At 37.6% G+C, this 69,021-nt stretch overlaps 6 protein-coding genes across 30 annotated transcripts in view; 4 read left to right on the top strand and 2 right to left on the bottom strand.

The window, feature by feature from the left end:
* LOC112291870 (uncharacterized) overlaps positions 1-4,875 on the top strand; it is a 5,156-nt gene extending 281 nt beyond the window's left edge. The window contains exons 1-13 of one of the 20 annotated variants that reach the window (XR_016503439.1): positions 1-296; positions 569-655; positions 751-1,153; positions 1,414-1,709; positions 1,854-1,991; positions 2,173-2,262; positions 2,400-2,483; positions 2,680-2,742; positions 3,111-3,146; positions 3,347-3,421; positions 3,689-3,778; positions 4,105-4,164; positions 4,365-4,875. The exon at positions 1-296 is cut by the window's left edge and continues 90 nt beyond it. Coding sequence is in view for 14 of the 20 variants with exons in the window: in XM_024539934.3 (XP_024395702.1) it covers positions 638-655; positions 751-1,153; positions 1,414-1,709; positions 1,854-1,991; positions 2,173-2,262; positions 2,400-2,483; positions 2,677-2,742; positions 3,111-3,146; positions 3,347-3,421; positions 3,701-3,791; positions 4,112-4,164; positions 4,365-4,601 (1,587 nt within the window). In the remaining 6 variants the exon portion in view is untranslated. Of the gene's footprint in view, positions 297-330; positions 451-565; positions 656-750; positions 1,154-1,413; positions 1,710-1,853; positions 1,992-2,172; positions 2,263-2,399; positions 2,484-2,676; positions 2,743-3,110; positions 3,147-3,346; positions 3,422-3,688; positions 3,792-4,104; positions 4,166-4,364 lie in introns of those variants that run through there. The other 19 variants (XM_090251257.1, XM_024539934.3, XM_090251301.1 and 16 more) reach the window with 19 other exon arrangements.
* Positions 4,876-17,895: 13,020 nt separating this feature from the next.
* Positions 17,896-27,407, top strand: LOC112282488 (uncharacterized). The gene is made up of 11 exons (XM_024520143.3): positions 17,896-19,036; positions 19,201-19,845; positions 20,330-20,493; positions 20,640-20,763; positions 21,012-21,144; positions 21,383-21,444; positions 21,645-24,255; positions 24,454-25,854; positions 26,039-26,128; positions 26,242-26,352; positions 26,764-27,407. Exons 2-11 carry the CDS (start codon positions 19,691-19,693, stop codon positions 26,815-26,817), a joined length of 4,905 nt encoding a protein of 1,634 aa, XP_024375911.1. The 5' UTR covers positions 17,896-19,036; positions 19,201-19,690; the 3' UTR covers positions 26,818-27,407.
* A 952-nt stretch (positions 27,408-28,359) lies between these two features.
* LOC112282535 (uncharacterized) lies at positions 28,360-31,718 on the top strand. The gene is made up of 13 exons (XM_024520235.3): positions 28,360-28,499; positions 28,780-28,979; positions 29,119-29,197; positions 29,283-29,375; positions 29,531-29,626; positions 29,819-29,920; positions 30,010-30,054; positions 30,253-30,315; positions 30,413-30,496; positions 30,681-30,801; positions 30,916-31,010; positions 31,224-31,257; positions 31,381-31,718. The coding sequence occupies exons 2-13, from the start codon at positions 28,804-28,806 to the stop codon at positions 31,410-31,412; spliced, it is 1,020 nt and encodes a 339-aa protein (XP_024376003.1). The 5' UTR covers positions 28,360-28,499; positions 28,780-28,803; the 3' UTR covers positions 31,413-31,718.
* Positions 31,719-32,514: 796 nt separating this feature from the next.
* LOC112282516 (peroxisomal fatty acid beta-oxidation multifunctional protein AIM1) lies at positions 32,515-38,473 on the top strand. Of its 4 annotated transcripts, none has more exons than XM_024520185.3 (19): positions 32,515-32,794; positions 33,306-33,435; positions 33,709-33,780; positions 33,909-33,968; positions 34,083-34,148; positions 34,337-34,404; positions 34,610-34,691; positions 34,875-34,930; positions 35,109-35,411; positions 35,570-35,656; positions 35,802-35,976; positions 36,246-36,358; positions 36,482-36,645; positions 36,742-36,996; positions 37,150-37,271; positions 37,390-37,514; positions 37,658-37,806; positions 37,966-38,104; positions 38,272-38,473. In XM_024520185.3, exons 2-19 carry the CDS (start codon positions 33,333-33,335, stop codon positions 38,311-38,313), a joined length of 2,181 nt encoding a protein of 726 aa, XP_024375953.1. In that variant the 5' UTR covers positions 32,515-32,794; positions 33,306-33,332; the 3' UTR covers positions 38,314-38,473. The 4 variants fall into 4 exon arrangements, with proteins under 4 accessions (XP_024375953.1, XP_024375972.1, XP_024375980.1 ...); XM_024520204.3 differs by lacking the exon at positions 32,515-32,794 and adding an exon at positions 32,853-32,938; XM_024520212.3 differs by lacking the exon at positions 32,515-32,794 and adding an exon at positions 32,927-32,994.
* A 1,253-nt stretch (positions 38,474-39,726) lies between these two features.
* Positions 39,727-45,164, bottom strand: LOC112282511 (potassium channel AKT1). Of its 3 annotated transcripts, none has more exons than XR_002969914.2 (14): positions 44,548-45,164; positions 44,061-44,276; positions 43,717-43,933; positions 43,229-43,552; positions 42,872-43,111; positions 42,603-42,701; positions 42,362-42,400; positions 42,015-42,200; positions 41,680-41,874; positions 41,436-41,511; positions 40,815-41,299; positions 40,339-40,681; positions 40,114-40,261; positions 39,727-40,010 (listed from the first exon to the last, which is right to left on the bottom strand). XR_002969914.2 is itself a non-coding variant. In XM_024520166.2 (14 exons), the coding sequence occupies exons 1-14, from the start codon at positions 44,751-44,753 to the stop codon at positions 39,940-39,942; spliced, it is 2,835 nt and encodes a 944-aa protein (XP_024375934.1). In that variant the 5' UTR covers positions 44,754-45,164; the 3' UTR covers positions 39,727-39,939. The 3 variants fall into 3 exon arrangements, 2 of the variants coding, with proteins under 2 accessions (XP_024375934.1, XP_090106968.1); XM_024520166.2 differs by having other exon boundaries at positions 40,114-40,251; XM_090250842.1 differs by lacking the exon at positions 43,717-43,933 and having other exon boundaries at positions 40,114-40,251; positions 44,548-44,971.
* A 3,347-nt stretch (positions 45,165-48,511) lies between these two features.
* LOC112288625 (protein DMR6-LIKE OXYGENASE 1) lies at positions 48,512-50,368 on the bottom strand. The gene is made up of 3 exons (XM_024533010.3): positions 49,771-50,368; positions 49,226-49,547; positions 48,512-49,091 (listed from the first exon to the last, which is right to left on the bottom strand). Exons 1-3 carry the CDS (start codon positions 50,169-50,171, stop codon positions 48,858-48,860), a joined length of 957 nt encoding a protein of 318 aa, XP_024388778.1. The 5' UTR covers positions 50,172-50,368; the 3' UTR covers positions 48,512-48,857.
* Positions 50,369-69,021: the final 18,653 nt, after the last annotated feature.

Here is a 69,021-nt window from a genome sequence, read left to right as displayed (position 1 = left end):
GTTGTGTTGTCCGAGGTCGAGGTCTACTGTAGCTGTTCTGTGATGTCTGCCTTGCTGAATTGGGACTGGACGTGATGAGACTTGTGTTTTTGTGTGCTTTTCGCTACTGAGTTTGCTGTTTGCGAGTTTGTCAATAGTATGCGAGTGACTTCGGTTTGGTCCTGTGGATATGTCGCTGGAAATTCGTCGTTCGACACTTGGATTTGGGATACCCGTGGACCTAACCTGATGGAGCGTCTCCGGTGGTCGGACACCATTGGGCTCCAATTGGTCGATGAGTGGGTCTGAAAAATCCGGTACGATTCCTGTTGGAAGCGTTCATTTGGATATGTGGAGTGGGGATGAGCTTGGTGGATGCTGGTCTCTCCATCTCCGAACCAGGTTTCTGACTAGCAACGTCGTTGTTGTACGAGGGCCGTTGGCACAGAAACCTGTTGTGTTTTGTTGAAGGTGAACATGAACTGTGTCCGATGTCGGAGTTGATTTTGCGTCATCTGCTGTGGCGGAGGATTCGTGCACAACCTCCGGATTGACTTACAAGAGTTGCTCTGTTTTATGTGTATAGCAGAGGGCAGGAGCTTAGACTGCATGAGTGTCGACAGGGGAGCATCGTGGAGGCGCTTGACAACAACATCGAATGATTCTGGAGTTGAAGGTAAGCCTGCATCCGGACAGATTTCAAGGTGGTGATCATCTTTCTATTTCTTGTTCGATTATCGATTCATGTCATATCTGAGGCTGTGGCAGCAGGTTTTACAAATGAGGATGGTGGGAGACGGGTCAGTGAAAGGCTTCTCGAAGGACACGGTTTCAAAGGACCGTGGCGGGAACTCTTCGACGGCCACAGCCGTGGTTCTGGTGGATTCAGATTCGGATGAAAGTTGCGTTGAGGTTCAAGGCACGAGGGGTACCAAATTGGAGGCGGTTGCGCAGGACCATGTTTTTAGAAGGCATGATCAACGGGTGCTTGACAAGGCATTGTCAGAGCTCGTGGGTTTGTTTCCGAACTCATGCATGGAAGCAGCTGCTGCGGATCTATCAGCACAGTTGAAGCGAACCTCGCCAGAGATGGCTTTGAAGAGGGTCATCAACAGTTACAAAGAGCATGGTGTGCCGGGGCCAGATAGCGTAGCACAAAGTGAACGAAAATCTGGTATGACGAGTTCTAGGTGTTGGAGTGAGACCGTGTTAGATTAAACGGTTGGACCTGAAATGAAGGACCTGTTTGTCACTTCTGTGGAGTCCAGTCGTCATGCTCATGGCATTTCGCTTTGTACGGGACATGCTTACTCTGTGGACGGAATTTTTCACATGTCGCGCACACAGTGAGGAAAAAAGGCGGTGTACACTGTGAGGTGGACTTTCATCACACACGCTCTGTCTCGGCATTATATTAAACCATGGATAGCGCAGTTGGACGTGGCAGGATTGCAAGACGAGGGGAGCGCTTAGGACAGCCTCAGCTGGGAGTACGAGCTGGTGAAGCGCATCGAAGTCATGAGCCTCACCTCCCCTGCGCTTGTATTGAGCGAGAGAGGGAGTCTGTTCTGAATGTTTTGAAGGACGGTGCGCGAAATGCCACTGGTGCATTGAATGCGGACGTGGAACTTGAGAAGGGGACCCACAAGGACGCCGACGAGAGCGATGTATCCGGGAACATCGAGTGTGGGTGTTGCTTTTCAGAATATAGATTCGAGGAAATGGTTCAGGTGAATGTGCTTCGCAAGCCCTGTCCACGGTGCATACCTGGCACATTGTGGTTATGTTTTCTGTGTGTTGTGTGCGATCCAATGTATGGTCGCCTCACGATTCCGACTCCAGGACTGAATTTACGGATATGGAGTATGGTGCAGTGCGCAGAGGGACACCTTTTTTGCTTCACCTGCTTGCGGCGGAGGGTGGAGGAGTCAACTTTTGGAGGATCTCAGGCGTGCAGTTCTCTTGCCTGCATGGATACGAGTGGCTGTGAAGAGTACTTTCCTTGGTCTGAGGTGAGACGAGCTTCACGCAGGAGGAGTTCGGCTCTCTAGAGGGACGCAAATTGGCAGCTTTGGGAAGGGATTGAGAAGGCACATGAGATCATACTGGAAAAACGGATAGCTGTTATGCTAAGTGTGCTTTTTTCTTATTCCCCGAATTGGAATTGACCTACGACACTTGTATGTCTTTCAGGTGAAACGAGCCTTGCCTTCTGATGTGTTCGCCAAGTACGAGCAACGTCAAGCTGAGGACGCAGTCGTGCAGGCGAAACTAACAGGATTGGTGAGTCTGCACCCCCATGTTGCGTCTACCTCCTTGTGAGTTGGTTTGTGTCATTCTGCGTACTGTGTACTTTTTATCACGATCGCTGTTTGTTTGTCTGAAATTTGACATGAGCTGTTGTCAATGGTTATGCACAGGTGTATTGCCCATTTTGTAACATGCCGTGGGAAGTGGATCCAGGCTTGCGAGTCCTGAAGTGTGCGAATGAGCGTTGTCAGAAAGTAAGATGAGAATGGAAATGGGTGGACCCACTCGGAATGAGATGTTATCTTTGTCTTCTTGAATGGCGTCACTCGGAAAATATACCATCAGGTTCAGTGATGGTGAAGGGGTGCAATTGCACAGCTAGAAAAGGTGGAAGTTTACGGTTTGCAAATAAGTATTATCTGTAACGGCTCGCATTTCGTTGTGAAGCAGGCATCATGCGTCAATTGCAGAGAGCCTAGCCACATTCCATTACGGTGTGAAGAAGTTGAAAGGGTATGTGGACGGACAACGTCTTTAGAGGTTTGAAGTTGGTTGTGGCGATTGAGGTCGAAGGAGATGTTGAGAAAGTCGTGACTTTCTGCGAGGATTGTCATTCTTTAGAATCAGATGTAGAGACCCGATGAATGTTGAATAGTGTGTGAAAGATGCTTGGGTGGCTGTTGTGATGGGTAATTTTCACTGCATGATTTTAGCATCTGGATGTATCATTGGTGTTGGTACCAAGGGCTCGCGAGCTTGTGTGAGTGTGTTTTTCTCCTCACCGACGCAGTGCAAAGACTGCGGTGTTCCAGATGTTTGGACGTTGGTGATGAGAAATGGAGTATTGACGAGTGGTTTTTTCTGGGTGCAAAACAATGCAGGACTCTGAGACGTCGTTGAGGAGGACCATAGAAGAGGTGACTAGATTTTGACTCGCTTGGATGTCTTCGTGACTCGTAGATTCCCTGAAAGTATCATGGTGCTTGGGAGCGCGGATAGTGTACATGAGGAAAGTATGTGAACTATTTTGAGGCGGGGCATACAAGGGAAGTAATTACCATCGTCTGCACGAATGGAGGTGTTAACCCAGTGACTTTGTGTGTGACCGGTGCTGCAGCGTATGACGGAAGCCCTGATACGAGAATGCTCGGCCTGCAAAGCTGCGTTGTTGAAAAGCGGCGGCTGCAACAAGGTGCGTGAAAGTTAAGCGAGACGTGGGTGTGTTATTAATGATGGATAAGTCAGAGAAGCTTCTGAAAGTATTTAGGTTTCTGGAATATGTAAGTGTTGAAGGTGGTTATGTTTGATTTTCTTTGCTATTCTTCTGATGTGAAATTTGAACAAGTAGAGTTATCAGCATTCCACTCTAGTATCATGAAGAGTTCTTTGGGTTTTTAAGTCTATTTGTTACTTTCACTATTGGCTCTTTATGTTCATTGACGGAGGTACTTGTGTGTAGTTTATTTTTTAGGTTACATGTAGGTGTGGCCAAACCATGTGCTATTTGTGCCGGCAGCCCATTTCTCCCAATTATTCACACTTCTGCCAAGTACTTTCTCAACGTATTTATTTTTCGTCTTCTTTTGTGTGTGATTTGTTCTTTTTTGCTGCGCTGTGGTGGGTTTTTAGACTTGACTTGTCTTGGCTTGACTTGATTGCTTGTCTCTCGCTTACTTGAAACGTTTCTTTGCTAGCAAATTCTTGGTTTTTTGTATGCTTCTCAATAAGAGCCTTAAGTTCTTTTGAAGGTACATGCAGGGATGTGAAAGGGGGTTTAGTTGCAGGTTGCTTGAATTATATTGACTTCATTGTTTTGGAAGCGTGTCAGCATGTACTTTATTTCAGGTGCAAATAATTTCGTGGATTTGGTTGTAGCATGCAGGGGCTCGTAAAGGTGACTGCAACATCTGTAAGAAATGTAGTCTCTGGGAAATGGTGCGCAAAGAGGATCGTACCTTTCAGACCTTTGACATTCTATTGTGTGTGTGTGCTTACTGGATGCTATTTGCCATTCGTGTTAGGAATAGTAACAAATTCATACCAGGTTTTCAACAAATTCAGTGTTTTCTTTAAGAGTTACTATATATTTGTGGATTTCTCCATGCCAATGGGTATTGATCCGTGTTGCTTTACAGGAAGAAGAGGATGAGATTGTAAAATCAGCGAGAGAGGCAGCAATGAATGAGTTGATACTGAATGATCAGAACCTCCTCAAGCGGACGATAGGTCCAACACTGGAAAATGCACATCAGAAGAAACACAGGCCTCCACCTCGACCTCCTGCTGGTCTGTTTCGACCTCCACCTCCAGAGCACTACAACCGAGTGGCCCAAGCCATGGTTCATGTATCAGTCGCAGAACAGAAAACATAGATCGACCAGTTTTACGTTCCCAAGCACCTACTGATTTGATAATTGATGTGGAGGTTAGATCTTGCGCATACTTTGTGCTTACGTATGGGGATTTAGATCAATCGTAGAGTGTTAAACCAGTAATTGCAATGTATATAAGTCGGGTTTTCAAAAGTACATGAACCTTAGATGTCATTTTCTTACTGTGAATGCATTCCATGCAGTCAACCATTGATAAATGCATATTTTGTGAACGTTTTACATTGTGAAATTGTAAAATTTCAACATTCTTGGACTTTGGAGACGAGAGAAATTAGAAATGTTGACTTTGTTATGCTACAAGTGATACTAATTCAAAGTTGAAATTTGAATTGTGATAATTTGGAATTTGTATCAAAGGTGTTGGTCTATAAATTAAATTTTTATGTATTAAAACATTGACTATTTTAAATTTCTATCATAACATTATATATGAAAATGAATTTCAGTTAAATTTTATTGTTTTTTGAATTCGAACTAATAGAGAGCATGTATCTTGTTATTTTTTATCAACCACTTTTGAAATCTAAGTCAAATTTTAGAGCAGTTTGTATCTATCATTCAACAAATTAGTTGGTATGTCATTATAAAACCAATTAATTTGTTGAATTAGTTGGTGTACCATTATAAGTTTTATTTTATTGGAAGTCTATTTGACTTCAATCTTAATTCCTTCAAGGTTATAGATTGATTCTTAGTTTTCTTCAAATACACAAAATCATTCCTATATTGTAGCTCAATTGTCTTAAATATTGTTCTTACTTAATTTTATTGAGATTTTTTTTTTTGAAAAATATGTTTCACATTCAATTAAAATTTAGACATTTAATTTTTTTTTAATTTTATTCTTGTTAATTTTTAATTATCTTCTTTAATATTTAAAAAAAAAAATCCTAATGGTGATTCTAAAAATTGTTCTAAAACTACATTGAAACTAATTTAGAAACTTAGAAGTTTGCCAAATAAAAATAGTAGTTATTTCTTTATTCAAACCTTCTATTTTTAAAAAAATATATAAAAAAATTATAACCAATAATTTTTTTGAAAATCCGAATAATTTATTTTAGATGTCTTTTGATTTTTTTTGAATTTATTTAATTTATTTCAATTTAATATATTTTTATTTATACTATATTAAAAAAAATATTTTTTTTTATTTTTTATTCTAAAATCTGTAATAACTAAATCCGCTCAACCATGTGCTCTTAATTGAGCTTCATCAATTAAAATAATGTCTTTTGCTAATGTAATAAAAGAAATTGACATTGTCTTGCATTAGAGTAGAGTAAGGTAGCACTTCTTGAGCTTCTTGAAATGTTTAATGGCTACCTTTTTAGCCACTAGATTCTTATCCACATACAAATATTTAAATGATCTTCTTTGATATTTGCTTAAAAATCAACTACTAGTCAAGTACCAATGCCACCAAATAATTCCAATAAACAAATGTCTTTCTTAGAAGGGTGCCAAGTTATTAGTATTGTCACCAATGGAGAGGTTTCAAAATATCATATGTGCCCTCAACTCCTTTGAATGATAAAGACCTATTATTCCATACCTTAACTAATGTGTCTTTGGCTTGGTTAGAAACTTTTTTTTAGACTTCTATATTGATGTTGTTTAATGTACTTCAGCCAAATATGTCTTTTTGCCACTAAATTTTGTAAGAATTATAGAAGATGCCAATTTTTTTTTAGAAGCAAACTATTCATCTAATAAGTCATTTATTTTTTACCCTATTGTAGTATATTCTACATGGGACTCTTTTCTTGACGTATAAATTATGTAGGTAGAGTAGTTTGGCATCTATCACCAATTTGCCATCTAAGTCTATATGATGCTATTTCATTTAAAAAATCCAAAGTAAAATCCATAAGATATAATATTCTAATACCTATTAGTATATTATATGACTCAGCATGGGTGACAATAGCTTTAGTCTTAATGGTTGTTACATCCACCATATCATTGAAATATAATTTTATCAATAATAGCCAAATTAAAATTCTAGTGGCTTTTTCTTACCTTTCAATAGATGTATTAATTGTAAAGGAATAAGTCTCCAATGTGCCTTTGTATAAATTCAAAGATTTAAAAATGGCCTTGCCTAACATCAATGATTGAGTTCTAAAGTCCAAATTCCTATGAAGTATGAAGACCCATCTATTAGGTCCTAGAGTTTGCAACAAATCCTATATGCTATCTAGTACTATAATTCCTAGTATAACTAAAGATCTTTCAATGATTAAACTTCATAGCATGGTTTGAACTCAAGTTGTTGTTATATAAAGGCTAGTTTTTTTCAATAATTTATCCATTGATTCATCTTCTCTAAGTGTCTTTGTCTTCATTGCTACAATGAATTGGCATCTATTAGTCCTACATAAAACAACAACTCTCTCTAATACTCCAATTACATCAATTTCTAGTGCCTCAATCATTTAAGCAAAAAATATGGACATCTAACAACTTATTATTGCTATAAATAAAGTTATATCTTCACTTAACAACTTAATATGGTTCTTACAAGGAATTGTTACTTCTTCATTCTTTTGCACTTTATATGATACATTAAAGCTCAAATCTTTCAAGACAAACAATTTTGATAATCTAACTTATTGCAATGCCTCTCCAACTTGTGGATCAAGTGTATTAGTCGTATTCCTTGGTACTTCATGTTGTGCATGTATCTTTTTTGGTTATTGTATAATCTAGCTCACTCCTACCACAAAAAAAAAAAAAAAAAAAAAAAAAAAAAAATTATCCCACGCTTTGTAAAATAACAAAGCATTTTTTTATTTTTAAAATAGTCTTTAGTCTTTATTTCAAGCATAATTGATTCTAAAAAAGCTTTAATTGCCTTCAAATAAGAATCATCTCAAGTCTCATTCTTCTGATTCTCCACTTTTTTGCCAAAAGATTGATCTTTTCATTTTGTAGCCTTATTCTTCTATCTATTGTTATCATTGGCTTCTTCTTTGTATTTTTTCATATTAGTTGGCTTCAACTATGAGTGAAAGGTCTAACATTTAACTGCCAAATGAATTAAAGATCAACATCCTAAGTAACACTTCTCTCTAAGTGGTTTAGATTTTACATTATTTACATCTTGCCATGAACATACATATTTACTTAGATAAGAAATATTAAGTAGAAGATAAATGTAGGTAGATTTGATATTATCTTATGGAAAAACTTCTTAAAAGCTACATAAATATATATTTGACTTAATATATATTTATAGTTGATTGATAGATTAAAAATTTAGCCAATAAGTTAGTCATGTATTGCATGTGTAGATAGCTTGTGGTACAAGATAACAATATGGTGCACATATATGATAGAAGCAAAGATAAGTATGTTAGAGAAGTTTGATAGAATAGGATCAAAATTTTGAAGGTTTTTACAACAAGTGAAGTTCTATCTAAGGTTTCATCTTTCCTAATTTCGTAATGGATTTATTTAAGTTGGATTCATGGATGCACTTTTATTTAGAAATATTCTTTCTTGGTTTATATCTTTGATGGAAAATGATTCACAACTACTCTATAATTTGAATTCATTCTTGGAAGTATTTATGGCCAAATTTGGAGAAAGTAATTAAAAAAAATAACAAAGACGAATCTTTTATCTTTACAAAACATTACATTTAGCTACCATATATGGTACTGAATTCTAAAACCTAACTGCAATGTGGATTGAAATGATAAAGCCTTTATCAATCAATTTTGATATAGGTTGAAAGATAATATCAAGAATTTATTGTTCATGATGCCAAGAACAAAATCATTAGAATAGTTTATTATTTAAGCCATTGCATGCATCAATCAATTCTTTTAAAGATGTTAAGAATAAAGATTTGGTTGGAGAAATACAAGTCAAGTCATGGCAATACCTTCTAAGTTTTTAAAAGCTCATTCATCTAAGCAAGAACCTATGAAAATTAACACAATATATTTTAGATTTCTTACTAAACAAAAAAAATCGACATTATTAAAAAAAAATTGTACCTATGTTGTAAAGAATCTAAGCATATTACTCAATGTTATCCAAAGAAGCAATATAATTACAAAATGAAGAGCATGGTTGCTAAAGAAGACAATGTGTTTAAAAATAAGTTTTTTTTGATTATAATAAAGATAATGTAGTTGGAATATTATGCAACACCTAATAAATATTTTATTCTTTTTTCAAATCTTTCATCTTATTTCATAATAGAAGTTTATTTAGGACCAAAAAATCACAAAAATATTACCTTGTTAGATTCAAGAGCCTTAACTTGTTTTATAAATAAATTTTTTGTCAAAAAATAAGAAATATTTTTACTTAAAAAAATCAAATCTATGCATATAGAAGTCATAGATGGTCATTTGTTGTTCTCTGAAGACGTTATCTAAGAAACAATTCTTTGAGATTTAGCAATTAAAGATTATAATAACTTATTAATATTTAATATTATAAGATCTCTCTTCAATTTAATTATTTTAGGATTATCATAGTTAGAGAAGTATAATCGTTAAATAGATTATATTTATTATAACCTTCATTTTTCTTGTAGTTTAATCTAAGATTCTACTAAACAAATAAAAATCCATAAGTTCAATATATTAAATATTTATTGGTAGGTTTTGAGGAAAAAGATGTCAATATTCTTCCAAAGTATTGTTCATATGACTATTCTATTAATCTTTAAGAAGGAGCTCAATCATTATTTTGACCAATCTATAGCTTATTATAAAATAAATTGGTTGCTCTAAAAGAATATATTGACAAGAACGTGACTAAGAACTTCATGGGCCATTTTAAATCTCTAATAGAAACTTCTATCTTATTTGTGAAGAAAAAAGACATATCTTTGCAGATGTATGTAGATTATAAAGGACTCAATAAGATCATCATTAAGAATGAGTATCCTTTATCTTTGATTTCAAGACTTTTTGATCAATTCAATTAAATAAATATTTATAAAAAAATAGATTTATAAAGAATATATAACCTAATATGTATCAAAGAAAGAAATGAATAAAAACTATACTTCAAATCAAGTATGGGCATTTCAAATATAATATCATGCCTTTTCAATTCACAAATGCATCAGCTGCTCTTCAACATTTAATAAATGATATCTTTTGCGAGTTTCTTAATTATTTTATTATCTATTATTTAGATGATATTTTAATCCATTTTAAGAATACAAAAGAATATAAATATAAAATTTATCTCATATTACAAAAATTGAGAGATATAAAAATATAGGCAAATATATAAAATTATGTATTTTACACTATTTAAGTTGACTTTATAGGATAAATTATTTCAAACAATGGCCTTCTAGTAGATTCTAAGATAGTTCAAAATATCATAGATTGAAAGATTTTTAAAATAATTAAAGATATTTAATATTTTTAAAAAATTTCTGATTATTACTAGATTTTCATCAAGATTTTTTTTAAAATTATAGCTCTTCTTATATGTTTGATATGTAAAAGCAAACTTGAGTGGAACAAAAAATCTAAGGCATTTTTTGAAGCTTTAAAGACAACATTTATTTTTATATTAATCTTGTATCACATCAATTTTTTCAAGGTAATTTTTATAGAAATAAATATATCAAACTTTGCTTTAAGTGTGATATTATATTACAAATAGAAGGAGATAATAAATTCTACGTAGTAGCTTTTTATTCTAGAAATTTTTTAATGGCAAAGATCAACTACAAGATCCAAGACAAAGAGCTTTTTATAATCATGGATTTATTTTTAAAATGGCATTATTATCTAGAAGGCCCTTATATATAGAGATTAAAAAAATCTCAAATATTTCATGGCAATATATATTTTGAATTATTGCTAAGCCCATTGGAGCATGTTTTTATTAAGATTTGATTTCAAGCTTATTTATCAATCCAAAAAAAAAATGTTTACTTAATTTTCTTTTTAAATATTTTTATCTTTTATTAAAAAAAAATATATAGCTTTTGATCAAAAAATAATGATTTTCTTGAAGTCAAAGCATTTTTATCTTTGAATAATAAAATCAACATTGATTATTGATTCAACCTTTCTCAAGCAAGTTCAATCAAGTATGCTCTTTGATCTTCTTGTTTATGATATTAAAAATAATTCTTTTACGTTTCATTATACTTTTAAGTTTGAGTTCAAGAATAATCTATTTTATTTTAAAGAATGATTATATATTCTAGAAGGCAAAGCACAATTATGTATTCTTTAAGTTTACCACAATTTTTTAGTAGCCTGACATTTAGAATATAATAAGACCTTAGAACTAATATCTAGATATTTTTTATGGCTTTAAATATGGAAGATAGTCAAAGACTTTGTACAATCATGTGACATTTGTTCAAGATCAAAAACTCCTCATCATTGATCTTATAACTTCTTTAACCATTACCTACTTCACAACAACCATGGTCTTCTATTTTTATAGATTTTATCATAGATCTTCTAATCTTAGGTTCTTATGACTCTATATTTTTTATAATAGATCATTTTACTAAGATGGCATATTTTGTATCAATTACAAAATTTATCGCAAGTAAAGAAATAATGAAACTTTCAGTAACAACATCTATTGCTATCATGGATTGCTAAAACATATTATATTGGATAAAAAGACTCAATTTGTATGAAGATTTTAGAGAACTCTTTGCAAGATTTTAAAAGTAGGCATAAAACTATCTTCAACTTTTCATCCTCAAACTGATGGACAAATAGAGTATTTTATTGTATTACATATATCCTTACTTAAGAATGCATTGGACATCTATTTGTAGAAGATAAATAAAAATGCAACAACAATCCTATTGAATCTAATAGAATCTTTAATTAATTTTAAGTAATTTTTAATAATCATAATTAAACTTTAACTAATCAAAAATAAATTTAAAAGAAATTACAAAAGAAACAAAAAGAAGTCATAAATTAATTTCAAGAAATAATAATAAAGAAATTATAAAAAATATTAAAATAAAACCTTAAAAATATTAGAAATAAATTATTTTAAAAAATAAAAAACCTTGAATAATATTAAAAATAAAAAATTTAAATTAATTCTAAGTAAATCTTAATTAAATATTAATTTAATCCTAATTAAAATACTAATGAATCTTGATCAAATCTTAAATCAAATCCTAATTAAATCTTAATTGAAACTTTAATTAAAATCTAAATAAATCTTAATTAATTCTTAAATCAAATCTTAATTAAATCCTAATTGAAGCCCTACTTAAAACTTTGATGAATCTTAATCAAATCTTAAATCAAATCCTAATAAAATTTTAATGAAATTTAATCAAATCTTAAATTAAATCCTAATTAAATCCTAATTGAAATCTTAATAAATGTTAATCAAAAATTAGGTCAAATTTTAAATCCTATAAAAATCTTAGATGAAATCCTAATCAAATCCTAAATCCTAAACAAATCTTAATCAAATTCTAACAAAATCTTAAATAAATCTTAATCAATTTCTATAGTTGTTTGAAACCTCAATAAATATTAATTGAATTATTTTTTGTTACTAAAATTTCATCTAGACTTCAATCAATAAGAAATTATCAAGCATAAAAAATTTGAGAAGAATCAAACTTACCAATTGCAAGAAAAGCTCCCAAAACCTCTTAGTTGTTGGTTGCCTTCCTTCTCTAATTTGAATGTTGATCTTTCAACAAAGATTTCACCTTGCTGAATAATTAAATTGTTGCAAAAATTGAGTTTTGTGAAGGTATTTAAGTCTAAATTTTTTTCAAAAATTTTCACTTTAATCAGATTAGTAAATATTTTTATATTGCAAAATCCTTCACTGACCTTAAATTTCAATTACTTGAGACTATAATCCACAAAAATTCTCATACTCTTCAATCTAACTATTCAATTGGCTTCAAATTTTTTATACAATTAAATCAAATATAATGACAAATAACCAAATTTTTACATATAAATATGCTACAAAACTAACAAAATCCTCAAATTTGTCAATTTTTTTTATTTTTTAAAACTAAATACATTGAGTACATTATTAACTTTGAAAATTCTTCAAAATCTCAATATCAATTCAAACAATGTAAAACTAACTCTCAAAAATCTTTTTATAAGTCTTTTCTTAATTCCATTCTTTAATTGATCAAAGAACCTTGGAATTGCCATATGTAAATGATTTTGTACTTTGGGATTTAATTTTGACCTTGGTTTATAACTAGTCTTCTTTGGATATCAATTTTTAATGATTTGAGGTAATTTTTGCTTAAATCTATTCTTAATTCTTTCTTAAATATGCCTCTATCAATTACTTATCTCTTTTACTTTGATTTGAGGTATTTATGCTCCTACAAAGTAAATAGAAGTCCTTTCTACAAAAAAGTAGCATTAAGATTAAATTTTTTACTACCTTCCTATCATTTATCATTATTTTTTTACTACATTTTTTTATTAGGCTCTTTCAAAATAATATCTATATTATTATTTTTTATTATATAGCCATGTTACCACAAAATAGCATAAATTAAGTTTTGAAATTGTATTTGAGGTGTACCATCATCTATCAACAAGATCATTAGACAATTCTTTTATCATTGATAGAGTTTGCTTATAATAATATGGTATATTTTTTTATACAAAAATATCTTTCTGTACTAATTATAATTATCATCCATAACTTAATAATTTTGACTTTTCAAAGGTTGATAACCTTATGATGAAAGATTTAACAAATTATTTATCTAAACTATATATAATAATAAAGACACAATTAATAGAAGCTCAAGAATAAAAATAAAAAAAAAAGAACAATATGGATGCTTATTGTAATGAGAAACTTTAATTCCATGTTGGTAATAAGATATGATTATTTTGTCACAATAATAAGACTAACCACCTTTGTGATAGGTTGGATTATCATAGGCTTCGACCATTTCTTATATATAAATAAATTAATCCTATTTTTTATTAATTACATCTACCAAAATCTATATAGATTCATCATGTATTCTACATATTTTTATTTGAACTATGTAAGACAATAAATATCTCAAAAAAAAGTCAATTGTCATATTTTCTTATAGAAGTAGATAATAATCAAGAATATGAGGTTGAAGAAGTCCTAGACTCAAGGCAACATTGAAATAGGTTGGAATATCTTATTCATTGGTACGAATATGATATTAATAAATTTACATAGAAATTTACTAAGAATCTTATAAATGTAGCAAAGAAGGTTGATGCTTTTTATCAATAATATCCATCAAAACCAAGATAAAGAATAGCAAATCTTTGCTATAAAAGAAACAAGTTCAAAGGAAGATTGCATACTATTTTTTATCATTATTTGTAGTTTTTTTTATATTTGTGGTGCTAAAATGATGGAAAATCAATAAGTTAATTCAACTTAAGAAATATTGTTTATGGACTTATTAGACAAGACATTGCAATTTTTATAGCCTTTAAGATGACGTAGTAGAAATGAAGATCCTTAAACATAACATATTCTTTTTCAAATAGATGATAAGATACAATGCATTTAGTATCACAACCTTTGAAGAAACTTTCAATATTTAGTGATTTTATTAGAAGTAGAAATGACTCTTGAATCAAGATATTATATTGGTAGTTGATGGCATATTCAACTAAAACTTCTTTGTTACTCTCTACTAATCTCTTAATCAAAGGATAAGCATTATAATAAGTCTTTTCTTCTTTCAATTGAAATTATTAGAGTTTTAATATTTTATCCAAACTTTAGCTTAAATTGTTCAATTGAAGCTCTTCAAAAAAATTCAAAATATGGTTAAATAAAGGTTCTTGTTTCTTATCCACTTTGGTTTTATTATAATTTTCTTTTGAGTTATTTCCATCTTTAGTCTTTACTTTAGAATCCACATTTTTTTTCAATTGATAGAATGCTAGCTTTAACACTTTGACCACAAATTTTTATTGGTCTTTCAAACAAATTATTGAAATTTGGCGCCTAAAAATTTATAAATGCCTCAATTTTTGTTTTATATAGGATCTCAGATTCTGATTAATTGAACACTTACTAAGTATTGGAAGAGTGCTTGCCACATATTGTAGGAATTCAATCTTGGTCTCTTTTCAGTTTGGCCATTATATCAAAATTTAAACTTGATAATAAAGTCATCAAGTTCAATGGTGCCTACAACACCAAAAAACCTCTACATTTTTTATATGACTCTATAAATTTGTAAATCTTATAGAAAACTTTAATCTTATGAAAAATTAAATTCTTTTATTGTGACTAATTCTACTTCATCTAGTAATCTTTTTTATTCTTCTACTACCATAAGTTGGTCTTTAATAAGATTTTTTAAATTTTTGTCTTAATTCTTTAATATTTAAAAAATCATAAATTTATAGACCTATCACTTCTAATCATACTCTTAGGTAAATAAAACTTAGAATTATTCTTAATCTCCTATATAATTATTTTATTGAAGTTTTTAAAGCTTTCTTAATCAATTAAATTCTAATATTTTTTAACTTATTATAAAAATCCTTTAATTTCCAACTATCATTAATAGATGTATATATATATATATATATACTTTAATAGTTATTTAGATAATATAAATAGATAAAATAGGTAAAAATAGATTAATTTGATAATATTTTGTAGAAGAGCTTGTGATATAAGCGAACTATGTATTACAAGTTAACCATGTGGTGTATATATAAGAAACTTATCTTACAAGTTAAGACATGTATCTCATAAATTGGACGCATGTTAGAGGTTCAATAGAATGTTGCCACATAATTTTTAGGTGGATGATATATATATATATATATATATATATATAGAGAGAGAGAGAGAGAGAGAGAGGTGAGAGTAAAGCCTTCTTTATTCTTGTCAACTCTTTTCTTGTGTCTATTCTAATTTCAAGGGTCTCTAATTTTCCTTATCTTTTAACAAAAGCCATTCCAATTTCCTGTTCAATATACATATTTATTTAATTTTATCAACTTTCTTTCATACATATCTTACTTATTTATGTATCTTTTTTGAATTATTTTCCTTGATACCAATATTTTATCAAAATCTTGTGATTTCCAATTTCTTGCCAAATTCTATTGTTTTCAATTTGTTACCAAATCTTGATGATTTCTTCTACTAATCAATGACTTAAATAGAGCCACTTCTATTTTCATAAACTTCCTACTTGGTAACTTGAAGGATCTCCAATATCATTCAAAAATACTCCATTAGATAATAGATAATTTATACAAACTAAAAACTAACCATTGTGAATATTCTAAAGTCTTATATATCTGAAATTTTGATAAGAAAGAAATTAGAGGACAAACTCTTCACATCATGTAGACTTCCTTGAAATTATTTTGCATTACTTTATCTTAAAGTTAGCAAAAATATTGTGCAAACTTGCTTGTAAATACCTGTGCCAAAGCTCTACCACCTCCAATCACCTCAATAGTATAATGCTTTAGATTAAGGCATTCTAGCCTCCATCCTTCAAATGCCATAATTGTTGCAATTGTAGATGCGCTTCTTGCACTTTCAAAGTTTACAACAAGTTCTTTGAGCAGATTTACTACTATTATATATACAAAAAATTATAATTTTTTTAATACACATACACACATACTTCCACAAGTTTGTGAATATTTGGCATGGACTTCTATAAAAAGAACATGAGTTATGTCAATCTTGATGACAAATTCCTTTCTATAAATGATATTCATCTATTTTGGATTTAATTAGTCAATCATAGATGAAAGATAAAGAGTCATCTATATAAGACACTTAAGTATATTTTGTACATCCTAAAGTCAATAGAAAAAAGCTATAGTGCCAATAAACTTGAAACCTTTGTAATTTGAGCATTCATTAACTTCCACAAAGAACACCAAAATCCAAGTTTTTTTCTAAAATAAGTGCACAAATTTACTATATTTGTATTAGATACATTAAAATCTTTTCAAGTGATGAAAAGTAGAAAAAATTCCAATGGAGTAAATTTTTTTAATAATAAACACAATAAGTCAAGCTACATATAAATATTATTAAAATATATTAATCTACAATGAAAGAAGCTAAACACTGAAACTCCTCTTTAAAAGGCTTAACTTAAAAAAGATGAATCATTACAAGATTTTAGAATATTTAAATACAATAAGACTTGAATAGGAAGTCAAAGACCTCTAAGACCCCTTTTAAGATTCTTTCCAAGATTTCTTTCTAGACTCCTTCTAAGATCCCTTCTAAAAGATAAAACTTAAGTCTCACCCTTATGGTGGCTCTATGTCCTATAATACACTATGGCATATATCACTAAGTTCCTAACATAGTGTTCAAATTTTAAATAAGTTTGGACAATTGGTCGGAGCATTGTAGTAGTAGTAGGGGTGAGAGAGAGTGAGCGAGGGCGTGTGTGTGTATGTTTGCTAGCTTTTCATTCACCCAGTTGGTTCGTTAGTTACTTTGTTTGTGGGTACTAGTGAGTGAGCTTCAGCCATTCGTTCGAAGAGGGCCAGAGGGGTCTCGGGGGGTCTGCCCGGATTGCGTGCCCACTTGACCAGGCGCAAATGCCGTTGGCCCCCGGGCTGTGTCGCACCGCCGGATGAACGCCGTCACGCGGAGGGATGAACAGTGACGGGCAGCTACGACGACGAGGGGGAGGAGGGAGCTTCGGGAGAGGGGGAGGTCCCATCGATGGCCTCGAAGGAGTAGGAGAGGACGAGGAGGAAGGAGGAGGAAGAGGGAGAGATAGAGACCATCGCAATCTGCTTTCCAATCTGCAATTCTTCTTAACTCCCGATCATCCGATCGCCCTGTTTCCACTTCGCCATTCTCCCTGCCCTGCCCCCTCAATTCTGCTCTCCCTTCCCCCACCACCCACCACCATAGCTGCGCTCAATTCCAGCTGATGTCCATGCAAATCGTCCGCCTCGTGTTCGATTTTGGTTCTGCCTCAAGATTCGGACTTCGTTGCGGGTTTGGAGGGGATTCGTTCTTCGCAGCACCGCGCCAGTTGGGTTTCTCGTTCGGATTCTCTGCGTTTTTCTGTTGTCATGAGATTGCAGGATTCGCACCGGAGGATTTGCCGTGATTTGAGTTTTTGAGGATTAGAGCTTATGACGGGATACACTGGGTGTGATTGCATTGTTGGGAACTTCCTAGTTTGCGCAAGGTCAGCCCTGCGAGTTGCGTGATGATGATGTCAAACGTAGACATCGCCCAGTGATTTGTTTGAGATTCGTGTAATTGGGGTGGACCATTATCGCTGCATTGCGCTTTTCGGGTTAATTTTTGCTTCGTGAAGAAGTGCTTGATTATTAGCTCGATCGGAGGTTCGGCAGATTGGATTATGGATATTTCTGCTGATCACGGTGTTTTGGCGGCGCTATTTGGGTACGTGTCTTTTCATCAACTGAATCGTTGCGTCGACATTCCAGCCGATTTTGTTTTTGTTTTGGTTGCAATGTGTTGTTCAAAGTGTGGATTAATCTTGGTCATTGGTGGATGGCGACAGTGTTTAGTCAAGCTAGTGATCATTGAGTGCTGAAAGTCTACGAGAAAGATACACTACGAAGTCATTAGTAATGGATCTGCATTGTTGGATTTTGTTCACTTTTGTTCATTTCGGATCCGCAGCTGAAAATCGGAGCAACGTTTTGGAGGTAATGGCTGGTATTTGGAACGTCGATGATCTAGATCTTCGATTTCTTGGAATTTGACCGTGGATTTCTTTTTAAAGTGCTTCTACGTTCAATAGTTTGGTAGACCGCAACAGCAAGCTAAATTCATCGTCATCGCCGATTCTCTGCCAAGAGATTGAGGTGGTCGTCGATTTTAGAGCCAAAATCAGGTGTACAATCTTGGATTCAGCAGGTGAAATTCAAGGTGATGGATCGTTTTGCATGGTTTTCTATTTCAATTTCTACGGGTAGTCTCATTAGTGGAAGATCGACGGAGAAATGTTACGCTGGGTCTACCTGTCCTCGCCCACTCGATATCCTGGATCTCTAACCCCGTCAAAGGTTTAGAGTTGCAGTTGATCTTACTTTTCTAATTATTCCGTCGCATAGGCTGAGGGTTCAAGCTGTAAATCATGTAGTCTACGAAGGAAGTCAAAGGTGACAGGGAGGCCTTGGCTCCAATTAACTTGGGATAGATTTTTAGTTTTGTTAAGCCAATTGAGCGTACGAGTTTGGGGTCCTCATAAGACCACGAGATCATGAATTGAATAACTGTTATATACGAGTTATCAGAATCACGACCTCGTAATCTTAAGAAGGTGCACGAAAGCTAACTGTTTGAAGTGGGATAGATCCTGAAGGTTTTTATTCATACATGCAGCGAAGTGATTTTTTTGCATTCTACTCATCTAAACGGAAGATTTTTCTAATTTTTGAACCGTGAACTTGCTAGTAAGCCTCAACCTTTTTGTGGCTCTAGTTGATGCTATCTTTTTGGGACAATTCTCGTCAAGAGAAATCTTCTTCTCTTAGATTATTACCGATAATTACTTGCTAATGTTCGAGTATTGCTCTATAGTTCGCATATTGCTGACGGTGGGGCGTGGTTTTCACAGTTGTGGTAGCAGGAACGTCCTAGCAGGATGTTATCAACATCATGCATGATGGTTAAAAATATTTCTCGTTAACATTTCGATGAGTAGTGTGAAAGTTCTGTGGTACCAAAGTGCACCCTTGCGATTTCAAGAGCACACTTCATGTTTTTATGAAATTTTGCAATTCGAATCGGAAGAGCTGCTCCTTTAAGGTGGCATCTCAAGTCATCTACATGACCGTCATTTCATTGTCGAAAACTTCACTGGATAATGACGTACTGAGAGAAATGATATTGTAGTCACAGATGTCTTAGCACATCCCTACTAAGTATCTTGTGACACAGAAGTTGAGGAGATTTCAAATTGTACTCCAGCTGCAAGCATGCTACATGCTTGGAAGTTCCGCTGGGAAGTTCAATGTGACTTCAAGAGAGGTGAAGGGTGCTTATTGCCACAGCTTTGAGTGCATTACTCTAAAGAATTTGAAGTGGTCTTCTAAAGTGGAGCAACAATGCCTCTTGTGCGGTATGAGGTGCGGTGTGAGCACAGTTTGGCCAACCCAGAGCTGTATCGTTCTGCTGCTCGTGATGATCCGGAAAGTCTACTGGAGGGTGTGGCTATGGCGGGACTTGTTGGTATTGTTCGCCAGCTTGGAGACCTCGCTGAGTAAGTTTCTTGTTCTTGCACTAATTATTTTTCTTTTCAACAGTCAGAAAGAAAAACATCTGACATCCTGCATTGGTTGTCGTAGGACTCATTTTTATAGTGTATGTTTGAACTTCATTAAGCCAACAAATAAAATCCTTCGACTATTTTTATCTTTTATTAACAATATCTGCTGTTGTACTCACAGGGTTCAAAGGAAATGCTAATCTACAGAATCACTAAATAATGTAGAGCAACCCTACCATCATGTAGAAGTCGGAATAATGTCTTATGGACAATTTTCTTCCCAATTGTAGTGGCATGCAACGGATGGATGTACATAACGTTTAAATATGCACAAATTTAGTTTCATGGGACATCTGGAATCGGTTGTGCTTGGCATTTACGTTGCAAAATCACTCCCATGTCCGACACAAGTTAATTATCAGCTTTGGCTGACGCCAGTCTACTGTAAGTAAATATTGTTTGGGTGTGTCATGAACAGGTTCGCAGCAGAAATATTCTGTGGCCTACATGACGAATTGATGACCATAGGATCACGAGGTCATGACTTGAATATGCGAGTGCAGCAATTAGAGGATGAGCTACCTGTTGTGGAAAGGGCTTTGCTTTCAGAGCCAAACCAGCTCCGGTTCGCCTATACCACTGGTACGTCGACTCAATTTTAGAACACATATAGATAGATAGATAGATAGATAGATAGATAGGTAGATTTTTTTGTGTGTTTGTGCGTGTTTGTGTGTAATTTCACGCCCTTCAGATTCTAAACTATTTCACATATCCTGCTGTTGCAGGGGCTGATTGGCATGCCAGTATACGCAGCGATCAGAACCACTGTACCTCTGGTGATTTACCACGATTTGTGCGCAACTACTACGAAGACTGTCGAGGGCCTCCCCAGCTTTTCCTACTTGACAAGTATGCGTGTAACCTTGTCTGAATTTTAATTTACAACAAAATTTGCATGATACAGTATCTAGCTGACAGCATTTTCGATTCTTTTAGGTAAGAGATTAGACGTGATGCAGATTCAAGTTATGTTCGTTCCGATTAGACATCCTCTTGATTGGTGTCTTCTAGTTTCTTAGTTGTCCAAATTTACTGTTCTTTATCTAATAGAAGTCATGTCACAGTTGGACTCATGCATACTCTTGATCTGGTGACAGGTTCGATGTGTCTGGAGTTGGAGCTTGCTTGAAGAGGTACACAGATCCTTCTTTTTTCAAGATGGAATGGGCTAGTACTGAGTTGTTAAGAGCTCAGCGAGAGCAGCGTGACAAGAAAGTTCGTAAAGAAAGGGTAAGAAGCGATCGCAGATTTGATTCCACCTCACTACAGTAGGCTGTATTTTACAGTTGAGATGTCTCCTTGGTTAATTCGAGAGCTGTTTATAAATTTATTTTTTCTTATATACGTTGATTTTAAGTACAAACATCTACTCTGCTTGCATGTCTGGAATACGTGGATTCAAGTTAGGTCGTGTACATACAGTTGATTCCACATATATTCTGATGCTCAATACTTGATGTTGTGACAGAAAAAAGGAATGCGACGCAAGTCTGGACAGCCAGTGGCTGCTATTAATAAAATTCCTGCCAGGTCCGTTTTTCCTTCTTCGTCACCCTTATAGACAATGATATTAGAGTAGTTGTTTTTGCTTTTCCGTGAAAGAGTGGTTGAGGGGCGAATCGTTTGGACATGTAGTTGATCATAGACAGTCAAGCATTTTTTTTGTGTAAGTACTAATGTGAAGGCTTCATGTCCAATTAAGGATTAAAACCAAGTGATCTCATACGCAGGGTACGGTATGGTTCGGCAAGCCTGGAGGATTTGGAAGGACTTCCTCATGATTTAGCATCTGTTTTGAAAGTCGAGGATCCAGCACCTTCACATCCAGGTGCCAGTCGCGGATCTGGTCCGTTACCACCTGAAGGTGTTCTGCGTGGTTCTGAAGATATGTTGGTTAAAGATTCATCCATACCTGCGTTAAGACCTATTCAAGTTTTAGCAAGTTCACACATTTCTTATGTGAAGAAGTCTTCCAAAATCAGTAGTGAGGATTCTGAAAGTGCTAATGTGGCTTTGGATGTTCTCAGTACCAAGGGTTTGAAATCTCTAGATGGGTTAGGAGATTCTGCTGACAATAATCAAATTTTGCATGCGGATTTTAAAGAAACAAATGAGGCTTCACAAGAGGATTCTGGAGTATTGGCTAGATCTCGCTCAGTAAGAACCCCAGTAGGGACACCCAAGGGGACTGCAAGGAGTGAGTTCACTATGGAACATAGGGAAGGAGAGAAATCTTCAGGTAGCACACCACGTAGGACAGAGTCCCCTATGCTTATGAGATATTTTTCTAGAAGAAGCGTTTATGCGGATGCGCAAGATTCCGTACTCTTTTCAGGGAAGTTTTCATGGAGGAGGAATTTAGATGGTGATGAAGCATCCCCTTTGGATGGTAGATATTCAATGCAAGTCTCTATGGCAAGGTCAGGCATTTCCGGGAGTGAATACGATGATTTTGTCGATGCACAATCTAGAATAGGATCCGAAGGTGAGTCCGATTTTGATTCCCCTGTAAGTGTTCAAAGAGCGACACATTTCGATGGAGATGAGCTCAACCATGCAGCCTTGAAGAATCACGTTGAAGCTCAGAAAGCATACATGCCACCAGGCATGGAGCTCATGGATTATCAACAATCTACACCTACACCTGGAAAGTTGTCAGAAAACTCAGATGATGTTACTCAGAGGAAGGATGTCCAACCTACAGATAATGGCAATGGCGCGGTTCCAAAAAGTTCGTCTATTTCTACTATATTATACGAGGGTTCTACTGCATCCTCAGTTTCATCCGGCCAATCTCATATCATTGCTGGTGTTGCCATTGTCCGGGATCAGCAACCAGGACCTCCGAAAACAGACAACCGTTCTTGTGAACTCTTGAGGGGTCATGGGAATGGAAACTTAGATTCTTATGTTCAGGTAGTCCCGGCTTTGGCTATTTCTGAAGGACCAGATGAATCTAATCTGCTGTCGACTGCCACTAATCCGACTTCCACCTCCTTAGGCTCTTCGTCAAGTGTTACAATTCCAACTCATGAAGGATGCGATGTATTGCAGCCTAGCTTTTCCATGTTCCATCGCCATTCTATTTCAAGTGAGCTGATTTCAGTGTCTAGTGACTCAGAACCGCCTTCTCCTCCATCACCACATTCTCCTGCCTTCCACACCCTCTATTCACCTCGAGAATTTCCCCCAAGGGCGTCGAATAACGAAGTGAATTCTCTACTCATATCCTCTCTGAGACCTTGTTCGCCAGGAACAAAAAAGTCCAACCTCAGCAGTCCTTCTTTAGGAGAGGTTCCTGTGCTATCCGAATCACCTATATCTTTTCCAAGATCTCCCCACCATGCTTTACCTGTAATGAGCGATCCCCCAGTTGCAGATGTTCCTTTAAAGCCTGAGCCAGCCCGTCTTCCTAGTCGACCGGGAGTCCAGCTCTACCCTCTCCCTACACCACCTATGGATACTGAACTGGATAATATCTCGAATTCTAGAGAATTGAGTTACGCTGTACCTAAAGTCTTTTGTGGGCCTGATATTCTTGGAAAGCATGGAGAATCAGCACGCACTCTACCTGCTGATGAGGGTGATGTCCACCCCGTGCTGAAGTCGAGTCCAACATCAGTGCACGACACTGTGACCGCAATGAATGAACGTGCTGGTCGTTGTCAACCAGTGCCGCTTCCTGTAGTCAGTTCAAATGGAGGCGACATTCCCAGATCTCCTCAATGTGGTACTCCTTGGTATCCTGCATTTTCTGAATCAACGATACCTTCTTCAGGACTTTATCCACGCACCAGCGGTAGTCCTGGATCAAGTGTTCCCTCCAGTCCTTTAGGAAGTCCTGAGGAGAGTTCTCAGGGAATTCCCCTGTCAATTTCAAGTGCACTAGCCACACCTAATCCTCTCGGAGGTTTTGTGTATGAAGCTTCTTGCAATTCTTCTCAAAGGGATGAAAGTAGCGCACCTTCGAGTCCCTCAGGTAGTGTCATCATCAGAGATAGCCCTCCAGAGAGTCCTCTATCAGCTTCAACTGGTAGCGACTTTGAAAGTGGTGACTTTGATGCTATACAAGGTCGGCCTGAAACGTCTGGTTCAGCTGGATTCTTTGGGCAAGTGAAGAAAGAACCACTCTTCAAGCGAGAGGGCTGTGTTGATGTAGCCCCATCAATTGTGAGAGTGAAATCCAAATCACTGCAGGCTGCATCAAGTCCGGAAAAAACTGAGAGCTTACTTTCTGTCTCTACTTCAAATTCCTCAGAGGTGGCTGTGGAGATCTGTTCCAAAGTTTCCTTGAACAATGCTGCTACAAATGGCTCAGCAGATCATTCAGTTTCTCAAGAGGTATTCACGGCAGCATTTTTGATGTGGAATTTGTGACCTGCAACATGCTTGCTACTAACGCCCCTGTCTTTGAGGCTTGAAAGTCACTGTATTTCCTGCATTTGGAGTTCATAATTTGCAATTCTTCCCCCAACTTTCTCATGTTTGTTATGTAATCTTGCTGATTTATTTAACATTCCCTGTTCTGTTGATTGTCAGGAAATTGTTTCATCTCGTTGTTCATCCCCTAGGCCACAGGTTAATCCCCTACCTGCTACTTTGAAGCACATCTCAACATCAAGATCAAGCACCAAAGCTTATACGACATCAAGCTCTCCACCAAGTTCGCCTAGAAGGGAAGAACAATCCTCAAACGTTCAGTGGCGTGAGAAAGCGGTGCCTCCTACCACACCCCCCAGAGCTGCGTTCAAACTTCCATATAATCCACCGTTGCGGTCACCGCTACGTTCGCCGTTGCGCTCGCCCTTACACACACCTAGATCTTACTTCTCGGAGACTGGTTCTTTGAAATGGCTTGGCCGAGTGGATCCTGGGCTTTCTCCTAAACCGAATTTTTCACTTCCTCCAAATCTTGTGTGCCACTCTGGTACCAGCTCACCAACTTGTTCACCTCACCCACAGCTGGATCTGGATTCACCTACAAAGAGTAACATTATGTCAGAAGCTTCGGAGGATTTGGGTTCTGCGTGTGCCACCGTAGTACATCAATACAATGGAGATGAGAACGAGGAAGAACATGATCTTCCAGACTTTCCCAATCATCCAGCCTCAGTGTCTATTGTGGATGATAACTTATCCTATAAACGCGTTGTTGAGGATGACTACGAAGATGATTATTTGGCACCTAATGAGCCTCAAAGAGTGGTACGCAGTGCAACAAGTTGTTCAAGCCCATCTCAGGTGTCAACTTGTTCTCTCAAGGATGTTTCTTCTTCCGAAGCAGTGTGTCTGGAACCTCGTGTCGTTATCAGAGTACCAGAAGTCGAGCAATTACCTGTGCCAGCTGCGAGTGAAGTTGATGCAGATGATGCAGCTCACTTTCTCGAGCAGGCAAAGGTGTCATCTCGAGGAGCTGAAGATCTTCGAGAACTTGCACTTTCAAGAAATGCAGACACGGAGGTCTGGTATTCGGACAGCAAACAAACGTCACCGCCCTTTAGTGAGGGAGCAGGGATCAATCTCAATCTTGAAGATGCGAACGATTCTCGTGGTAGCGCGGCGGTTGAATGTGATCAAGAACCATCACCTACTCGGTGGGAAGTGGCAGAGAGAATTCACAAATCCTCTAATGAGGCAGGCGTTTGTGCCACTAATTATGGCAATGACAAATTTTCATCTTCTTCATCTAAGGAGGCAGCTAGAAGTCACGTCTACGTTTCTGTAAATGCAGCAAATATTTCAAATGGTGGAGCACAGTCCCATGAGCAGGCAGTACCTTTTCTCTCGACTCCACAGCTAGACAACGGCAATGAATCAATTATCTTCCATAGAACAGATGCAAAAGCAGAAGCTGAATCAATGGAGTCTCTTGAGTTAGGGAAGTCTTCCAATATCCAGGATGCTCTGGCAGCTGCCATTGCACAACATAACAGAAATATGGTAAGGCCCCAGCAATGCTAAAGTAGCTTCTTGCCGTTAATCGAGTGTCTGATATTTACAGGTTTTATTTGCTTCTGGGTCGAAACCGCCAATTCGACAATCTGGATTTTCAAACTTTATCTGAAAGATGATGCCTACCACTAAAGACACTAAGTTAAACTTTTTCTTTTAACTGTAATTGCAGCTCAAAGTGCGTGGGTTCGAAGAACATGCATTAAGGCCTCCACCACCTCCTGATGAAAGAACATTGTTTCTCGATCAAATCAGTAACACGGTAAGTGGCATTACTTTGTAATGACTTCACCTTGCTTCCGTATTGCTCTAGTAGTGCATAGCATATGCTTGTTCGATTCTCTTTAGTTTGTAACGTTCCATCATGTATTGCAGTCATTCAATCTTAGCCGTCCTGAAAGCGTGGAGAAGAAAAAATGTGTTCTTCGGTCAGGGACAAATATTAACGTTGCTGCTATTCTAGAGAAGGCGAACGCTATTCGACAGGTACTTCTCCACCTTCGTACAATCTGAATTGAATCAGAGGTGCTCTGTTCAGCAGATTTTGCAGTTACGGAGGGCAGTTATCTTCTCATGAAGAACGCTTTTCTATCGAGTGTCGCTCTTATTCTTGTAACATATTTGTATACTCGTGCTAAGAGTAATTTGTATGTAGACTCTGAGATTTGTTTTGTCCTATCATTGTTTGTTTCAAATTAGCTGAATGTGCGGTTGGGATTTTGTACCCAACACTGTCATCATACTTCGATAATTTGACTGTCGGATGTTGAAGATGACTCGTTGAAATGACCAACTGCGGATTTAGATCTGAATACTTAGCATTTGGATTTAAACCAAGCGTATTGCCAGATCGCTCGATAATTTCGTGGTCTCACTCACTTGCCTTTCATTTCGTAGGCTTTTGCTGGGAGTGACGATGACGACGATGAGGATGATTGGAGCGATTCGTAGATCTTTTTAAATTTGAACATTATTTATACTGCTACAATTCAAAACTTGGGTCCTTTATCTTGAACCCTTCGTTAGCATAGATTTGCTGTAGGACCATAAAATGCACTTTCAGAGATAAGTATTATTTCCTTTTTTGGGTGGCATTTACCTTGTGATTCTTGGCCATTCCTCGACAGTACAATCTTGCCATATTCTCTTATCCTGCGGGACTGAATAGTGAAGGCGCTTGAAGGTGGGCTGTATCCACATTTCCTTCTTTTTTACGGATGAAGAGACATTAAGAACTTGCAGCTTGAAAATGCTAGCCCCAAGTTCTACGCTTTCATTAAGAACTTTTCTGCCTTACGGATGGGTTAAGACTTCTGGAGTAATCCAGCGGTTGGTTCAGTACACTAACTGTGCAATTAGTATACAAGGTGTTCCAAGCTGTGGAATGATTTTCAACCTGGACGTCGTGGACAACATGGTCCATATCGTCGTCATATGGTTGCTCTATCCTTGGAGTATCTGGTGTTGTATATCTTTGAGGATCCACGATATTTTCTTGTGTTGCAATTGCAACACTTTAAGTAAAGTTGACAGTTACCTCTTATCTTTCGCAATTTCGGCTTTCGTTGAGGAGAAAACGCAACTTTCCATCATTGTAACATTTGTTTCCACCGTTCAATAGAATCGATCTGTTTGTTTTGCTGTTTCTGGGATCCAAAAATCGTTCGCGTGTCCGACTAGAATATGGTCGTTATCATCCGCAGAAATGTTTCACGAGTGAACAATGCAGTTGTTTTTTCCACAGCAAGTCGATCGTCTAGCCCTTGCCCACCTCCACCAGACCTTGATATTCGTTCGTCAAGGTTCGCACGTACTCATGATCTCGAAAAGGTTGACAACGAGCTGAGCCACAGAAGGCAACAAACCTGGTTCCCGGAAGTGCCGAAGGTGTGCATGATGGTGCAATGCTGTATGGAGTGGTATTGATGATCGCAACAATCAGTGCTCGCTTCGCATCTCAAGGAAGGGTATCACGTGGGTGCCCTGGCAATTCAGATGTTCTTATGTGCGTTGCACAAATGTCCTGTAACTTCTGCGTATGTACCTGATAAATAACCTACAGTGTAAGTATCGAGATCTTTGCTCTGATTACATGCAAACTTCAATTCTCAGATGCATAACTGGAAATATACACAGTATTAGTACTATAAATTGCTCAGAGAATCACTAGAACGCATTTCGTGACTTCACAGCATCTTGTCATATCTTCAAGTGAAAGCCAATTTGATCCTTGAGTTGGTCAGACCTTGTGCAGACTAGCATTTTGCCTCTCTGGTCTCTTGGCTTTTATGTTTTAACTGTACAGAGGAGGTCGGTGACAATGGTGACTGCCTCGCCACATGAATCGTATGAAAAAACTTCTTCTGAAACAAATCACACTTTTGTCCGGTGAGCTGTATGGAACATGGTTAATATCGGCTGTCATCCTGATCCATGCTCAGATCAAAGCTTTTCACATGTTCGTCTCACGCTTGCTACTAGTGTCGATTGATTGAATCCTCCTGCTTCTTGCAATGTGCAATATTTCGACCAATCGGATGGAACTACACTGCACATGATCTAGAAGTTTTTGTCCGGTGGTCATCCACAACGTTCATATTAGGTTTTTCAGGAGAGGTGGTATAAACTGAAAGGTATTGCAATGTTTTTGTTTTGGGTTAGACATCATGGACACGAGCTCCAAGTTTCTACCTCTCGCTATTCCGTTCATTTCGTGCACCCGGATGACGTAGTCTGCGATTTAGGGTTCTGTGCTCTCAAGAACAGTCCTGTCTTAGCTGTGCCTGGTTTCAATTATGCATATTCGTTCTGCTGAACAGGCGATTCGCGACTAGATCCATCAAGCGAAGTCTTCATTGAGTTTTTGTGTATTGAAACTCTCTTTGATGCTCCTCCATCTATTGAGTTCTGCAGCATCATACTTGAATTCTTAAAATCATGAAGCGAGCTGCCCTGGTTCAACGTCGGGAGCGCCAGAAAGTACAGACTGTGTCTTGTCCATGCTGCGAAGCGCGCCTCGCATTGCACTTCATAAATGGAGAGAATGCGGTGTACGATGTGACATTATTGGGGACTACGGTAGATTCGCAACCACATGACGGCAAACTATCCAGGTACATCTTGTCTGTCTCACAACACAAATTCCGCTCCCTTCTGCAATGTCAGGGCTCTAATTTTACTAACACTATACTCTGTTTTTCGACGAGACATCCTGAATTGGGTCGAAATTTTTATTTTCTATTTCGTGTAAAGAATGGAAGCAGCTGGGCAAGATTTTAAGGACGCAACAACGGCGCATCGAGTGCATGATGAAAAGGATAGTGGCAACGAGGTATGTGCTGGATTTGAATGGCATTTGATAATCTTCAACCCATAGAATCGCAATGCCAATATTTGACCAGTTTTTTTAAGTCCAGGTACAGGCATATATCCTGGAAACTTCCGCAACTGATACTCTTCTAGATAAGGAGATGAGAGAAATCCAGCCCGAGAAATCGCGTCCAGAGGAGGTAAACCAAGGTGCCTTGTCTTAGAGAGGACTTGAAATGTTTGTGTACACGTCCCTTTATTTGAACATCTGGTTTTGAACCTCATGTACCGCAGGCGAGCTCCGTAATTAGGTTTGTGCTCATCCGGCGAGATGGGTGGATTGGTACTCATGCAGGACAAGAAGCATTTGTGTCTACAGTCTACTGTGAAAACGAGTGGAGACGGTCCTGGAAATTCCAAGCTCTTTTCGCTATTTTACCGATCTAAAAAGGTGCAAGTGCAATTTTCTTTGTTGATGTAGAAGGCAACTTTCTCTTTTTCCAGATAATAGTTTCTCTAAGTTGGGCAAAAGAATCTTACTATTTGCACTTGCGTTTTGGTGATGCTAATTATTGCTAATTTCAATTGCTATGCTAGATAATAGAAATACGATGTAGCTAATCATACATTTCTCTCCCTGCAGACTGTGCATTTAGTTCGGCATGGGCACACATCTTCGTTGATCAGTCTTGTGGAACCCTCGGCCAGGTTCGACTTACGGCTCACGACACTTGGGCACCAACAGGTTGGCATTTCAGTGAATTTTTATTGAAAGCTTCGTATCAAAGTTCTACGCATCTGTTTCTAAATTGGTCAACCGTGATTGTTTTGTAGGCAAGGAATATAGCACCTAAGATGGCGGCGCTCAAACCCGAAGTGGTGAGATTGTAATTAAGGAGAGCAAGTACAAAAATTGCTAGAATTTGTTTTCTAATTTTACACCGCAGTTTGTAAACCCTGTTGGATAGAAATGTATGTACCTTGTATTTGTACATTCATGGACCTTGCACTTGTTCTCCAAATATGAAAAGATTTGCTGGGTTTGGCCATGTGTTGCGCTCATGATGTGGCACGCAGATTTTGGTGTCACCCCTTACTCGAGCACTACAAACGCTTTCTGGTGCATTTCCATCTATTCAGGTACAAACACACTTCATAAAGGATTCATTAATCCTCAGGTTATTCGGACGTCAGCTTGCATTCAGTTCAACAATTACTCATGGTTTCATGTACCCAGGAACCAGGCCAACACCACGTTGAGGTGACTCCACTCCACGCTGAGCATGTCATGTGCACTGGCGACATTGGCCGGCCTCCAAAGGTAACAACTTGCTTCTCCCTAATTTATGTATTTTTGTATGTATTTATTTTTCTAATTATCTTCAAATTATTTATTTTATGGCATGTTTCGCTCTATTAATAGCTGGACAATAATTAGCGAATGCTGCAACATTTCAAGAGATGTTAGGGGATTTGGCAAATGTAAACTTCGTTAGAAGTTGCAGATTCTGGCAGGAGAGTTTCCTTGGCTATCTTTTGATGGACTCCCTGAAGTCTGGTGGTACTCACAATCGGAGCATCCAAATGATGCTGTCAGGATGGAGTTCAACAGCGTGGAACCTATGGGTCAGTCGATTGCTCGTGTTGCAGACTGTATCGATCGTACTATTTCCCTTTGGAACTGTTGTTGTGGTTTATGTTATCATCTTTTCCATCTGAATTCTCTGTCAACTTGTACAGAAGAGTTGCGCAAGCGAGTGGGTGTCTTTAGGCAATTTCTGCGTTCAAGGCCAGAGAATATTATTGTCGTCATAGGACATTCAACCTTCTTTAAGGTGCGCAGGATTCTGTGTGCACTCTCACTCACTTCTTTTTTCTTAGAAAAAAACAAAGTAGTCACCCGATTACAAATCTGAATTGGTATGCATTTAGAATAAGTTTTGCATGTAGAGATCAATCTGTACCCGCTGGTAGAGGAATGATCGTTTATGGAATCTTCAAGCATCCAGCAAACTCCCAACCCTTGTTTGTATCGGCCGTTCTCACAGGAGCTCACCAGCAGCCGGCAGCGCCTGATGAACTGTGAGACCCGAACGATCTTGCTCTGATTTTCCAAGCCTAATTTTCCAAGAACATCTTCTCATCGACTGGCATCGTCGTTCAACTATTTCCTGATTCTGGTATTGTCTGTGTTCCTTCACACAGCAGTCTTCACATCTAAGTGCCATGGGTTTTGAAGACACCAAGTTTGGCTGTTGATCCAGGTGAATGAAATCAGTCTCATTATAGTCTTTCGTGCTACTCTGTTTGAGCTCTGGATTCTTCATTGTCAAGCATGAGCTTTGGATTTACTCACGGCTCAAATGACTGAGAAACGATTTCCAAAACAAACCATACTTTGATGGTGGTAGAAAGCATCCGTTTAAATGGAGCCCCACCTGTTGCAAAGATTGTGATAAACCTATCAGTAGGCCATAAATCACATATGTACTGTTCCCACTAATTTTTTCCTCAAATATCATAGTTTCAGTCAACATCATTCACATTTTTGTTATATTGATTTTGGTAATCACATCATTGTTGTTTTCTTATTTAAAAAATATATAAAATGAATATAAGATGGTATATGAGAATTTATTAAATCAATTTGACAATTTGGTAGAGTTTTCACTTATGCTCATAGTGTAGTGATTATTTTGAAACAAAATTAAAAATGTGTAAATTTTGTGTGTCTGGAAGTAACATATTACATATAGCACTTTATATACAAACATGTTATATTTGAATCTTCTTGCCACTTATAATAGAAGATTTGACTTTGGTCTTATGTTATTTTAGGAAATAAGCCATTCAATATCAAAGAATGTGATTATTCTAAGCAATAAAAGCACTTTAAGCTATAGTTCATCAATGGTTAGGTGGGAGGAAGAAACTAATTTCCCAACTAATCTTTCAAATCTCTCATTATTTGAACACCTGAGTGTTAATTGTTTATGTTGTGAAATATGCATATATTGTAACCAGCAAATTAGCAAATATTGGATCCTCAATCCATGCAATTGTAAAGGGTAAAGAGTGGGTATCGACGGAGGCCCAATGTGCTAGAAAGAGACTGAACCACAGGCATCCTCGCATTTTCCAACTCAGTAACCGGGAAATGAATCTCCAGAATTATAAAATGAATAAAAAGCGAGCACCAATGCTATGACTCACGTACAGAAAGGGACACACTCCAAGAGGCAAGGAAGTAGCACTGGAATGGTGTGAGCAGACAGGGGCGAGCACCCAACTGGGAAAGGAAATGAAGGCTGGGAAGGGAGGCTGTTCACATTCATTCATTTAGAGTGGGTGTGGGTGGGGAGTGTGGGTTTGTGACTGAAGGGTGGGAAGGCACGTTTTCGATGGCGTATCGGCAATGAGTCCCCCGTCAAAGCCGAGGAGGAGGAGGAGGAGGCGCCACAATTATCCACTCTTCGGTGCAAATCGGCATTCCCAAGTGTCCCTTGCACTTTCCACCGTCGCTGGAGATACATGCCGCTTCTAAAGTTGGGTGAAGTTCCGCTTGATCCGAATTGGCGTGAATCCCATCTGTGTTCTGCTTACGTGTCTCCTTCAAGTGGTGAGCTCTACCCCTAGTGTTGTTGTTGTTATTTTTTTTTTCTTTTTTTTTCTTTTTTTTTTTTTTATAAATTCATGGAGAGCAGTGTTATAGGTGTTGCGTAAGTTGTAACATCACCTTGCGAATTGGATCACGCTTTCGTGGGTGGGTTCTCTTGCAAGAGAATGCTGATCTTTTGTTATCGAGATTGCTATTCCTTGGTACACTTTGTGGGATCTTTCAGTAACAGTGTTGGTTCGGGTTCAGCACTGAGTGAGCGAACTGTGTTAGGTTGTGTCGAGATTTTCGCCGATTGTGTGTATTAGTGTAGGCCTCTGTGTGTTGTTGGGTGTGGTGTTGGGTGTGTTGTAATTGTGTCCTGAGGGCAGTTTGGTAAGTCGATCGTTTTGTGCTTTTCCAGACATGCTCTCTTTTCGTTTTGATTTACGGGATTTAATGCAGTTTGAAGGTACGCTTTGGATTTACGCACGTACATAACATTTTTCTGCTGGCTGTGGTTTTCGCATCGCAGTGATTTGATCAGGAGTGGATTTTCGACATGAGAAAGGTAGTGCACATGGAGGTGGGAGAGGATGGCGTTGCGCTTGTGACCTTGAACAAGCCGCCCGTCAATTCTCTAGATAACAGTGGACCTGGTTCTCGTAAGTCTTGTTCTTGCGAAAAGAAAAGAAAAGAAAAGAAAAAAAAAAAAAAAAAAAAAAATCCTGTTATCAATTTGTACGATACATTTACTTGTTATTTTAGTTGATTGTCGTGTTGTTCTTGAATGGAATTTCTGGGATGGCACTCATCGCAAATTAGAGAAATATTGTCAGAATTAGAGGGCTTTCATGCTTGTGTAATTAAGCAACTGGTTTGCAAATATTGATGGCACTTAATTGACGTGTTCTCTGGCATGGGCTTTTGGTCGGCAGTCGTGTCACAACTGAAGGAATCGATTTGCGAGGCTCATGCGCGGCCAGATGTGAAGGCTATTGTTATCAGAGGTAAATAGCGATGTTGCTTGGAGTTCTTGTATGCTCAAATTTTGCTTGGATAGGAGATGTGATCAAATTGTTCACCCGACTCCAGAAGTTTTGCATGCATCACTCAAATAGCTCGGTTTCTGCTGCAGGAGCAAACGGCAAGTTCAGCGGTGGGGCTGACATTGGTTCATTGCAAAAAGTAAAGCAAGGTTGGCATCGATAATTCATTAGGATCTTTTAGCAATACATTCTGTCCTTGGTAAATGAGCTTGTTGGTGTCTCTTTGATATTCTTACGTTGCGTGTTGTATGTAATTCTTTCAGTGGGAGATGGCACTACCTATCCGACTCATGTTCGTGGTTCAACCTTCTTCAATGACATTATTGAAGGTATACAGTCTTTTTTTCTTGCTTTTAGTACATTTCTACTTGTTTGACCTACGCATTATAGTAGAGGTATTTAAGTTTGTGATATGAAGATCTGTATTACTGGCATCACCTGTGCTAGACATGATGCAAAGTTCCATTATGAAGCTGTATCTCTTCCTGTCTCACTTCTCGTTTACCGATTGAAACAGGGGGACCTAAGCCTATTGTAGCAGCAGTCGAAGGTTTTGCTCTTGGTGGTGGTTTGGAATTGGCCATGGTACAATTCTGCTTATTCCCTCTTCTCCTGTCTTTTTCTTTATCTTTTGACCTGGCAGGAGTCAAGTAATGTCATTAACTCATACTGCGTGAAATATTGTATATCTCTTGGATTTGATTCTAACTAGGGAAGCAAACTGTCACCTTGTATGTGATCTATTAAGTTCTTTGGTCTAATAGGACATCATCGTGTGAATTGTTTGCAGGCTTGCCATGCACGCATTGCTGCCCCAAAAACACAACTGGGGTTGCCCGAGCTCACACTGGGAATTATTCCCGGCCTTGGCGGTAAGTTGCACCCACCTTTCTTGGTCCTTCTGTGTACTCTACCAACTCAAATGGTTGTTAAACTTGAAGCTTGGAGTCTTCTTGTCTTAGTTTGAAGTTCCTTCAGACAAGAGGTTTGATAGCAGCTATTTTTTGTAGTCTGCTTATATGCTAATTGCTGCATTTCCTATGTTATTTTTACAGGTACCGCACGGCTTCCTCGATTAGTAGGACTCGTCAAAGCTGTAGATATGATGTTGGTACGTCTTGCATCATAAGCTTCAAGTTTGTTCTCTACTGAAAATACTCTGCACGTTGAAATTGATTAATCCTTATTCGGTTAAATATGAATTACCAGCTGCGTTCTTTGATTCCCGCACGTAAATTATCCCCTACCGTACACGTAATTGAAACGCATCTTGTGTCGTAACTTAACAGACTTCGAAGCCAGTAATGTCCGAAGAAGCCAAGCAGCTTGGCTTAGTGGATGCTGTGGTACCTCTTCAGCAGCTTGTACCAGTTGCAAGGAAATATGCACTGGATATTGCTTCTGGGAGGCAAGCTTGGCGGAGATCACTTTCTTTAATCGATCACATAGGTACACCCGAAGAGTCTTCAAAAATTCTCAAGCAAGCAAGAGCACGAGCTCAGAAAGCTTACCGCAATGTGCCTCACCCGTTCGTAATGTTGGACTGCATAGAGAAAGGCATCCTCCATGGGGGCGTGGCTGGCACCTTGAAGGTCCGGTTTATGACGATTGAGACATTCTGTTTTTATTGAGAGCATTACAGTATTGTGGGACTACTTGGCTTTCTTGTATGCCAGAGGCGTGGATTTCTGCAGGAATGATGCTTAGAGGTTAAGATTCGATTTCTGATCTGTGAAGTTTTCGTGTACAGGAAGAAGAAGAATCTCCTATGTTGGTAGCAAGCCCTACAGCCAAGGGACTGATTCATATCTTTTTCGCCCAGCGGTCTGCATTTAAGGTTTGTTCATTACCCAAGTTTCACGATTTACTGGCGAGTTGGGTATACTCTTGATCATCTGTAAGCAGTTCTTAATTTATGTTATCTTGTCTTGTTGTGGATGCTGTCAGTTGGTACAACTGATATAGTGTTGACCTTCTTGCAGATCCAAGGTGTCACAGATAGTGGATTAAAACCACATAAAATGAAGTCCGTGGCAGTTATAGGCGGTGGTTTGATGGGCTCTGGAATCGCAACTGCCCTTGCTCTTAATAATGTCCCAGTAATATTGAAGGAGGTCAATCAAGAGTTTCTTCAAGCTGGACTGAAGAGAATTGAAGGTATCGCTTATTTTTAGACATCTTTGCATTGTTTGACACAATGATCCACGGGTTTGGTGACTTGGTATGTTTGTGTGCTTTCTTGATCTAGATTAAAATCTACGTGTCTGGATTCATTCGTTCTCTGTTCCTGTGAATATCCTGTCTCAGTCTAATCAGCTGCTGATGGGCTAATAGACATGTTAATTGTATTTTCTGTGAATTCTGTTGACTCTCAGGCGTTTCTCCTAGCCCGGTTATTTATATCCATTGATTTTTGCAATGAACAGCTAATGTTAATGCCCGATTGAGGAGTGCATCTGAGAAGGCTCAAAAAGTGCTGAGTTTTGTGAAGGGAACCTTGGACTATGCAGACTTTTCAGATGTTGACATGGTTATCGAGGTATCATATCTGCACGTGTTCCATGCTCTGCACGTTATGCCACGTCTGCTCCACTGTGATGATCTCATCAGCTATACAAGCAGTTTTTAACCCTGTTGTCGACGGCTTGGGGTGTGTGGACAGGCTGTTATTGAGAGTATTCCGTTGAAACAACAGATTTTCGCCGATTTAGAGAAATACTGTAAGTCTACATGCCTGCTGGCATCAAATACGTCGACCATAGATCTTGGTCTTATTGGTCAGAAGACGAAATCACAAGACCGAATTATCGGGGCTCATTTTTTCAGGTTTTCTTCCCATCGCTTCGCTTAACTATTTTCTATCAGTTCGTGAGGATTTCTACTTGTAATAGCTTCTTTGACACCGGGTTTCTTCCGCTGCAGCCCTGCACATGTGATGCCACTTCTGGAAATAGTGCGAACACACGATACCTCGAAACAAGCTATTCAAGACATGTTGGCACTGGCCAAGACTATCAAGAAAGTGCCCGTTGTTGTAAGGAGCTGTGTAGGTTTCGCAGTGAATCGTATGTTTTTCCCTTACTTTCAAGCTGGACATCTGCTGGTGCATTTGGGGACCCACCCATACCGGATCGATGCCGTTGTGAAGGCATTTGGCATGCCTATGGGTCCCTTCAGGTATCACTTCTGAAGCATCTTGGTTCTAGTCGTGACCCCTTCTGTGTCAGTGTGTTTTAACACAGGATTTAGTGAACATGTGACATTCTTGTCAGCTTCATTTGTTTCTCCTCGTTCTTTAGGTTTAACTTATATACGTCTTTGGCCTTTCAGGTTGGCAGACTTGACAGGTATCCAGATTGGTCAAGCGACATCAAGAATATACAAAGATGCTTTCGGCGAACGGACATACCAAACGAATCTCAATGACCTGCTACTAGAGGACAACCGCTATGGCAAGTGACATAGCCACATTCTGTCCACCTCGGCATGGATCCTTCTTTTATGAATTCGTAGCATGGTAGTGTACAATCAGATGTGACCGTTAATTTACCATGTCGTATTTTTGTGCAGGTGAACGGACTGGAATGGGATACTACAACTATAAGAAAGGCTCTCGCGCAGAGCAACCTGCACCGGAGTTGGATGGCTATTTGACGAAGACCCGTCAAGCTGCAAGCCTCATTCCCAATGGCAAAGTACTGTTCGAAACTGAACATAATCTATTGTGTTACTATTCATTCCTTGGCTTTTCAACACTGCTGATGTGACTTTTTTAATCTTTGGTTTTAATTCTTATTTATTTATTTATTTACTTAGTTGGGTCTTGCTGTGTCTGCAGATAGTTGATATTTCAGACGAAGAGATAGTGGAGATGATATTCTATGGTGTGGTGAACGAGGCTTGTCGGGTACTGGACGAGGATGTTGTCGTGCGCTCCGCTGACCTTGATATTGCCTCCGTCTTGGGCATGGGTTTTCCAGCGTACAGGTACTGGTCTTGCACCTTTTAATCTATGAACTTATCTTATATTTTAATTAAATCTGTTCTATTGTCTGTTTACAGATGTTAGAAACGATTGGAAACGAGAAGCAGCTAATTTTTCTGCAAGGGTTATGAAGTGGATATGAATTTCGTGGCATGTGCCAGGGGTGGTGTGGTATTCTGGGGTGATCATGTTGGCGTGGAGCGTATCTACTCGAAACTCAAGCACTGGTCGACTCTATACGGATCTTTTTATCAGCCTTCCGCTGCATTGGAAAGGGCTGCTCACGGGAAATACCCACTGGTAAGTGTTGATTCAATCCCCTCTGGAGGAGGAGCTCAAATTCCAGCAACTTTCTAGATTCATGTTTCTCCGGTTATTATTTTCGGACGACCTCTTCGTCTGTGTCGTAAATCCTTTCTGTGTTTTCTTCTTATGGGCTTATTTCTGTTTTGGATGGGTGAGTGCAGTCACAAATTGTGGAGAAAAGATCCGGAGCTTCCCGGCTGTAAGGGATCTGCGTTGTAGCGCCAGTATCAGTTTTCTAAGATAGCCATCCTAGTCCAATTTTCCATGAATCTTCTTCCTGTCGAAATCATTGTTCCAAATGCTCCCACTACAAACAAGAACCAAAGAATAAAAAACTGAAAGATGCGATGTCTTCCTAATGCCTCCATTGCTTCACACCTTGATTTGCAATCCTACTCACTGTTCAGTATCGCCAGGAGCTCCTTGTCTCAGTCGATGAGTTGCAAAACAGGGTTTTTATAGAGACGCACGTACAGACGGAAATATACTAAAACTGAATATTATTCTTGAACCAGAAGTTTTAGTAAATAAATGATTGTAAATTCGTATAAATTTATTCATACATATATACATACATATATGTATGTATATATATATATATATATATATATATATGTAGTGATTTAACTTAGAGTCAGTTCAATAATATTGATTATGCATAATATATCACTTCTGCTTAAATCTGCTCACTTCCCCCACATGTGGGATCATGGGCATAGACCCACAGCGAGAGAGTTCCAGTTCTTCACGCAAGTTTGAGGGAACCTCGGTAACTCCGCCCGCAGCATGACGTTTGTTCAGAGTGGAGACTTTTTTTTACAGCTGATGAGACTCAAGGCCCCACGTCAGACTCGACTGATCACCGGGATCCGAAATACTCAAGTCATCGCGATAGGAAACATGAACCTCAGAAGCCATGCCCAGGTTCTGCAATCATTCCTCGAGTTAGTGAAGCTCCAGCACCGGTACCTCGATTCAGTTTTACTTGCTGAGCAGAATCTTCATGCTAAGGTAAGAATCTGTAGCTTATCCTGCACTTCGAAGTGGTGAAAGCTGTAAGCTGTAAAACCTTCCAGGCCTAGAACCTGGGACCAGACTCCACCTAGCCATCGCTGCGATGGCATCGAAGACCAATCCCATCAGGTTTGTGTCGGAATGGGAGAGCTAATACGCTCTGATTCACATCAAGAAATGTACACAAAGCATCGATCTTAAGGACTGAACCACCTTGTCCAATCTGAAGCCTGGGATTCAGAAGCCTAGTGGCCTTTAGGAATAAGTCAGCCCCTCGTTGCTCAACAGTTGAGTATGCTTGATTCGTCCTTATTCTGGCTCCTGATCGAGCTATTGATGCTAGAGTTGCAGGTCTCCTAATTTACATCTCCTTCATAGTCGATGTTCCTTAAGAGGAAATTTTCTAACAAAAATTACATTCAGCCTGGCCTAAAATCCGTATAGGATGAACTCGGACTTGAGTTATCATCCCACAAACATCTTGTGGAGATCACGTCACTTGTTCAGAAGAACCAACAAACGGACGTGCTGTTCGACCGAAGTTTGCACAAGATCATTTAAACATAAATCGACAAGTTGGGAAAGAAATGTGAAGCTTGATAAACTGAGAAACGAATCACTGCTATTGATACACCGGAAGATTAATCCAAATGACAATGATAAACCGTTGGCATATTCTTGTTCATATGTTTGCAAGGGAATACGTCATCAGACAACTTTTTAAAATTCAGACACTGTCGCTGATCTCGTGATATCCTAAGTCGAGTCCTAAGCTTATGAGAAGTACATACCCAACCTTGGTCGCATGCATGAGTCTATGGTTTGGGTTGAGACAATGCTGTGACTATTGCTTGCAATCTTGCTATGAGGTCATCTGTGTCCATCCCTGTTCCATAAACAAATCTTGAGTTAAATATATCTGCAACACGAAAAACACGATTGTCCCAACATTCAACACAAATACTTAAGAGAAGAATGAGGTAACATACCTGGGGGGGAACTCGTGTTCAACTTCTCTGAATCGTTAATGACATACAAGTTGTCGTTTTCTCGGATGACACTCAAGTCGTCAATCTCAGCTGCCTCTTTGTTCAACACCTTCGTTGGATGATTGTTGAATTTCTCGTCTGCAATCTCCTAAAAGTCATTTCAATTTCTAAACTGGAGATCTGAAATAACATCTGGAATACTATATGAGGAGAATCAGCACTTACTCGCAATCTTGAGAACCTCTTCAATAGTTTTCGGCAGCAAAACGACCTTTCCAAGTCCCACCGCTTCCTTGTTCCAAGGATGATAAGAATGGATGATGACACGAAGAGGAACCTCCTTAGCAGCGCCAGCTGATGGAAAAGTCTGAAGAGGGTCTCGATTGTCACGCCGTCTCAAGCCCCAACCTGAAGGGTTCTGGTTTGCGTTTAGTTGCCGGCTGAGGGTTTTCTGTCCTCTTATAGTCATGAGACGGCCCCGAGCCGACTGCTTTCGCATTAATGAGTGTATCGTTCGCTCTCCGGAAAATCCTTTATTTGGACTAGGCGGGGGTGTTACCTCATCAATCTGCACTCAAAGGAAATAGATATAACTAAATAAATAAATAAATCAAGTCAATGATCCTCGTTCAGAACAATTACACATGCATCAGATCAGTCCCACGAAGAAGATGAGGTTCGTAGAAAACAATATAAGGCACCTGGAATTCAACATTGGAGCTTCCCTTCCTTGGAAGCCTCTTCTGATTTGCGTTAGATGTCGACTCTCTAGGCGTGATGGAACTGTATGGTTCATCGCGGACTGATTGGGCCTTCAAAAAGGAAGCTATTTCGGGGTGATCTGCACTTCTCTCAGCTAGCTCGTATGCGGTAAGGGTGGCCTCATCACCAGGCTTGATGTGAGGGTCGGCTCCTCGGGATACTAAAAACCTCACCATATCCATGTTGCCATCAATAACAGCAATGTGGAGCGCACTCAGTCCTTCAGATTCGCCTGCTGTGTTTATGTCGGTTCCATATTTTAAGTAGTCGTCAATGAGGTCTCGATTACAGTCGAGCACAGCTTGCCCGAGGTATACCCCCATGTCCGCATTTTTCAAGGTCGCCCCGTTCTCTGATAAGAGCTTCACGGTAGCCGTGTCGCGGGCAATAAGGGCCTCAAGTAGAGGAACCTTCCCATACACATCTGAAACCACGCAGGTAATTAAGAATCACGCATGAAACAAAGAAAACAACACACAAATAAAATAAAATAAAATAAAATAAAATAAACACGATCAAAGAGAGCACCGAACTGAAAGATGGGATGTGACTAAACATACCAGCCTTGTTGGGGTCAGCTCCGTGTTCCAGAAGGAGCTTGACGCACTCCTCGTAACCTTTTGATGATGCAATGACCTGGTCGTATCCCCACAAAGAGATCGAAACAGAGATGACAAATAGCACAGGACAACAAAATAATTCAATATTTATCTCATTGTCAGTGCACTTGTGGGGTGGTATGCAAGAGTAAGAAAGACACTGAGATGTAAGGGTACGACCATGGTGGAGATTGGCAGGTCATACCAGAGCAGTCCGACCGTGATAATCTGTCTTGTCCACCTCCGCGCCTTTGCTCAACAGCTGCTGCATAACCTCCACATTTCCTCCGGCAGCAACCGCACATACGCTTGGTTCCGATATTTCGCCGCCTTCAACAAGGAGGGCTTCAATCTCAGAGGAAAGCTCCTCAAATCGAGGATCATAGGCTTCTCGCAAGCGCTGCACGCACAGGAAAAAATAGATCCTTTGAGTTAAGTATCTAATGGAAACATTATCTCCCGAGCTCCTAGTACACAGATCAGCTGTATAATAATACCCCAAAAGAAATCTCGAGGCATAACATCGAATGGAAAGAATACCTGCAACAGATTGTCAACAATCTTCTGGCCGTCTTCCTTGTATTGTTGCACAATGTTCATAAACACAATGCGGTCAAGTCGCAAGAGCTGGGATAACTTTCGACTTCGCACAGTGAAAGGCTGTGGCCTGTAACAAATCACCCCTATCTCGCCAATTACATCAGTTGCCTGAGCCGTCATTAGAATCTGCCCCAGACGTCACAGAGATTCAGAATTGCATTACAATGTGCTTCATGAATACAGACCACGAGAAATTAATGAAGTGATATTCGAAATAAATAAACAAAACTACAAAGCAAACAAATCACATTAAAATAAATCAATCACAAGCAGGGATTATATCATACTTGCTCTGATCCGGCTTCCTCCCTTCGAATTATTACATCCTGCAACCAGTCAACCACACATACAAACAGATCCATTTGTTGTCGTCACATAACACAGGTAACACCAACTAGAACTACTCAAAAAGAGAGTTTAAAAAAGATAAAAAAAAATTTAAAGGTCAATCTATCACAAATGATTGCGGGCTAACTGCGGCATTTCATCTAAATGAGTATGACCAAGGGGTAGGAATATCTGACTCACCGCGGAACCATTCACAACTATGTAAAACTCGGAGGGGGCCTCGTTAACCAGAATAATTTCCTCGCGAGGAGGGAAGAACTCGACCTTCATCTCCGACACCTTCACTTAACACATTATAGACAAATTATATCGCAGTTGGGCCAATAGAATTCATAATTTTACGTCCAAATTGGTAAATGTATGGGCACACCATTGCATCATCACTTCAAGAAACCCGATTTTCATTAGCACAAGCCAGTGTTGACACACAAAAAGCAGAGATGGCGCACCAGCTGAGTACGAAAATTGTAAGAAGTGCCTTGGAAAAGGTATACTTTCTCGACTGTGTTAAAAAACAGAAATTGCGCAACAGATGAGCGGATAGCCTTTGGTAGGGTGGCTATGGTCCCTTGATGCTGAAGGCTCTCTGTCTTGAACTTGAGCTGCACGTGGGAGATCATTTGCTCGTGAAGCTTGCGTGGCAACTGATTTCTAGTTGCAAACTCCACCAATTGTTGCACCGAGTCACGCTGGCCCAAATCCAATCACATTATCAAATCTCCATCACCATCAATAAACGATCCAATCTGTCGGATGAATGAAAGAGGGGGAAAAAAAAAGGGGGGGGGGGTTAATGAGAGACTCACATAGTCACGAGTTCGTGCGGTAAGACGAGTGATGAGATTGGTCATGTTTCCTATGATGTACGCAGTCAATGCCAGATTCAGCAACATGTAAAGGATGGTGAAGATCATTTCACCACGGTTGACTGGATGCAAATCGCCATATCCCACAGTCGCCAGTGTAGTGATGGACCAGTACATACTCGTCACGTACCGCGCCCACAGTGACTCCTCTTTAAAATTTGGGAGCACAGCTCCTAGCCACGTATCTGCCTCTTTGCTTGCCGGATGTCGAGCAGCCAATAAGTAGTACGAGCAGGCCGCAAAGTGGCAAACAAACACAGTCACCTGCAGCATCACGCAAACCCTTCATCAAAGTGCAGAAGCCAAACCGATTTTGAGCAATCAAATGTGATATAGCTTGAACAGACCAACTCCTTTCAAACAATGTGGCAATGAGAGCGAAGAGCCAGATTGGATTTGGGTTCTCAAACATGACCCAGCTAACATACCAGAAAGAGTTTGAGGCATCGAGTCCAGAAGTAACTAAATTTCACATTCTTCTCCACCCTCGCAAACACGTCACTCACACGGCGCAATCGCCAGAGGCGCAACAAATTGACAAAACTGGCCGCAAACCCTGTCTCATATTTTCCAGTGAAAATCGCTATTACTGCGGCCAATGGAACAGTCGACACAACATCCAAAATAAACCATGTTCTCAAATACCTGCCAATCACAATGAGGTGATCAGTAGGATAAATATTCCTCAGAAACAGAGCGGAACCGAGCAGTGGTTATCATCCCAAGTAGATGAGAATGGAAACGATAAGACCTCGTACTCTCAGAAGGCTACCTGATGGCGATCTTCTTCAAGTTGTCTTCCATCAAAAAAGTTGAGGTGTCGAGATACGCGACGAAGAAGGTCAATACGATGTCGATGAAGAAGAGAAAGTTGACAATATTGTCGACAGTTAACAGAGCACCGCGAGGATTTTGCACGAACCCAAACTCGAAAGGTGACACCCATGCGGAGTAAAACACTAGCACCACCAAAATCCCCTGCCAGTACCTACCAACACAAGCAACGCTTAGAATTCACGGGCTCGCCGCTAAACTGCTTGCTCAAGCGGCCACAAACCCTAGCAGCAGTGAAACTGGGCACTAGGGTGGAGTTTCAGCATCATTGCACCGCCACAGTCCGTCTGTAAGGTTGTCCGTAACCTAGCAGAGCCCCCACCCACAAGCTTGGCCATAATACTCTACATATCCCCGTTGGATAAGCTCAACATCAGATATCCAAGGTGGCGAGCTATCTAGCTGAAACAAAAGGATTCAAGTACCTGTAATTCTTGTTGTAAGGATGAATAACGTATTTCTTTTGAAGGACGTTCTTCGTACTCTGGTTGGATCCAAGAGCCGGCAACATTCCGCTGCTGTATGCATGGCTGAAGATGCTGGGGGTAGAGGCCTTGCGCTGATTGCCGTACTTCATCAGCCCCACTGCTCCAAGGACCTTGTGGGTCAACCCGCTTACCGACCACCCCATGATCCTACACCTCGCTACACAATGGCAGATTCCTCTGGGAGACTGCTCACTACGAAACGCAACTTATCGAATTTTCACCGAATTGAGTCATCGTCCAAAGGCAATCTAAAGCCAGCGACAACATCCAAACTGAAACCATGAGCGTGAAGAACGCTCCTACCCAGTGAGCTGCAAAACTGCTATCAAATCCGCGTCACGGAAGGCTTCGCGACCAAGACATAAAGACGAGTTCAACAAAACGAGCACTGTACGATAAATATTCCTCAGAAACAGAGACGATCACTGCACTTCCGAAGTGACTCAGCCTTCATCTGCAAAAAATAAAAGGGATGTCCCAGCTCAAGGTGAAATTGTATCAGGGATTGAAGGTGTCAAATCAAGATGAGGAGGAAGGCATTGGTGGGGGGGTGGCCGGACAGAGATCAAGATATGGCGAGAGAAGTAGTAAAACTGTAAGAGCAGGGGGAAGAATCAAACTGGACGTAAAGGGGGATTCAGAGGAGACTCCACCCGGAGTCAACCATGCAGGTGCAGAGCGATGCAGTGCAGCTTGTAAAATTTCTGTAAATTGCCCTTTTTCCTTCCTTCATTCCCATTGCACTCCCACTCCACGATTCCATTGTTGGCTGCGCCGTTCGTCCTCCGCTCTCACCATTGCGCCTTCCCTTCCCCGTCTTTCCCTCTTCACCTTCTTCTTCTTCTTCGCATTATGGTTTCGTCGCCGTCACCGTCACCGGCGATTCCCCATCCCCGGCACAACCCCATTTGCATCCCCCCCCCCGTTGCCGCTTCGCCGCAGACTCCTCGTCATTCCATCCGTTGAGCCACTTCATTCCCCCTCGCCCCCCTTCTTCCTCCACGTCAGACACCTGGAAGTGGGTCCCATCCAATTGGAGGGGCAGGCCGGCCACGGAAGATTCCTGGTCCCGCCGTCTTTTCGGGGGTGGGGGGTTGATGCGGAATGTTGTGTCCTACGTGCTCTGCTGTACTAACAACATACAATAACATAAAAATGCTTTGCCTAGTAATATACTTACAAACAAAGCTCAGGTGTTCTTCATCGACATTCTTAAAATTCGAATTAAATGTCACTGATTCAATTATAATTTCTTGAAAAATGTTAAGTAAGGGTATGTTCTCATTTCATTGAGAGCAGATTTCGTTACGATGTTGAAAACCCAACACGCGAGTTACTGGGGAATATATATATATATATATATATATATATATAGAAAGAGAGAGAGATTCATGGTATATATTTTATAGTAATGTAAAATATATATTTTGGTGTGTATTAATAACAAGAATTAATCATGTAAATTTTGTAGATATCATAGCTGGTGTATGCTTAGGAATTAAATCTATGCTCGTCTGAATATATTTGATCCAAATACGATTACCATACGTCAAACATGTACTACTTAATGTACGAAGCTCTGTGGTATGGTGGGGTCCTGTGTTCAACTGCTGGAGAACTGGCAGCAATTGCTCCAAGGCCACAAAGCCTCCACATCCATCCAATGCCAAGTAGTAAGCAGTAAATAGTAAGCGGAAGTCCTTGTCTAGGTCCCACGGGAATTCACCGAAGCCATCTCACTCTGGAACAACGATGGTGACGGCCATAGGGGCCATAACAACCGTGCAGGAGAGCACTGACTGAGCCCACCTAGTCCTCTTCCCCGTCGCCGTCGCCGTCGCCGTCCTTCCTTTCAGTCCATCGTGGCGCATTCGGCTTCTTCGACAGCTCCGAAGCTGGCTCCTCAGAGTCCTGAACCCCATCCCAAGCCCATACATGGCAAACATTTATAGGTGGAGTCAAATTCCACCGTGTTTCCTAAAAGGACCCATTAATTCTGGTTTCCAATATATGCAGATTTATGCAGATTTTTACCATGAATAATTAATTGATTCAACCCAAGCATTTTGTAGTGTTGTTTTTGAGATGCATTCATTCAACTTCGTACTGCCACACTCTCAAACATGGTTAAATTACTAGCAGTAATAAAAATAGATTTTGTTCTATTTCTATATATCATCAAAGTGACCAATGAGACACAAATAATAAATAAATAAACTTTTGTCAAAAGTTTGCAAAAGAAATCATATATATATATATATATATATATGTAAAGGAGTTATTAAAGCTACACCCCCATTTTGTTAATGCAGCATCCCCTTGCCGTCTCATGATTAATTCACTCTATTCTCAGTCTCTGTCCCAACTCCCCATCCATATTCCTTGTTCCTTGTTTCTAAACCTTGTTCTAGGTCCATGTCTCCCTTCTCCCATCTCAACCTCCCTCATCCTTGTTTCCATTTCTTATCATTGTGAAATGGCTAATAAAACAAACCAAAATATATGTTTCATTGGTTGAATAGAAAAAACTATTAAAATAAAATCTAATTAATTTAAAATATAAAATTCCAACATAATAGAAGCACCAAAATACCAAAAAAAATTAAAAATAAATATTTCAATATTATAAACTATATTTGTTTTTCTTTAATTATGAAAAAGTTTGATTTGAGATAAAAAATTTGATGATTTTTATTTTATGATGTGTTTTTTGTAAGATATACAATCATTCTTTTCACCAATTCAATCTATAATACTTTATTTTTTAAAGTTCTTATTGTCAGAAAATATATAATATTTCATAAAGTACAATGATTGTAAATTTATATAAATATGTCATCCTTAAAAATCTCTTTGTAACTTTGAAGTATTTTCACCATATTTCTACATTCCATGCTGTAGATTTAGATTTTTTAAAATAAAAAAAACCCATATCATTCAACCTTTCTAAATTGCTAATAAGAAAAATGTTATTCAAACAAGAACATTTTATGTAATATTTTATGCAATACATAAATACAAGAGGTTGCAAAATAAGTACTTGTGTGTCAACTAAATGGAAAAGTATCTCACATGCATGATATAAAATTATAATTTGTTTTTTACAATAGAAAATAAAAATAAATTTTAAAATGTCCTTATTGCACAAAAAAAACAACTTGAGTGTGTGTTTATCTTTACTTATTTATTTAATTTTTCATTTTTAATTTTTTATTGATATTCTATGTGATTTTTAAATATTATCTATCTATATATATATATATATATATATGTTTTTCAAAGACTCAGTGTAGTTATATTTACATATAAAAAAATCATATCTTATAATTAAAAAATAAATTAAGAAATGATAAAAATATTAGAATTCATCTATTAAATCTTAAAAGACTTCTACCACTTTTCTTAAAAATAAATTGAACTCCATAATATCTTAGTGTAGTATAATCATATATAAAAATACAAATAAACTTGCCTTTGTAGTTGTTCCATGCTCTTAGTATTTTTAGCTATAGCCTTTTTTATATCTCTTGAAGAGAAGCAATAAATGAATTTAAACTCTCAAATCACAACCATCTATTTTAGATATACCTATTATTAACATATTCAACATATTAATTAGATTCTTTGCCAATAGACTATAAGATTATTTTAATAAGATTATATTACTGTTATAAGATTATAATAGATTATTATTTTGCCATATAAATAAAGATTGGATTACACTTAATGAAGAAAAAATGATTTCATCTTCCAACTTAAGTTTTCATTTAAAAAGATACACAACTTGATATATAGGAACATACATAGTTTAATATACAATATCCAACCAAAATAAAGATATAAAAAATGAAAATGCATTATAAATTCTTTATCTTAGTATTAAATTATCCCAACTAATATGTACATGTTAATTGAAAATTGATATATATATAGAGAGAGAGAGAACCACATTCTTGCAAATCTCGTTTCTTCGTCCGAGAGAAGCGAAACAGAGTCAAGCCTCAACCTATTTGCCTCCATGCGGGGCAAAGATAGCAAAACTCCGAGCAACCCTAGCGGAGGACTCGCTGCTGCTGCTTCTGCTTCTGCTTCTGAGCAGGAAAGGAAATGAAGGGAAAGCCAGGAAGATGAACCTCAGGAGTCTCTTTCACAGCATGTCTCTCTGTTTGTTTCTAAGCATACGATAAGTCGTCGACTGAATCCGTTGCAAACTATCGCAAAGCAGGAGAGCAGCTGTTGTGGATGGTTTATAGGTCAGGAGTGAGGGTTTTGACCATGTCAGGAACAGTCATAACCTCCGCCCGATACTGTGCGTAGGTACTGGCCTTGTACCGCAAGGGCGGGAACTCAGCTACCAATTCGGGTATTGGGGTAACCACTTTGTCGTCCGGTGGACAAGAGAAGACCCCTACGGAAAACCGCTCTGAGCTGTTCAAAAGAGCCCGATGCAATGGCGACTTGTACAACCCATTCGTCAGAATCTGCAGCCAAATCGTCAGTAAGGGAGAAACCTTTCAAGTACTATGAAGTCTGACAAGCATGCACACGAGGAAAACAGTCGGTTCGCTCAGAAACGGCAAGGAAAAAGCGAAGGAACAAGCGAAACTGTGCATACCTCGAACTGGTCGCCCAAATTGACAGCAAATGCATCTTGGATGGGCTCCACGGAAACCCACTCTCCGTCTTTCATCACTTGCAACCCCGAAACGCTTTGCATCAAGACGGTGAGTGCACAGATATCCGAGTGATTCTGTAAGCCCATGGACGGAGTCTGCTCCACTGAAGCTAAGTAATGGTTAATTAAAAAGGTTTGTGCGTAATCTTTACCAAAGAAGTCGTTGAGAAATGACGACCTTAGGTTCAAGCTCTCGGAAATGAGCTCAAACAAGTGTTCCTTCAGTTTGTGGTGCTCTTGAGTGAATTCCTCTTCTATTTCTCTGCGAAAAATAGATTTTGACCCTCTCAAATTTCAAGTTGCCATCGAAATAATATCAAAGGCAGGATGAAATACTTTCAAATTGAGCACTGACTCGCATGCTGGTTGATGACTACCCCGATGATTGTACCACAACAGAAATCTAAGTAAGTAACAGAGAATGCCCCGAAAAATGGCACAAAATTTAATCAATAATCCGCTATACAAACAGGATGAGCCCTCACCTGAAAGACGGCGGATGGGAGGGCCACTGTTCATAAGCTCTGGCCGAAAGTGGCAATGTCCGGTGACGCAATTGATCGCCTTGGTCCAAGGCTCCTTTAGTACCAAATTCTTTAGTTCCATATCCATGAAAAAGATCGACAGTAGTGGTCCTTTCCGACGAAGAATACTTCCACTTCTCCTCCGTGGGGAGATCAAAGAACTCCTTAGCCACTTGAAACATCTTCTTCATCAGAGCCGGAGATATGTCGTGATTGATAACCTGAAACAAGCCCCATTCTACACAAGCACTTCGAATCTGTTGCACCACGACGCTGCGGCGTTCCCCACGTGATCCTTGCAAGTCTATCACAGGAACTTCTAACTCTCTTGACGAGCCATTATGTTTCAAATCAGAGCCCATGGCGCGAGCTTCAGTGGTTGATTCTGAATATGTTTCGATGCAACAAGCTATTGTGGTAATGCGAAGGTAATCACCTACACCAGCGCTAAATTAGAGTGGACATACAAAAAGTCCGCCAAATACTGGACAGTTTACTTTCCCAAGCTGCAACATACGTAATAGGGACCCCAATTTCACGATCTGCAAACCGCAAATCCCAGAATGATCACGACAGGTTACTGAACCGGAGTAGAACATTTAAATGAACAAACAGGGGTTCCAAACATATCGACTCGCCCCAATCGAACTGTGCTCTGCACTATCAAAGGCTACGAGACGAGCAGGGAGTGCGAGATGCACGCAACGCTCCACGCAGGTTCCCGATTTCAGACAGACAAAAACACCCCTAGAATCGCTTCTAGATTTTTTAATTATTTATTGTATTAATCCACAACGGGAAATATCCATGGTCACTTCTGCTTCTTCTTCTTCCTCTTTCCCTCCGCAGTGCAACCACCAGCACCAGCAGAGAGGCTTTTCATTCAAAAGGCCAGGCAAGTCAAAACAGTACTGGAAGCGCAAGAGTCTTGTGACACTACTGACATCAACATCCAGATTTTATTAGCTAATGAATGAATGACTCGTTGCTTCCGAACCCCTTGAATAAAAAATTAGGGTTTGACCTTCTCATTCACCTAGAGTAGTATCCTTCAACTGAAAATGTTTTTTTTTATAGTTGCAATAAGTTCAAATTCTATTAGATGAACAGTTTGAAAAGATATTACACAGTAGATGATTTCTTTATTGTATTCGATCAAGAATATTTTGATTTGTCAATGTGTCATTCATCATATTGAATGAATGTCTCATTGCATTCATTACAAAGTATCTCTCTTTTTAAAATGCATATCATGAATTTTTTTGACCAACAATAATCTAGGCTTAGTTTTGGATGCATGGGCTTGATTTTTCTTTTTCATTTTTAATTTTAAAAAGTAGTCATCAACTTAACATAATTTAAGTTTTTTTGTTTATCTGTTTTATTTATTGATTTATTTATAAAATTTGTAAGTATATTTTTGGCATATTTATATCAATTATTATTTTATCATTATTACTTTTACATTTTTTACTTATTATTTTTACAATTTGTTGCAATTCATATGTTAGTTTTATTGATTAGTTGTGTTTTTTTCTTGGTCAATTCAATACATATAATAATTAGATATTTCAAAAATAAAACAATTACTTTTATATTCATATCAATACTAAATTATAATTATAATAACTTAGATATATAAATTTTTAATTATATTTTTAAAGCTTTTGATTAAAAAATATATTAATCTCACAAATGTGTATCAAAACCTTAAAACTAAATTTTGAATAAATCTAGTCATATATCATCATTTACATAATATGCAAAAATTTCATATCCACTTTTCTTCAAAAAATTATAAGTAAATTTAAATAACATAATTATTTAAATGAAAGTGCAATTCAAATTCATGAGATCTTTTCAAATTAATACTTAAAAAAAATTATTTATAATAGATATTTATTCAAATTAAAAAAAATCAAGAAGGTTATAATTTTGTTTAATGTGCCAACTTTTTTAGTAGTCTAACAATAATAATAGTAGTCCAAATATAATGTATTATTTAAAAATAATTTTACATATTTAAAATTATATTAATACCAAAAATACAACTAATATTTCATTGTTGATATAGTTTGATTTTTAGACCTCACATTTACCTTATCATTCTTGCTATTCTAAAGAGATTTTCTAATACATATTCATTTAGAAAGCAATAAGATTTTATAGACATCTAACAAGAAGATTTTAGAAATGTTATTAGAATATCTCTAAAATATTTTAATAAAAGGTTTTAGAGGATCTTAAAAATATTTTAATAAAAGATTCTAAAAATATTTTTAGATATTTTAGAATATTTTAGAAGATTCTTAAAATATTCTAATAAATTCAAAAAAGTTCTAAGAGGATTAAAGAAGTTGTGTAACAAGCTATAGATAAGATATTTGTATTGTTGATATATAGGGATAGATAGTTGGAACAATGTTTGAGAAGGTTATAGAAGCTTCTAGAATTAAGGCTAGGTTAGTGGATTATGTAGGATCCATTGTAGAACATTCTAAAAAATACTTAAGGTAGTTATCTAGGTAGGATCTATCATGGAACCTTCCAAAAAGAGTTTAAGGTGCTTATGTAAGTCGGATTTATTATCTAAGAATATTTTAGAAAGTCTAGGGTGATAGAATAAAATATAAATAAAAATGGCGAGGGCCTTTTGAGCATGTGATCAAGTATGGCCTCAAATCTTTTCTCTTAATGAAATTTGGTATTGCAACTTCTTTTTTATATTTATTTTATTATATTTTCGTTTGTTCAATTTTGTCTTTTGTGTCTTATTTTATTTACTTCTGTTCAATCTTATTCTAGTCTAATTTATCTTACTTTGTAATAAGTTTTATGTTGTTGTGGATTAGAAAGGTCTTAGACTCTTAAGATAGACTAATGTCAAGGACAAGAACTTGATGAAAAAATAATTCAGATAAGTGAGCCTTCGCTCAAAGAAAGGTAACAAAATATAAATAAACAAGTATGTATATTGAAAGAGAAACTAGAATGGCTATTGCCAAAAGACAAAAAAACTAGAGACCCTTGAAACTAGATTGGAAGCAAGAAAGGAGTTGACAAGAATGAAGAAGGCTTCACTCTTGTCTCTATATATACTATCTAACTAGGGGCTACGTGGGAATGTTCTATAGGACCTCCAATATGTGTTGACTTTGTAGGACACATGCTTTGACTTACAAGGCAAGTTTTTCTACGTATGGGCCACATAGTTAGCTTGATCTTCAAGCTAACAACATGTGTGGCACATGGCCAACTTCTTGACCATGTTTCTAATCCAAAAAGTCAATTAAAGATACCTATGAAATCAAAGTAGCATCTATGAAGCTTCTAGGAAGCTACCATATTAAATACTGTAGAATTAACTTATTTTTATCTACTTTTACTTACTTCTACCTATTTGTGTATGTAATTACTAGCTTACATGAGTATGTCAGTGACATTACCTCCCCTTCTAGGGAGGAGTTCCATGAGGAGCGGTCATTATATGTTGAGGAAATCTATGATGCGACGAATTGTATTTGCCACATACTCTGATCTTTGTTCTCTTCAAAGATGATTGATAGGGCCTCTCAACCATCGATAGTGTCTCATATTAGGGCAGAAAGACCACCCAGTTATTTGATCATTGTTGAGGCCTTCATAACTTCCTTCGAATAGAACATTTGAAACACCATCAGGAGTTGTTCCTACCTCTAGCAAAATCACCAAACATTGGGAGTCCCTTTCCAAATCGTGATATCAAATGCGTTATATCTCGCCATCTACTTGAGAAAGAACATGTCGTTCTTGAAGATCTTCATCTCGATTGCGTCGTCTTGAAGGTTGTGATAATCGTAATGTCTCGTCCGATAGGTCAGCAAATGAAGGCTCTTGAGTTGAATCCACTGGTTGTTGGTTCTCCATCTCTTGAACGTCACAATCACAAAGAAGCTACGAACAAGGATTGAAAGTAGAATGTTATCTTGCCTAGATGTTGTTTCTTTTATAAAGAAATTTTTTATCTTGATTTTGATGGATGTCGTCGATGAAAAGCCTCCACCGCCTTTATTGTATTTGTAAGATTCTTTGTTGGCTCCCATGTGCGTTCACTAATACCATATCCGCTGTCGTATTACGTGCTTTCCTGCTCGAGAACGCGCCGGGCGTCTGGCTGTAGAAAGTAGTATGGAGATTCGCCGATAGTCAAGCAGTCTATCAGTTTTTGACTGCCGAAATATAAACGACTGCAACAATGTACCGTAAATCTATATAGGTGCTCTTCGACTGCTTGTCGAAGTCTTTTTTTTTTTTTTTTTTTTCCCAGCCGGTAGGTCTCTAGACGTTACAGAGAACCCCGAACAACCCAAACTGTTAATCTTCAATACCCCTTTGTACTTACGATCTTGTATCCACTGACTGTCCTATTAGATTAACCCCATAAATTTCATTCACTCCGCATACTCAATCCTATAGACACCCTTTTAATCCTTCAATCACAGACGTAACTCGATTTTACAAAACAGTCAAGAGTATTCAAATCCACTTCATTTAAAAATCCCGATTCACCATTACAACACTGACTTCAGCAGCGATTGCCTCAGTCTTCCCAAAACTCTACGAAGAAGAAAAATCCAAATTCTATGTCTTTCCTTCCCCGACCCGAAGCATGAAGCTCCCTCTCTCTAATTCCCTTTATCTTCAAAACCCTCCAATGAAAAACCGAACTGGTAACCTTGCAAAAGCTTGAAAACTAGCTCCCCCCCCGATTCCCCCAAAAAAAAAAAACCTCCCTCCCTAAAACTATATTCTCCCCTAACCTTATCCTCTGAATTTCTTCAATCTTCCATCTTAGATCCGGAATCAGAGCTTAGATCCAAAATTGGCTCACGTCATCAAGGCCTTCTCCTCCGTTTTTACCTTTAAGAGATCTATTTACCGTAAACAACGTTCCCTGAAATGGCACAGAGAACAGGACAGCCCAAAACAGAATCGAAACCCCGTAATCGGGACCACATTGAGTTGCCCGACCAATTCAGGTCCTATATTGGGTAAGATGCCCGTAGTAACCTGGATGCTCACGTAATTGGGTCAAATTGGTCTTCGCGTCAGACTGGCTGAGGCCCGTAGTAAGACCTGGATTTTCCCGTAACTAGACTGCATTGGGTTGCCCCACCAATACAGGTCTCATATTAGATAAGAGGACCCGGATTGGATTCTCGAAATTGGATCCAATTGGCTCTTCAAACCCGTCGTGTGAATTGGTCCTTCTCATCCTGCTAACTCCCGTTATTAGAATCGAATGGAGCATTTCAGTATGCCCCGGCTGGCTGTAACGGGGTGATTGAACCTGACCACTCGGTATTTGCGCTGGAGTTGGTCGATGCTCCGAATATTCGAGATAACTGAATATTAATAAAATTCCCCTTCTTTTTTTTTTTTTTTTTTTTTTTTTTTTTTTTTTTATTTTCACTGTATACTCGTGTTACAACACGACACCGCACCAATGGACAAGATATTCCAATTTATTTTGGTGTCGCCTTGAATCTAAGACTTCTTCTACTTCAAATTCTTCATTATTGTCCACTTCTATAGGAGGAGGTGGAGCTTGTCGTCTTCTTGGTATGTCCACTGTCTTGTATGATTCAAGAAGAGACACATAGAATACTGGATGGATTTTCATTGGCTCTGGTAGATGTAAACGATATGCAACTGGATTGATTTGTGCAGAAATAGAAAATGGTCCCAGCCTTCAATAGTCCAACTTATCACAAGGACGAGTGGTCTTGATATTACGACAAAGTAGCCATACCTTATCACCTAAGAGAAATGGTGGTTATTCCTTTCGATAGACATCCGCATTGACCTTTTGTTATTCTTGAGCCTCTTTTAACTTCGCCTTCATCGTTGCATGTAGCTTTGATAAATGAATCGCTAAATCTTTCGCAACAAGATTATCAACTTTTGAAAAGTCAAAAGTATCAAGTCGTGGATGATAACCATAATTAGCAAAGAAAGGTGTTTATTTTGTAGAAGAATGTACTGTATTATTATAAGCAAACTCTGCCAATGGCAAGAGAGTTGTCCAATCATCTTGTTGGTAGTTAATGTTACATCTTAAATATTGCTCCAAAACTTGATTAACACGCTCCGTTTGTCCATCAGTTTGAGGATGGAATGCCGAAGATAGTTTTATATCCACTTTTAGAATCTTGAAAAGAGTCCGCCAAAATCTTGATATAAATTGAGTTCCCCTATCTGATATAATATCCTTAGGTAATCTATGATAGCGATAGATATTGTCAAGAAAGAGCTTAGCTGTTTCTTCACCTGTAATAGATTTTGTACATGGTACAAAATGTGCCATCTTCGTAAAACGATCTACTATCACGAATATAGAATCATAAGAACCTGAGATTAGAAGATCCGTGATGAAGTGCATAGAAAGAGAAGACTATGGTTGTTTTCGAATGAGTAATGGCTGAAGAAGTCCAAAAAGTCAATGATGAGGAGTTTTTGATCTTGAGCAAACATCACATGATTGTACAAAATCTTTGACTGCCTTCCACATTTGAGGCCACCAAAAATCCCTAGATATCAGCTCCAAAGTCTTATTATATCTAAAATGTCTTGCTGCTGGGAAGTCGTGATGAGCTTGAAGAACACGTAAACGTGCTTCTCCTTCTGGAACATATAGGCGTCCTTCAAAATAGAGTAGGTTGTTCTTGAATTCAAATTTAGAGGGATCATGAGATTTAGAAGAATTATTCTTGATATCATGAACAAGAGGGTCTGAAGACATACTTAACTGGACTTGCTTAAGAAATGTTAAATCAACAGTCAATGTTGATTTTATTGCTCGAAGATGAAATTGCTCCGGCTTCAAGAGAACTGTTCTTTGTTGCTCAAAAGCTGCATCTCCTTCTTTTGGTACAAGATAAGAATATCTAGACAAGGCATCAAACAAACCTTGTTGTTTTTCTAGCCGATAAGTGATGATGAACTCGAATCTTGATAAAGACATGCTCCAACAAGCTTGATGACGATTTAATACGCATGTTGACAAGAAATATTTGAGGTTCTTATGATCCGTATACACGGTGATTGGATTGGAAGCGTCTTCTAGATAATGACACCATTCTTGAAAAGAATCCATAATTACAAGAAGTTCTTTGTCGTGGATCTCATAATTGATTTCTGTTGCTGAGAATTTTCTTGAATGAAAGGCTACTGGATGAAGTTTGTCATCTGTTTCCATTTGTGATAAAACTGCACCCAGAGCAAAGTCTGATGCATCTGTTTCCATAAAGAATGCTTTGGAAAAATCAACATGATACAAGATTGGTGCAGAAACAAATCCTATCTTCAAAGATTCAAAAGCAACTTCCGCTTCTTGATTCTATTGGAGTTTGTCTTTACAAGTCAAACGTGTAAGTGGAGCTGCAACTCGAGAGAAGACTTTGATGAAGATCTGATAGTAGTTGGCAAATTCCAAAAAACATTGGACATCTCTTACCATTTTTGAGATCTTCCAATCTATAATAGTTTGAACTTTCTTAGGATCCATCATAAGTCCATGATTTGAAATGATATAACCTAAGAAATCGACTTGAGTAGTGTGGAATATACACTTTTTTATCTTGGCATAGAGTCCTGCATCTCTTAATTTTTGTAACACACGACAAACATGAAGTTCATATTCTTTTAGATTCTTAGAATAGATCAAGATGTCGTCTAGATAATACACCACAAAATCATCCAAAAACTCTCAAAAAATATCATTCATTAGATGTTGTTAAGTTGCTGGTGCATTTGTAAGTCCAAAAGGCATGACGTTGCATTCAAAATATCCATACCTAGTTCGAAACACAGTCTTCCATTCATCTCCTGCTTTGATGCGTACTAGATTATATGGTCCCCGAAGATCTATTTTTGTATAGATCTTAGCTTGATTCAGGTGATCAAGAAGTCTAGATATTAAAAGTAGTGGATACCTGTTCTTGATGGTAATCTTGTTGAATCCTTGATAATCAATTGACATCCGCAATGATCCATCTTTTTTCTTCACAAATAGAATTGGAGCTCTTGCCGGAGATTTAGAATGGCATATGAAATTCTTGGCTAGATTTTCTTCAATATACTCTTTGAGTTCAGTCAACTCATTTTGTGATAAACTGTAGATTGGTCCGAATGGCGGTTGTGCTCCTTCTTGAAGGTCAATTGAGCAATCATAGGGATGATGTTCGAGGAGTGTATCCGCATTTTTTTTTTTGAATACATCTTGAAATTCTTCATATTGGCTTGGAATGCCACTTGAAGTCTTTTCACCAGTAGGAACATATGTGGCATAAATAATATATGGTGATTCTTTCATAGTAGCATGCAAAAAAGCTTTTGCACCTATAAATACGGATTTAATTGAACTGGACTTATGACTCTCTACTTGATTAACTACACTATTAGTTATACTTTTAGAGAAAGTAAGAGTTTGGGAAATCCAATCTATTTGAAGGTTGTATTTTTCTAACCACGATAAACCTGAAATGACTGGATTAGAGGGAGATCTAATGATATTAAATACTACAAAACTATTGTGACTATTGATTATTACTTCTATAGGAAGGATTTCGTGAGTAATATCTCCAGAAGATAATGGACGACCATTTATGACTTCTACATGAACAGGTTTAGTTTTCTTTACTAAAGATATGCTATGTCTTTTAGTAAATTCTTCATCTAAAAAACACATTGAGGCTCTTAAATCTAACAAGGCAGATATTTTGTAATGTTTAGGTCCTAAAATAACATTTAATGTAAAACAAGGAGAGGGCTCTGAGGAAAAAATAGGACCTTTACTAGATGTTGTGCAAGGTTCCAGCCGCACGGTCCCTATTGTAGCTGGACAAACTTATTTTTCGACATATTGTCTTCTTTTACAGCCATACTCTTCATTTTGTAATTGCATCATTTCTTTGGACAATGTTGAGCAGTGTACTTTGGTTCTCCACAATATAAACATAATCCTTCTTGACGACGATGAGTCTTTTCTTGCTCAGTAAGAGATTTGAAATGTATTGCATCAATTTGCATATCCTCTACTTTCGAATGTATGTGTTGAAGAGGTAATGGTGTTGCCATTGAATTATAGTAACTTTGAGGTCTACTTGTATGGTTCTCAGATCGAAATTCAAAAAGGTGATTGTCGCACTTCACAGCAAAGTCAATTGATTGACTCAATGTTTGAGGATCAGGTAAGTTGAGCTTTAATTTTTTTACCTCATATTGTAATCCATAGAAAAATTGACTAATAAGTGCAGCATCATCTCACTTGATATCAATTGCAAGTTGTCAAAATTGTGAAGTATACAATATTATTGATCGATTGCCTTGTCGTAAAATACAGATCTTATTGGTTGCAATACAAATTGCTTTATGTTCTCCACACATGGATCAAAACTCCGCCTAAAAAGCATCTAGATTATCCAATATTGGATCTCGTCATTCAAGAAAAGATGAAAATCACAATAGTGCTGATTCTGAAAGAAGCATATCAATGAGTCTAACTTGTAATCCTGGAGTTGGATAGCTTTGGAGTTGAAGTTCAATCACAAGTTGTACTTGATTGATAAATCCTCAAAACTTGGATCTTGTGCCATCAAACTTCTCGGATAGGGTAATTCTTGGTTCTCTAACACTGGAAGGACATTCCACCATAGGAGAAAGGATATGGTTTTGTACAGATGTTGAAGCAGCTCCAACCATTTCTATATCTTCACTTCCTACCAATCTTGTTGTTCATTGTGGTGGTAAATTGAGTTGATGCATCGCAAGCATTAACTCCCTCAATTGCTCTTGCATTTGTGCCATTGCATTCTTCATTTCAACAAGTTCTGCTATAATAACACTTAAAAAAGAGAAGATGTCTAATATCGCTCAAGACAAATAGAAGAGAGGACTTGAGAACAAAGAAAATATTAAAGACAATATCAGTTTAGAAGAAGGTAATCCGCAACTTTTAATATGCTTATATCTTATCAAGAAAAAAGAATAATCCACTCTTAATCAAGATTAGACAAAGCTCTGATATTGTAGGTATACTCTTGTCAATCTATCAAGGATAAGAACTCAATGAAAAAACAATTCAGACAAGTGAACCTTCACTCAAAGAAAGGTAACAAAATATAAATAAATAAGTATGTATATTCAAAGAAAAACTGGAATGGCTATTGCCAAAAGACAAAAAAATTAGAGATCCTTGAAACTAGACTGGAAGCAAAAAAAGAGTTGACAAGAATGAAGAAGGCTTCACTCTTGTCTCTATATATACTATCTAACTAGGGGCTACATGGCAACGTTCTATAGGACCTCCAATATGTGTTGACTTTGTAGGACACATGCCTTGACTTACAAGGCAAGTTTTTTTACGTATGGGCCACATAGTTAGCTTGTTCTTCAAGCTAACAACATGTGTGGCACATGGCCAACTTGTTGACCACGTTTCTAATCCAAAAAGTCAATTAAAGATACATATGAAGTCAAAGCAGCATCTATGAAGCTTCTAGGAAGCTTCCATATTAAATACTATAGAATTAACTTACTTTTACCAACTTTTACTTACTTCTATCTATTTGTATATGTAATTACTAGCTTACATGAGTATGTTCATGACAACTAGTCTTGTTTCATTGGTATCAAAACAAGTATTAGACTGTTCTTTGATAATATGTCGATAGTCATCATCTAATTCAAGGTTAGTTGTTATGATCATATTAGGTACTATGTTGAAGCTACTACAAGCAATTCTTAAAAAAATAATTGGAAGGTGAAAAGACATTACAATAGTAGAGTCTAGTCGAGAATTACAACATGGGAGATATGGCTCAGCAAACCGAGATGGAGGCTCAAATACAATACCTCTTAGGCCAGATAATTACTTTGCAAGGACAAATAGAAGCTTCTAAGATAAAGAAATTGACATCTGCCAGGTTGAAATTGAATAAGTCTAGTACATACTTTGGAACTTGAAGGCAAGAAGTTCTATATTAATGGCACTTCAACATGCAATAATACTTCCAACCATCTGGAGCAAATACTACTAAAGGAATTATATATGCAGCTAATTATTTAAGAGATATAGTGTCGTGATATAATACGACTATATAGTGAAATTATAATCAAAATTGAATTTCTAATTAATATCTAATTATCTTAGTTCAATTATAATTTGAGGTATCTAAACATAGCTTTTATAAAAAGCCTCTTAGATTATTTTTTTATCTTAACATTTAATAAGTTGAAAGTTAGTTAGTAATTTTACCTTCTAGGTTGTAGAGATTCTTCTACTATCTTAGAAAGACCATAAATTGATAAAATCAGATTAGAAGAGGTAAATAAATAATATAGTTGATACTAGGATTAAGTTGAGAGTAGGATTGGACTAAAAAATCTTTAGGATAGGTTAGATTGATACCCAAGGATCAGCCATTTGTGAGACATGGTCGAAATCAGACCTCTAGCCACAAAAATGACGATCTAGGGCAAAATAGGAATTCATTCAAATATCAGAGGATAAGATTTGAGAGTTAGCTTGAAGTTCTTTCCAGAGGCACACGGATTGTTTTTGGAAGATTTTTGAGGACTTAGAATTTTTTTTCAAAGTTAGGGTTTCTATTGGTGATTTGGATTTTATATAATATAATTAGGGCTAGCAATTTTGGCTAGTTCGTGCAATTGGTGTAACATCTATAGTTGAAAATTTGATAATATTTAGATTATTAGGTGTGCTAAGTCTTTGAAAAATTTTGTAATAATTTTATAATAGGATTTAGAGATATCTAGTTTTTAGCACAAGATGGTTTCAGAAGTTGGTAGTTTGAGGTTGGGTAGGGTTTCTATGATATCTAGAGATCTATTAGTTGGATCAAGGTGAAATTTGGCATGGTGTTGAAGGACTTGAAGATCAAGCTGTACATCAATTTTGACTTAAAGTTAATAATTGAAAAAGGAGAAATCACTATTGGGATTTCTACTTTACTTTTCAAGTTGGTAGTTGAGTGACATCAGTGCAATTTTTGGAAGTTTTCTCACAATTTGTAAGTTAGATTGGGCTAAAAATTCTTGAGTATATAGAAGACTTACATTGAAAATTGCATGCAAAATTTTACATCAAGTGGATGGTCAGATTGGATGTTACAATTTATTAAAGCTCACTGATTAGGATTGGAGCTTACAAGAAAAATCTAAATTGCTTAAATATGAAAGTAACAAGATAATTGGGATTTATATATGGTTAAGACTACTAAGAAGAGCATTTTTAGCACTTTTGAATTAAAATTTAGATTATATTCTTCTTGTATGTATTGTTCTCGTTGTGTTCAAGCTTCAATATACCAAAGCAATTGAACTAATAGAGGTCGGTTCGAACACGGGGAAAGACTGGTTATATAAATTAGGTCTATTAGTATCACAATTGACCATACTCTAGCTATCTAAAATCAATTATCAAACAACTAAACACCAAGAATTACTACTTCCATCTTAATTCAATACATAATCCATTCTATGACTATCAATTCAACAATACTTCCATATTCTTATCAATTCATCTCCCACTTACTCTCTTTGTAATTTATATATATTCAATTACTGATTTCCAACTTACTTATTATATTCAATTTTTCAATTCATCACACAGAATTCAATATCTTTACTTAACACAACATAATTCGATAATCTCAATTCTCAATGTTACAAATTTTCTCCAAAATGGTCAGTCTAAAGTCATATTCTACAATATTCTAATCACAGTTTCAACAACACTTCTGTCAATCACAATTCTTCATAAGCAAATAATAAAAGCAAAGAAAACAAAGAGGTAGCACTAAGCTTACTCCGGCTTATGACTCTCACAGTCTGGCCCCGATCTCCCTTTTTTCAACTTCTTTATCCTACCAAAAGATGGACTGTCGACCAACACATTCCAAAGGTTATGATCCTTTGAATTCTTAACCATTTGTTCAACTAACAATCTACTGTTACGAACTAAACTACCTAATCATAAGTCTAATTCTTAAGGTTATAAATAACCAATAAGTAACTTATCACAAAATTTATTTACCTATTCTATATAGCCCCACTCCTATCTGTGCAGTGTCGTCGCAAACATTATTTAGCTTCAACTTATAAAGACATAGCAGCGTTGGCTTCTTCAATCAATGGCATTGGCTTACTACCGTTTGAATTGGCGACCTCCTCTTCTACTACATCTTTATCGTCTACCTCGGTGTTCGAGGGTTCTCCATCCAAACGCGCTGTCAGATCTTCATTCAACAAACCCAATTCCCATACCTGAGACTCAAGACAGCAATTTGGTTGTCACGCTCCTCCAATATCTTTTGCAACTCTTCTGTCGATTTCAAAGGTATCTCCGAAGGTGTCATCGCTGAAACTATCATATTGGTCTGGACTAAATTATTGGCCTCCTTTACTAATGCGGCTAGTTTAATCTGCAACATTACAACCTCTACTTACAGCCGCTCTTACCGTTCTTTCTAATTGGTCTTCATCCTTGCTTTCTTAGACACCATATTTGCCATCTTCTCTTTTTCTACCATCCACTTTTTCTTAACCCTAACCTCCACTAACACAATGTCAATCGGTCGTAAGTTTTGTAAAATGTATAAAAATCCATACCTATGTGCTCTTCGAAAATCCTACTACTTCTCCTTACTTCAATAAACATCCAATCAGATCGGCTCCATGTTAGTCACAATAATACACCCCAATAGTGGCAACTCATCCTTGCACCTTACATTGTGATGTTTCTCTCCCTATTCAACTGTCTTTAATCTTCTCAATTGCCATTGTATTTTAACACAAGCAAACACTCACAACTTATCTCTCAAAACACACATACACTGCTGCTTACACAAAAAAAAACACGATGCTTATCAAGAGCCCCCTTCCTACTTCTTACTATGGTCCAATCAATTGAGTTGACTCTCCTTTATTTTCCACAATTTTTCATGATGAAATATCCTACTAACTAGGTCTGACAACTAGTTTTTACTACCGCCATCACTAATCCAATCCATATTCTTGATACTTCTTATCACCTTACATTTACTATACTATCATCATCATTATTTACCTCCCCTTCCTTTTGTAACAGAAAATCCATCTGGGGTTTATGTATAGTAAAGTTTAAGCCGATTGTGATTGATCCATGTCGTAAATTTAGTGCCCATAAAATCTCCCAAGTGTACTGAATCATTTGGAAATCCATCAATAACTCGATATGATCCATGTCATCAAACTTGAAATTTTCTTGAAAATTTTTTAAATCGACTATCATAAAGAAGTACCAAATCATTTGGCATAAAAGCCTTTGATCTTAGCTTACTATCATAATAAATCTTCCTTCGCTTTTGTATAGTTTCCATTATCATTAATGCATTGGCTCTAGTTTCATCCAATTTTTCCAATTCTTCTAAATGGTGTCGTAATGAATTCTAATCTTCCAATTTAGTATTTATAGCAATTTGTAAACTTTGGACTTCCAATTCAATAGGTAATATTGCTTCGTGGCCATAAACCAATTGAAAAGGGGTAGCATTGGTAGTAACTTTATTCACAGTTTGGTATGCCTATAAAACTACGAACAACTTAGTGTCCCAATCTGTTCCCGCTCCTGAAACTGTTTTTTTTAAGATTTTTCATAAAATTCTATTAGTCTTTTTTATTTGTCCATTGGCTCTAAGGTGATATGGTGTAGCCTTATGATGTTTTATCTCGTATTTAGCCGTGAGTGCTTTGTTGTACTATTTATAAAATGAGTTCCTCGATCACTAACCAATTCTCATGGACAACCAAACCGTGTATTAATATTTTCATAGAAAAAGGTTGCTATTGTACTTGCACTCTCGATTTTTATAGCTATGGCTTCAGTTCATTTTATTACGTAATCCATTGCTACCAGTATATACCATTTTTGTCCATTTCTCGAGGCTGGTACAATTGGTCCCACAAAATCAATTCTCCATTTTTCAAAAGATGTTTGAGCCAAAATTGGTACCAATGGCATTGTTGAAGTTCCAATAGGTTGACCCGTTCTCTGACATGAGTCACAATGACGGACGAATTGATGGATATCTGCAAACATTATTGGCCACCAATAACCAGCTTGTAAAGCTTTACGAGCTGTGTTGTTCATTGCAAAATGTCCACCACAACTTTCCAAGTGGCAACCTTCTAATATAGTACGCACTTCAGTCTGCTAAATACAGTGTCGTAAAATTCCATCCTTGCCTTGTTTATATAAAGCTTCATCAATCATCGTATAAGGTGCACATTTTAATATTAAGTGGCGTTTAAGCTTTTCATTAAAATTAGGTGGAAAGATTTAAAATGTCAAGTATTGAATTATTTTACTATACTCCAGAGTAATTACATCAACCGCATACAGTTTTGTATTGGGTAGTGCATTGTTAATGAGTTCATTATCCAATATATTGGATAACCGAAATAAATGGTCTGCATTGGAATGTGATTTTCTTAGACTTACCTGAATAGTAAAGTCAAATTCCTGCAAGAGTAGAATCGATCATGTAATACGACCACTCAATTGATGCTTATTAATCATATATTTTAAAGCATCATGGTCGACATGGAAAACAAATTTATAACCAAGAAGATAATGTCAAAACTTTTATATGGAATAAATCATCCTCAATGCTTCTCTTTCAATTGTTGTATAATTTCTTTCAACTGCTACCAATTGATGACTTGTATAATAAATAGGGTGATCAAAATCCCAGTTATCTTTTTGGCTTAGCACAAAACTAATTGTGACATTAGATGCATCCACATAAACTTGGAATGGTTTTGTCCAAAAAGGTGCCACCAATATTGGTGCTGAAACCAATTTTTGTTTCAATGTTTCGAAAGCAATTGTACATTTCTTTGTTCAAAATAGATTGGTCCTATCAGTTGGTGGTTTCTTCAAGAGATTTATCAAGGAAAGGCATGTAATTGTGAATAGATAGATAAATCACCGATAATAACTGACATGGTTGATAAATGCTCAAACATCCATAACAGTGTCTGCTTGCTTTAATTCTACTATAATCTTTATTTTATCCGGATCTGTAGCAATACCTGCCATCAAAAATATATGACCCAACAATTTAGCAGAAGGCACACATAATTGGTACTTTTCTGAATTTAAAGAAATTCCATATTTGGTACATTGATTCAAATATTGATAGAGATATTCTAAATGCCTAGCTCTGTCACAGATACAAAAATACAGACTCGAGATCTAACAAGAAGTTCAAGAAGAACTAGCAAGAAGTAGATTAATCAGATGAATACAAGAACAACACCAGAGAGATGAGTTAGAGCTCCAAGAGATGTGTTGTCGAGACTGAAGAACTCTTCAGCCTCGATTCCAATATATACTCCTATTTAGGAAGCTTCTCAAGCAAATTCTACCAACTAGGAAGCTTTTAGAAGGTTTCAGAGACTTGCTTCTAGAAGGTTCTAGAAACTTGTCTCTAGAAGGTTCTAAGGACTATGTCTCTAACATCTTCTACCAACTAAGAAGCTTCTAGAAAGTTCCAGAGACTTGCTTCTAGAAGGTTGTAGAAACTTGTCTCTAGAAGGTTCTAAGGACTATGTTCCTAACATCACCCCTTTCTTTAGCTTCGAGGTCTCTGAGAAGCAATGTTGTTGTTAATTAATACCAATGCAAGAAAATGAAGATCTGTCGCATAACGTCTGCTATGAATTCCAACTGTTGTTCACCAGGCAAGTGGTTCATCAGTCCTTGAAGCCATCGGTAGTGGCCCACTCTTTCAACTTCTGACCAAGCATGAACTTTCGTGTCTTCATTGTGAAATTGTCCTGCAAATACGCCTTTGGCTAACCATCATAAGCATGCTCAGACTCAAATACAATCACCAGTGATCGGTTACTCGGTATCCGTCGTCGTTGTCGTGGTGTAGGCGGTTCTTCATTTCGGGGTTGCCTTTGTGAGCTAGTCTATTGAGATAATCTGATTGGCATAGTATCTATCTCTTGGCTATCCATATCAGAAGACCAAACTATGGCTACTAAAAAATTCTATTTTATCTTGGAGAAAATAACTACATCAACTACAAATTTTGGTGGTGCTCTCCCCCTTTCTTATATTCTTGGATGAGCAAGCTTCAAAAAGAAGCTATCGTCGAACCGGCTTAGGTTTATGAGGATATTATTGATGAAACTCTTGTACCTTTTGTGGCGCATTGGCAAGATTTTCAACTGGCTCCCACGTTCGCTAATTAATGTCGTAGCCGCACCAATGAACGAGATACTCCAACTTGCCCCACCTTTGTCATGAATTTAGTACCTTTTCAACCTCGTATTTCTTGTGGTTCTTGATTTCAATACTAGGTGGCAGATATTGCACTCATCTAGGAAAAGACGACTCTCGATAAGGTTCCAACAGAGAAACATAAAAGACTGGATGTACCTTCATAGAAGCCGGTAATTCTAGACGGTACGCCACTGGATTGATTTGCTTCTGGATGATAAATGGTTCCAATCTTTGATAGTCCAACTTATCACATGGTCACTTGGTCTTGATATTCCGTCGAAGAAGCCATGCTTTATCTCCAATTTTGAAAGTGGATGCTTGATTCCGAAATCTATCTACAGACACCTTATAGGAATCTTGAGCGGATTGTAATTGAAGCTTCAACGTATTTTGAAGCTCTGATAGTTGTTTCGCAAATCCTTCAATTGCTGGATTGTTATTTGTTGACGGACTCAATAAATCAAGCTTCGGATGATATCCATAGTTGGAAAAGAATGGTGTGTATTGAGTCGACGCATGGAGGGTGTTGTTATATGCAAACTCGGCTAGCAACAGATATGTGGTCCAATCGTCTTGCTGATAGTTGATGCTGCATCGTAAGTATTGTTCCAAGACTTGGTTCACCCGTTCCGTTTGGCCGTCAGTTTGAGGATGAAAAGCCAAAGAAAGCTTGATATCCATCTTCAGTACCTCAAAGAGAGATCTCCAAAACTTTGATACAAACTAGGTTTCTCGATCTGATACGATATTATCTGGTAGTCTATAATATCGATAGACATTATCGAAAAAGAGCCTTGCTGTGATTATACTGGATGATGTCTTCTTGCAAGGGACAAAGTGCGCCATCTTTGTAAGCCGATCTACCACGACAAAGATGCTGTTAAATGAGTTCGATGATGGCAGGTCTATGATGAAGTCCATGGAAATTGAAGTCCATGGTCGACATGGAATCGGCAATGGCTGTAGGAGTCCATAAGGGCGATGCCGAGGATTCTTGGATCTTGAACAGATGTCGTAGGAGAGGACAAAAGCTTTCACATCCTTCCACATTTGAGGCCACCAAAAATCTCGAGAAATAAGCTCCAAGGTCTTGTTGAATCCAAAATGTCCTGCAACTGGAAAATCGTGGCGAGATTGAAGAACTTGGAGTCGTGTTGGTCCTTTTGGAATATATAACCGCTCCTCAAAGTATAAAAGATCTCCCTCCACCTTAAACTTTTCATCATTGGCACGCTGCTTAATATCGATGGCTACTGAATCTTCAATGGTCGCGGCACGTACCTAATTCAGGAAGTCAGCATCAATTGGTACAATAGTAGCCCAAAGCTGAAATTGCTCTGGCTTCAATAATGTCGTACATTGTTGATCAAACGCTGCTTCTCCAACCTTTGGTATAAGATACGATCTTGTCGATAAGGTATCAGATAAGCCTTGTTGCTTTTCAGGTCGATAAGTGATAACAAAATTGAACCTAGATAACAACATACTCCATCGAGCTTGACGTCGATTTAGAACTCGAGCCGACATGAAATACTCTAAATTCTTGTGATTTGTATATACGGTCACTAGGTATGCAGCTCCTTTAAGAAAGTGACGCCATTCTTGGAAAGAATCCACTATAGCAAGAAGTTCCTTATCGTGGATCTTATAATTGATTTCAGGAGCAGAGAACTTTCGAAAATAGAATGCAACCAGATGGAGCTTCTTACCTTCTCCAATTTGTGAAAGTACAGCTCTCAAAGCAAAATCCAAAGCATTAGTTTCTAAATAAAAGGCCTTTGTAAAGTCTGGATGTACTAAGATTGGAGCCGTAGTAAATGGGGTCTTCAGGTCTTGAAACGCCTTCTCTGCTAGAGGTCCCCATTCCAGCTTATCCT

Source organism: Physcomitrium patens, chromosome 1, assembly GCF_059467195.1.
Source record: "Physcomitrium patens ecotype Gransden chromosome 1, ASM5946719v1, whole genome shotgun sequence".
NCBI lineage: Eukaryota > Viridiplantae > Streptophyta > Bryopsida > Funariales > Funariaceae > Physcomitrium > Physcomitrium patens.
This window is presented reverse-complemented; position numbering and strand designations above follow the sequence as displayed.

What these genes read in the sequence shown, in the direction of transcription:
- LOC112282511 (XM_024520166.2), bottom strand. Translation starts at nt 44,753, where the DNA reads ATGGGGTGGTCGGTAAGCGGGTTGACCCACAAGGTCCTTGGAGCAGTG. An exon ending in TAGTTGTGAATGGTTCCGCG is followed by an intron (nt 42,401 to 42,602) that starts GTGAGTCAGATA and finishes GACTGGTTGCAG; the next exon opens with GATGTAATAATTCGAAGGGA. An exon ending in GCTCCAATGTTGAATTCCAG is followed by an intron (nt 40,682 to 40,814) that starts GTGCCTTATATT and finishes CTTTGAGTGCAG; the next exon opens with ATTGATGAGGTAACACCCCC.
- LOC112282516 (XM_024520185.3), top strand. Translation starts at nt 33,333, where the DNA reads ATGAGAAAGGTAGTGCACATGGAGGTGGGAGAGGATGGCGTTGCGCTT. An exon ending in GTGGTTTGGAATTGGCCATG is followed by an intron (nt 34,405 to 34,609) that starts GTACAATTCTGC and finishes AATTGTTTGCAG; the next exon opens with GCTTGCCATGCACGCATTGC. An exon ending in TGGACTGAAGAGAATTGAAG is followed by an intron (nt 35,977 to 36,245) that starts GTATCGCTTATT and finishes TGCAATGAACAG; the next exon opens with CTAATGTTAATGCCCGATTG.
- LOC112288625 (XM_024533010.3), bottom strand. Translation starts at nt 50,171, where the DNA reads ATGGGCTCTGATTTGAAACATAATGGCTCGTCAAGAGAGTTAGAAGTT. An exon ending in TCCCATCCGCCGTCTTTCAG is followed by an intron (nt 49,548 to 49,770) that starts GTGAGGGCTCAT and finishes TATTTTTCGCAG; the next exon opens with AGAAATAGAAGAGGAATTCA. An exon ending in ATTTGGGCGACCAGTTCGAG is followed by an intron (nt 49,092 to 49,225) that starts GTATGCACAGTT and finishes ATTTGGCTGCAG; the next exon opens with ATTCTGACGAATGGGTTGTA.
- LOC112282535 (XM_024520235.3), top strand. Translation starts at nt 28,804, where the DNA reads ATGAAGCGAGCTGCCCTGGTTCAACGTCGGGAGCGCCAGAAAGTACAG. An exon ending in AGAAATCGCGTCCAGAGGAG is followed by an intron (nt 29,376 to 29,530) that starts GTAAACCAAGGT and finishes GTACTCATGCAG; the next exon opens with GACAAGAAGCATTTGTGTCT. An exon ending in CCGGCAGCGCCTGATGAACT is followed by an intron (nt 31,258 to 31,380) that starts GTGAGACCCGAA and finishes TCCTTCACACAG; the next exon opens with CAGTCTTCACATCTAAGTGC.
- LOC112282488 (XM_024520143.3), top strand. Translation starts at nt 19,691, where the DNA reads ATGCCTCTTGTGCGGTATGAGGTGCGGTGTGAGCACAGTTTGGCCAAC. An exon ending in CAGCTTTTCCTACTTGACAA is followed by an intron (nt 20,764 to 21,011) that starts GTATGCGTGTAA and finishes ATCTGGTGACAG; the next exon opens with GTTCGATGTGTCTGGAGTTG. An exon ending in AGGCGAACGCTATTCGACAG is followed by an intron (nt 26,353 to 26,763) that starts GTACTTCTCCAC and finishes TTCATTTCGTAG; the next exon opens with GCTTTTGCTGGGAGTGACGA.